At 42.6% G+C, this 72,089-nt stretch overlaps 1 long non-coding RNA gene across 1 annotated transcript; it reads left to right on the forward strand.

Annotated features, from left to right (window-relative positions):
- The first annotated feature begins 2,013 nt into the window (after positions 1-2,013).
- LOC311609372 lies at positions 2,014-32,923 on the forward strand. Its single transcript, XR_014783366.1, has 3 exons — positions 2,014-2,034; positions 8,881-8,985; positions 32,801-32,923. It is a non-coding gene; the product is annotated as an uncharacterized lncRNA (long non-coding RNA).
- The last annotated feature ends 39,166 nt before the right edge of the window (positions 32,924-72,089 follow it).

The following is a 72,089-nucleotide window of genomic DNA, read 5'->3' on the forward strand; positions in this document are numbered from 1 at the left end:
AACCAATCTATTCATCTATCTCTTTCTCCTTTCTGGCAACCATGAAGTAAGCAGCCTCTACCATAAGTGTTTCTCTCAGCCTCACCACAGGAGCAAAGTCACAGGGCCTAATTTTTTAACTAAAATTTTGAAACTGTGGGCCCAAATAAGCCTTTATCCTCTTGAATGTATTTTATAATGGCAACAGTAAGCTGACTAACGTAGAAAAATCAAAGGCTAGAAGCTTGCATTAGAGACATCTCAAAGTGAGAAGGCCCATCACTCATTGCTTTGTTCTGGACTGAAAAATCAATACACCTGAAACATTACAGGAACAAGTGAATGGGGGGGAAAATCCTCATTCTGTAGCTGTGTCCTTTACATAGTGACAAGAAAGATGCTGGGCTTGTGGCTTCTCAGTGGAAGAAGCCTCATATGTATTTGTGACTCCAAGCTCACATGGCTAGGTTGTTAAATAGCCTATTCAATGAATATTTATGACACACTGGAATTTTCATGTCTTCCTCACACCGCTTTATTTTACTCCATTTTATTTTGAGTCCCAGAATAGAGTCACAGAGTGAACTCATGTGGGACCTGTCACAGCTAACCTCTTTATTGCTGAACTACTGAGCAATTGAAAGGCAAATCTGCTAGTCAGCTTCACAAAATTAAAGATGACTCTAAAATCGTCATCATTATTTTGAAGGGTGGAGAAGATTGACGTAGGTGGAAGAGAAGGCAAACTTAAAATAAATTTGACAAGGATCTCTATTTCATTTTTTAAAATTCTGTCTTCATTCATTCATCTGTTAGCATGATTTTTAAAAGCTGACAAAAAGCAAATTAGCAGAGAAAGGGTTTATTTGGCTTAAAATTCTGCATTACATCCATCATGGCAGAAAAGTCACAGTGGAAACACCATGAAGCAGCTGGCCACTGTATATCCACAGTCAGATGACAACAATGAATTCATGCATGCCAGCTTGTGCTCACCCCCTTTCTCCACTCATACAGCTCAGAATCCCACTGTGTATGGGATGGTACCACTCACAGTGGGCAAATCTTCCTACCACAATTACCATAATGACGATAACTCCCCATCATGGTGCTTACCTCATCTAGATACTCCCTCATGGAGATTACCCTCCCAGGTTGGAGGGCAGGAAGCAAGAATGATACATTGATTGGGAAGTAAAACCAAGAATGCCCAAGTCAGCCAGTGACTTTCCCATGGCACACCCCCACCTCATCCCTCAGCCCTCAGTGGCAGGAAGTGCGGTACACATCGTTTCTTCAGTCTTTCATGTTGATATTCACCTCCCATAAGCCACTGTTTGTGGGACTCATGGCCAGAAAGGAAAAATATTTCCAGAGAGAGGATTTTGTGCCTTGAAAGTATTTCCTTCCCCTGGACTCAACAGACAGAGACATGGGTTCAAGGTGCTATTGGGATACTAGCCAATCCAATTCATCGATCTTAAGGATGAAACATGGATTTCCATAGCTACATTGAAGAAGTGCGTGGGATACATGGCAGGGCATGTGACCCTCAACTGCAGGAGCCTAGATGAACAGTTGCTCTCCAAGGAAATGCCTACTTCCTTCAGACCTCTGTGTCACTTTAGGCTCTTGCAAGGACTACCCGTGATCGATCTTTCTGAAAGAACATGGTCATTAGAATGTGCAGGCTGCTATTATAGGGTGGGGCATGTGGGGAAGATGGCCTCATTCATTTTATATAAACCAATCTCCTTCCATTTTCATGTGCATTCCATTCATACATGACCCCAGCTGTCGGATTCTGTCATTCTTACCTCTACCTAACACATACTCATCTTTCATTGGCTTTCTGTAGCCAAAGTGGAACCCTGGTCAGATTCAAGATTGTTTTTCCTGCTGCTCCCTTCCCAGCATGTAGTAGAGGTTCAATAAATAATCTCTGAGTGATCAAATAAACTTTTTGTATCTGTTGAAATATTTTAGTGAGATTCCTGGAGACAGAAATGTATACCCCCATCAACTTCAGAATGGCCTACTCTGTTCACTTCACAGGTAAGCAAATTGAATACCAAAGATGTCACGGCTTAAGCCAAGCCTTGCTGTCCCATAAAAACCTGTTGGGGCTCTCTAGCCTAGCACCCAACCTGTCATTGGCAAGCTTAGACAATTTTGCTAAAAACATCTGAAGTGTGGCAGGCTGAGAGAGATGAAGAAGAGGAAATGCGTCCAGCATTCACAAGACAGGAGCTCAGTACAAAGGGGTTTACAGATCCCAGGGTTAGTAAACAAACAAAGAATACAAGCCACTGTGCCCTTCCAACAGGATGCACACTTAGGAGTGGCAATGTCAGAGAGCAGATGGCCACCATGGAAGGCAGTGTTGCCTGGAAGAGCATAAAATGAGCTCCCTGGTGACCTTGGTTACAGTAAGGAGAGTACCAAAATCCTACGTCAGGGCACTGGGGGGGTGGAGGAAGGGTACAATGTGCTCACAGAATTATTTCCCTCTCTGAAGGGTTGAGTCTGTAAGATGAGTCTTTCCCCTGTCTTATTTAACAACTCCCTGTAGACCACATGGAGAAATGAAGGACTACATTACCAGGCCTCTCCCATAAGATAGGCTTCGTGCCAGAGTGCAGAGGGTGCTTCTGATGCCAACATGAAGCAAAGGGAGGGAAATGGTCCCACTCCCCCACATAATGTGCTTACTGTTGGGAGAGGACTGAACCACTGATGGAAGAAAAGGCTCAGAGGTCAGAAAGGACATCATCAGACAGATGTGTGTACCAGAGAAATGCGAATGAGCCATGAACAGGCATAAGGAACGGAGGGAACAGCACATGCTAAGGCTCAGAAGCAGTGAGAGCTGGGAAGCAGCACCAAGAAGATACCGGTCACTTGGAAGTGGTGCCGCCTTATCTATTTGGAATACCAACTTCAAACCCTAACATGTCCTCCTCTTACTGAGTGTCTTTGAACAAGTTACTCAAATATTCTGATATTTGGCTCTACAAGTCTGTCAGGTAGGGGAGATCCTTCGATCATTTCATTGCTGAGGACTGGGCCCAGGAGCTCTACCACTGAGTTATGCATGCAGTCTTTTCTCACTAAGTTGCCCCTGTGTCAGCTTTCTCATAGCCAGAATTATAGGTGTATACCATCATGCCTGGCTCATTTTAGGTTCTTGCAAGGAGTGCATGAGACTGTGACCTTGGTAGCTTTCTGGGCATGTCCATCCAATCTGTGGCTCAACACAAAAATATAAATTAAAAATAAAATTGTGTGCATATGTGTGTGCAATGATGTACATGTGACTTCAGGTGCCAGAAGGGTCATATCTCCCTGGAGCTGGAGTTACAGGCTTGTGAGCATCCTGGCATAGGTCCTGGAAATCAAACTCAGGTCCCCTGGAAGAGCATGAGAATAGTTAAGATAAATTTAAGCCAGGTGCTGTAATCCCAGCACTCAGGAGGCAGAGGCAGGTGGATCACTGTGATTTCGAGGCCAGCCTGGCCTACAAAGCAAGTCCAGGACAGCCAAGGCTACACAGAGAAACCCTGTCTCAAAAAACCAAAAAAAAAAAAAAAAAAAAAAAGAAAGAAAGAAAAGAGAACTTAGCACTCTGATGAGATCGGGATAAAGAGCTGTAGGATGTCAAAGTGGAGGGCAAAACATCTAGAACCATCTTTCTGTGGGTCACTCTATGAGTAACATGAAGAAAGGGTGGGGACAGATAATGATGGCCCCCCCAGTGAGACCATTCAGTACTCACAGTGATCTGGGCTCTAAAGAAGAAGCAAAGGAGGCAGAGAGGAGAGATTCACACAGGTGCAAGGGGTAGCACCTCACTGCTCGTGGCTCCTGTGGGACACAGAGACCAGAGCAAGCCTGCAGGAGAGATCTTCAGACTGCTTCGAGTTGGCTATTACATAGCATGCGATCCAGACTTCGCCTGTGAAAATCTTTACAGCAGGATGATCTTATTGGATTATTCACAAAAGTATTCATCTACCACGGGCTGCCAATCTTAATTTCAAAACCATCGGTCTAACACAAGATATATCCAGTGAGAATATGTACACTCTAAGTCATATTCCAGAATTCATGCCAATGGTACATTTTAACGTTTTATTTATTTTTAACATTTTATTTAATAAGTTATTTACATCTCAGCATGAAGTCAATATAATATACAAGATATTTTCTATTTTTCTTTTCACAACCCAGTGTATATTTTAGGTTATAGCTAAAGATGGAGTGGCCATGTGTCAGGAACTCAGTAGTTACCTGTGTTGAATTGCTATCATACTGAGTGGCCCAGGCCTAAGTGTTTACCATTTACTGAGTTAGATGATTGGATAGGCGGCTGGTGCTTTAAGGGCCTCAAAGATGAACAGCACATACTCTCCTTCTTCTTACATATTCCAACCCTGGAGAAGAGGAATGAGTAGCCGTGGATAGATTTAGGAAATAGACCAGACACATGCAGCTTCGCACTCTCATATTCTCCTTTAGGTGCCAGCCTGACCAGATAGGCAGGAAGCCATGCTTTTCCCTTCAGAACACCATTCGTGGAGTGACAAGTACCAGGCGACAGCACAGCTCCCTTCAAGAAGACCACATTCCTGATTCCGAGGTTGTGGTGCCAAGCCTTTTAATTAGCCTTATCATTAGTATGGGCATAACTTGGCCTCCACTGTCACTTCAGCCACAGAGGCTGTACCTTGGGTGGCTGTAGTGGAAAGGGTCCCTGCAAAGGCACAGACGTCATAAAGTAAAGTCTTCAAGGTGATGATGGCTGTAGCTTGACTTTGATATGGACAGAGTCATAGGCACACATGTGTGAGCCATACAGGGCTCAGCACATGACCGCACGCCACAGAGTCATTAGCAAACAACTCCAAAGGTGGCAAAGATTTGAATACAACACGAGATGAGCTTTCCTCTTAGAGACTTGTTTTAAACTGCGTGGAGCACACAGGAGTTGCTGTTTGCAACTTTGAAAGAGCTGAGATCTACTGTACCCCCAGAGAACCAGGGAGACTCTGAGATTATATGACAGATTTTACGGTAGCAACAGGAGAGCATCTGCACCCTTGAGAATAATAGAGTGGCTAGTCTTGGTTTTAGGCATTTTTTTTTTTACCCTGAAACTCAAGAATAAATCACTACCAAACAATTTCATGTTGGTTTATGATTTGAGGACAATAAACCCAGTTTCTGAGCCTTGACTCACTCTGGTCTCATTACCATCAGATGACATCACACCAGTTATTTAGAGAATGTGCCTCTTTTGTAATTAAACATATCACATGCTCGACTTGTTCATTTCTGAACTGTCTAAGCATTCTATATTATCTGAGGCTCATTTATCATCACACACACACACACGCGCGCGCGCGCGCACACACACACACACACACACACACACACACACACACACACACGTGCCCTTCAAATCAACATTGTGACATATGATAATGATATTTGGACATCCAACTAATTACTTATAGCTTTATTCCACGTTCTTAATATAAAGTTCTCAGGAAAATACAGTTTTATTTTGGATATACTCTTAAATGCCAAGGAAATGTCAAGGCACTCAGTGAGTAATTGATTAAATTGTCTAAAGACATTAAAACTAATTTGAGTAGAATGAAGTTGGAGAAAAGTAGTCAGCATACGGAGAGATAAAGTGAGAGGACTTCTGCTTTGTAAACTATGCCCCTGAAAGCTTGTAAGAGAAGAGAAAAGGCCAAGACTCAAACTCTAGAATACCAACATTTGGCAAAAGCATGATAAAAAAAGAAAAAATTAATTTCCAGAAGAAGAGAGTGGAGTTGTTCAAATTTTACTTCAGGCAGAAAGGGTTTATTCGACTGTCAGTTTCAGGCTGCAGTCCACCTGGAGGGAAAGTCAAGGCAGGCACTCAAGCAGGAGGGCATATCTCACTGGAGAGCAAAGAAACAAATGCACCCGTGACGCCTGCTTGCTGCTCAGCTAGCTTTCTCTGTCCTTACCTTGTTCAGGAGCCCCTGCCTAGGGAATGGTGTTTCCACAATGGGCCAGGTCAATTAACAATCAAGGCCATCCCCCATTCCAGGTCACAGCAAACTGACATTTAAAACCACCCAGCACAGTAGTATTTTCATGAACATAGCTGGAATATTTTAAGAAAATGAGATGTCAACAATACAAGGACACAGAATTAGTCCTTTAACACATGCATATTGAGAACTTAGTGTGCGAAGAGGCTGTCCAACACTAGGATTTAACAATAAGACAGCATTGTTTCCCTCATGTGGTTTTTGATCCATCGCAAATTTATATAGCCCACACAAAATAAGGGAGGGCAGGAGGCCATTATTCAAACCTGGCCATTTGGTGGCCATTAATGACAGTGAAAATAAATCCAGTGACACAGAGACATGAAAGTAAACAGGAGTGGGTTGGGGAATACACAGTAAGTGCCCTGAGAAGATAAAGCAGGAGCTAGACAGTGTGACAGGCTTGGAGGTGAGGATTACAGAGGGTATTGGGGAGACTGCAGCACAGGAGAACTCAAAGAGACACAACTAATACTCCAAAAAGACAGACACCAGCAGAACAGAGCTGCAAGCACCTCATAGGGGGACTCAGCCTATTGTCAAGCAGTTTCCACTCTGAGATGGTATCAGGATGTTGAATTTGACTAACGTTGCTCAAGCGACTGGGTACAGGTTCAGCATTCTGAAATGTGCAGGGTGCCCCCTGAGACTTTGGCTGTTAAGAACCCACTGGGCAGCATAGTCATTGAGTAAGAATGACTAAGTGACAAGGTCACTAGCTGAGAGATTGTCCTAAGTCTACACAGAGGTCATAACTTTTTAATCACACCACCACACCAAGTCATGCAGGCGAGACAACAGGATCCCTCCCATGACAGTCGAACCATCGTGGGGCAGAAGGTGAAGGGACAAAAGTCGCAAACGATGGGACTACACATCAAAACAAGAAAGTCCGTAAGTCCAAAGGCTGACCTTTTAGCCACAGAGGTCAACTTGCATGCTTTTGCTTGTCCCCATGCTAAATTGGCTGTAAAGTAATGTCTTTTTTGCCAGGAGGTGTCAGCCTCACGTGTAGCCCTAGAGTTCAGATTTTGAGAGGTAAATTTGAAAGAGATGTTGGTAGTAGGGTAGCAACTCAACTGCAGCCCTCAGATCTGGGCCTTTGGTGCATCTGAAAAGTGAGTGTGAAGTGAATATTTGTCTTGGATTTGCAAACTCATGGTCACAAACTAGGGCAAAATGCAGCTTGTCTGACCTGAGAGCCGAGGCCAGTTAATCTCAAATCTATATCTCAAACCAGATTACCATGAAAAGAGCCCCCAGAGGGGACATCACTGCAGTGCTTAATATTGATCTCGAAATACCAAAATGACAGGCCCCTGGGCAGGTCTGTGAAGAACATTCCAGATGATGCTAATTAAAGTGGGAAGACTTCCCCCCACCCCGACGTGGGCCACACCACTCCATGGGCTTGGGTCCTGGGGTGTATAAATAAATAAGAGAAAACAAGCAGAGGCTCAGCATTCATCTCTTTCTGCTTCCTGGCTATAGACGCAAAGGCTACAGCTGCCTCATGCTTCTGCCGCTGTGTTCCCCCACCACGATGATGTGTGGTACCCTCAAACTGTGAGCCAAGATAAATACTTTCTTCCCCAAGTTGCTTTAGTCACAACAATGAGGAAAGTCATAGAATCAGGCTCTCAATGCCTTCAGATCTTGTCAGTGAGTCTCACCCCCAAGTGCGTGGGGCGGAGATGGAGATGCATTGGCAGATCACACGAAATGTGTGGAAATGGGCCATGACTGTCCACTTTCATTGGCAGAGACTTTCTCCAGCACTGAGTATGGAGACTACAAGGTGGTGGCTTAAGGCCCAGTCGTGGTGCTGGGAGATAGTTCACTTAGTAAATTGTTTACCTTGCAAGAATGAGAGACCTGAATTTGATCCCCAGCAATCACATAAAAAAGTTAGGCATAATAGCATGCCCTTGTAATCCCAGCACTGGGAAGGTGGAGACAGACAAGTCCCTGGGGATTTCTAGCCAGCCTGGTAGCCATCTTGACAGGCTTCAGACCAATGAGAGACACTGTCTAAATAATCAGGGTGGACAGGGTATAAGAAACAACAGGCAAGGTTGTTCTCTGCCATCTGCATCTATGAACTCATGTGCATGTGTACCCACATGAACACACACGACCAACTTCTCACACTGGAGGTTGAGCGGAACCCAGCTACTGCTAAGTTTCCCAAGCTCACAAAGCAGCGCTGTCCCCAGGACTTTGACTCAGCAGCTGTTCCTCCCTTAGAACCCAGACTTTGGTTTGGCTTTCAAAGTTTTCACTAAAAAAAAAAGTTGTCATTTAAGATCAATCGTGTTCATTTAGACAGACGGTGAGAACATCACAAAGCTATGCTGTTGCTTTAGAAACTTACAAGCTATAAAGAAAATAGTTTAATAATATAATAACAAGAATCATATTTTAGTTTTTACATTTTTATTAAATAAAATGATAGCTCCTCAGAGCCTATTATTTCCAAAGAAGCCCTTTGTCTTCAACTCCACACATTCAGCAAGCATCACTTGAGTGTGCACATGTACCAGTTGAATTTGGCTCTGCCAGTGGTGGTACCCACAGGCTTGTCCCCTTGGACAAACAGTAAGGGGTGAGTGCCTCAGTAATATTGTCAAGGGAGAATGCAGATGCTTCTGGTGTGAGCAGGCACTATACAGGCTACCTCCTGCCTTCTTGCTCAAGGGCCCTTTAACGTTCCTTTACTCCCCAAAATACAAATTGAGAGGACTTCTCAGCTAAACTTGACTCCCTGTGCTTGTGTTCTTTTTCTTTCCAGAGAAGTAAAAAATAGCATGGCGGAGTGAGGCTCTGGACAACAGCACACAAAGGGGACCGAGCCTACGGGGATGAAGCACGATCCAGGAATTTTGTAAGAATCACAGTAAGATCATCTATGCCACTAAGTAACCTACAATGCATGAAGCAAGTAGGCAAAGAGGGAAGGAATCTGGGCCTAGATGTTTGAATCAACATACGAAGAGAAGACACACGTATTCACATGTAATCACCTACAGTAACGCCTCATACAAAATCTCATCACGTAGCCCACCACATCACACACAGACCTAATATACACAGTAATTTCTCATTGTGTAAGGAACACACCTAGTTACATACACACAGAGGCATGTCACACACAAAGAATACACCTAATTGCACACATTATCTGAGCCAGGCACATTGTTGTATGAAAGCTAGTGGAGGACGACACATGCCAGGAGGTCTCTGACGCTCTGTCATCCTCTAAATACAGGCAAGGGGCAAAGAGCAGTAAGAGTAGGAGCTCTGTACCTGAAGGTAGAGTATAAACCAACTGGGACCAAGATAAACCAAGGATAGTATGCCCCATGTCCTGAGTACTGGACAAGAAGACATGGATGACCATGCCCGGCCCTACACGTGTTTTAGCAGGTGCTTACGAATCCAGTACCTACATGATTGTGTAGTCCTGTGTGCGCCCCTAGACAGTTAAAACACCCGTTGCTTTAGCTGTTCTGTGTAGTGAGAAGTTGATGACAGCGTGTGCTGGCTGCTGGCTTCCTTCCAAAGAGCAGGACGCAGCCTCCCAGGAGCAGTGGCTCTCTATTGCCTCAGATGTGCACACTTTGAGGATGAAGAGAAAAAGAGTAGGAGGCAGATCTGTGATCTAATGGGTTTAAGCTCTTCAGACTTAGGATCAGCTGCCCCAGGCCTTTGCCTTGTCAGCTTCTGATCTTTGCTGCTGGGTCAGGCAGATCCTCCCTCCAAATTGATAGCTGGATGGATTTCACTGTCTGGCAAGTCTACCCTTTCACCTCCCCAGAGGTAGTTGACAGATGCCTCTGTGGTTGTGACTTTCTGTGGGAAAGGTTATCAAAGGAGAAGGATACCTCTGCAATTTCACAGCCTCAGATTATGTTTACAACCATAAAAAAAATAATGTTTGCAATACAAATCATAGTGACTCTTTCCTAAATGCCTTTCTATCCTTTTTCCACATGTCACTGATTTCTAAACATTCTGACTTTATCCTGGGGACCAATGGAAACTGGTCATCAAATACACTCAGGGTGTGTGGTTTCTGTGGCTCTTTTCAATGAGCAGTGGGGATGCTGGAAAGATCACAGCTTTGAGGAAGACAGACCAGACCTGACCAAACTGAGGCTTGATGGGGAAGGCTGGTAATTCCAGATATTTGGGAGTCTAAGAATGTAGGCTTGCAATTTCAAGGTTATCCTAGGCTACAAAGCGAGTTCAAAGCCAGCCTAGGGTCTCCCTAGAGACCCTATCATAAAATAGAAAAGAAATAGAGGGCTGGGGCTGTGACTCAGTGGTAGAGCCCTTGGCTGGTATGTTGTAGGCCCTATGACAGATCCCCAGATGCCAAGCCATAACAAATAAACAAAACCATTAATGTTAACAATTTTCCAAAGCTAGCACCCTGAACAGGCTAGTTAGCTAGCCTTCTCTGAGCCTCATCACCACTCCCTGAGAGGAAAACGATAACTGTTATATTTAATTATGAGGATGTAAGGTATAAGCTGATAAGATATAAGAAGGTAGCGAGCAGCAGATATTATGTTCGAGAGGAGTTTATTAAATGAGCGGGGGAGAGAAGAAGAAGGGGGAGGGGTACCCCAGAGAGAGAGAGAGAGGGAGACAGACAGACAGACAGACAGACAGAGGAAGAATAAGAGAGGAGAGGGGGGGAGACAGAGACAGAGACAGAGACAGACAGAGACAGAGACAGAGACAGACAGACAGACAGACAGACAGACAGAGGAAGAATAAGAGAGGGAAAGAGAGAGAGAGACAGAGACAGACAGACAGACAGACAGACAGACAGACAGACAGACAGAGGAAGAATAAGAGAGGAGAGAGAGAGAGAGGAAGGAAAGGGGAATAGAGGAGTAAGAGAAGGGGAGTAGAGAGGGAGTCACATGGTCAGGTTTGTCCTTTTATATGGCCACGCCCCCATGGCAGGTAAAGCAATGACATCACAGGTGGGCAGACTGAAGCAGAATCCTAACAATAACATCTGCCTAGTCACTTTTTTGAGACATTTAAATAATACTTGTGTTTAAAGCACCTATCATAGTAGCCAGGACATCTAAACCCTTTGTTCTTTTCTTTCCTTTGATTTCCTTTGCCTAATATAGATTCTGGCCCTTTCAAGGCAGAGGGCCACTCACTCACTCATCATTTTTTTTCTGTTCCTGGCACAAGAAAGTCACAGTATATGAACTGAGTGAAGCCAACAGACTTTCATACATGACAGGGTTACCTGGTGTAGAGGCTCAGGGCAGTGATGGAAATGTCTCCAGTACAAGCCAGAATTTGGTGCTTTGGTCAATCTTTCTCCGACTATGTTTAGACCCTTCACAGTCAGCATGAGTCAATTTGACAGCAAAAGGCACACTGGCCAAGTATGGCAGGAATTCCATAGCCTTCCCTCAGAGATGACTTAGGAGTCAGCACGAACTCCCACCATGGCCCATGAGGGTCTGCCGGGCTTCCAATGCTGATGCATTCCCAGCCTTCCTGGTAGCCCAGGGCCCTTCCCAGGGCCAAGCCTACTCTGTCCTGAAAGAGCAGAAAGCAGCTCTGCCTTCCCAGCCCCAGGCACCCAGGCTGCAGGCCTTTCAGCTGGTTTCACATCACACTCTCAGCTGGTTTCATTTTCTTTATAACCAGCACCCCTGGAACCAAGGTATCTCCACGTGCTTCCGTTTTAGGCTTGTACTCCTTCCTCTAAATTTGTGCTATGAATCTCATCCCAGAGGCCAGGCCTTCACACCAAAGAACAGGCTCACACAACACCAGCCCTTTGTCTGCATTGTCACAGGACTCATTGTTAACTCTATACCCTTCTTAGGTCCTTGAACTTCACAGTCCCTGCTGAGAGTAACTAGGGCAGAAATTACTCAAAGAATTAGTTTCTCTCCCAAATCTTCACCTCCATCAGCTCCCAGAAGTATCCTCTAGTCCTATTACACACATACACACACACACTCACACACCATCACACCACACAGTCCGCCCTCAGCACCATGCTGTGAAATTCACACACACAAACACACACACACACAAAACAACAAACAAACAAATCACATATGGTGATTGCTGCTTAGAAGTAAAATTCCTTCAGACATTTCCAGCTACAAAATGCACTTGCCCCTTCCCTTCAGTGTGCTGTGAGAGCACTGCAATTTCTTCAGTGTCTTCTGGTAGAGTTTATTCAAGAAATAAAGACTACATGACAAACTAAAAATGCAGCATTGTAAAGAGTGACAGGAAATGGCCTCCTCTATCTCCATAGATTCCCATATCCTCTTAAAAACAATGAATGCCAAACTGATATAATGGGTAAAACATATGGGGTTTTTAAAACATGGTTTTATTTTAGGTCATCTGTAGTGATATGTGATTATAAGAGAAGGTCCTGTGAAGACCAAAATGAATTTGTTGGATCCCCTGGAGCTGGCATTATAGGCAGTTGTGACCTGTCTCTCCAGTTTCCTCAAAAATATTTTGTACTTTTTCTCCTATGCTTCTGCAGTTGCTGCCATTGGCCATTGCTAGACTGTGTCTACAAATGCATGTCTCATGGACAAAAGCTTAAACTTTCGGTCACAGGCACTAAAAGCCAGAGATAATTTACTCAGAAAAACAAGACTATATTTTACCTCACAGCTTGGAGATTTCAGTCTGTTGCTGGTTGGCCCCATTGCTTTGGATCTAGTGGCAACAGAGAGCATCACATGGGGTACATGGTGGAACAAAACCAACTTAAATCATGAGCCAGGGAAGCAAACGGGGAAAGAAGAGGAGCCAAGGTCCCCACCGATTTTTTTGAGGGCATCCTTCCAAAGACCTAAGTTCCTCCCACCTCTTAACATTTCCACAGCCTTCTACCACCTCCCTTGGGACCACCCTTTACTGTATGGGCCTTTGGGGGAAACAGTCAACATCCAAATAGCAAGAAGACAGTGAAACATACTCCAGCTTCTGATGCCTTTGTCCACTCCTTGGTATTGCTTTGTGTCACTATGTTGGATGAGACATCAAAACCTTCCCTCTTATTTTGGAAGTGACATAGAAGCATCATGCTGGGTGATATGGGGCTCTACAGAGCAGGGCCACACCCTGAGTTAAATACATTTTTAGTATCCGAGAGCACAGGGCCTAAAGCGTGACCTCTCATGGGTGGCTCAGTTCTAAGCAACATTTTTAGTGCCATGCCAATCATGTTGACAAAAATAAGAGTGGTTTAGTTACACAGGCAATAGGGCCTCCCAGCTTTCCAACTGTGGCTCACTAGCTGGGCCTGGCTGAGGTCACTCCCTGAGCTCTTGCCAAGCATCCCAAGCCAAGGGGCCAATAGTCACTGAACAAGTAGTGTGAGGTACCAAAGAGCAAAAGTTTCTGCACTTTGTGTGGGCTGAGGTGATTCTTCAGATTAAATGCATCTCAAGGGCTTCTCTGGCTTCCTGCTCTGCCATCCTGGTGTCAGGACAACAATGTCATTCATCACGGTGTCTCCCATTACTATGTTCAAGTTCCACGCTCCAGGGCCCCATCATGAGCACTTCCCGCAGGATGTGCTGTTTCACTGAGCACTCACAATTATGGTGTGAATTATTATTATTGTACTATTAACCCCATTTCACACATGAGCAAATTCATAAATGAAGAAATGTGTAGAATGAGAAAAGGCTCACTCAGGTCGGGAATATCAAGGCCCTGTGCTTCTATGAAACACATGCTCCAAAAGGAAACATTATCTTCTTAGGTGAAAAATGAAACAGCCAAGGACACGGAATAGTAGGGATGAAGGGCTCAGGGAAGTGTATGAGCAGGGAAGAAGAGAGCCAAAGGCTCAAATATTCAGGAGGTTGTGGGAGAACTAAGTGAAGGTTCTGGGAATCTGTGCGGGAGTATGGAAATCTGGAGGCTTTACCAGGATGATGAGGAACAATTATCTCCAACCCCAAGGGTCCCTTCCCACCCACATCCCTCACCCCATCAGTGAGGAGTTCCAGGAAACACTGATGGGAAGAAATTGAGGAACGACATGGGGGGGGGTAAAATTAGAGATCCACTCCCCAAACCCCAGCTCATTTCAAGCCAATGTGTGATGTGTGATAAGCACTCAGAAAAGGCCTCTCCTTTTTTGAGAACTCAGCAATGTTTCATGGTCACATTTTAGTGATTCTAATTTATGTTTTGTTCTTTTTGTTTGTCTTTGTGCTAGGGACACAACCCAGAGACTTGTACATGCTAAGCAAGGGCTGACAGCATGTCTTGTTAGCATCTTACAGTGATAATGACAGTAGCCCTGAGTACCTTTGTGATGGCAACATCTTTGATGCAATAAAGGTTATTGAAATCTCTACACTGAAAGCCAAGGATTTGGAAGCATTCATGCTCTTCATATCCTTGGAGTAATGGGACCATCTTGAGACATCTGGTATATCAAAACGTGTGTGTGTGTGTGTGTGTGTGTGTGTGTGTGTGTGTGTGTGTGTACAGCAGCAGATTGGAGAATAGCATCCCAGAAAGGGGAGCCATGGAATCCAGCTTGGATAAGTTTGCTCAGCATGGGGCAAGGCATTAATCCATTAGGCGAAACCATATCTGAGTGCCACTTATGATTAGTGTCTTCAATAGGGTCGGACAACAGAATCAAAAATTAAGTAGGAAATGGCACAGAGTGACTCTCTGAAATGAAACTTCATAATAGAACAGAATCAAGGAAAATGAGACTCATTTGCTTTATGTTCTCAACAAAATTGAAGTAATTAAGTACAAAGGTAGCCTGAGAAGAAATTACATCAAAATAAGTAGATACATTTATGGGCTATTATTTCCTTCCTGGAATTATTTCTCATATTCCTAATATACTGAACTTTTTGGCTCCTCAGCCTCTCCCTCCTCCCCAGCCTCTCTCTTCCTCAGCCTCTCCCTCCTCCTCCCTACCTTTCTTCTCTCTCCCACCAAGCCTATCTGCCACACAGCTTTGTTTCTCCCTCTTTCCACAAAGAAGACCTGGCATACTGAAGGACCCCACCTGGCAAGGTCACACTTGGCTCTGCCCTCACACCTATCTGTCATTGGCTCCTGTGGGTCTTGGCCAAGTTAGTTAACCTCTGTGGGCCTCACTTGTCTACTCTTCTGAAATGGGTAAAATAATAGCCATAGTTTTCCAGGGAGTGTAGAGAGATTGCTTCTAAAAATCCCTGCTTCCGTGTGGTCTGTTCCCACAAGGAGAGCCATGGATATCAGTCATCATCCAGGAGCACTGGTTCTCAAAATGGAGGTCGTGACCCCTTGGCAAACCTCTGTCTATAAAACTACTTACATTACAATTCGTAACAGTAGCAAAAGTACAGTTAAGAAGTAGCAAAAAAATTTAATTTTATGGTTGGGGGTCACCACAACATGAGGAGCTGTATCAAAGGGTCGTGGTGTTAGGAAGGTTGAGACCTTGGGCTAAAGCTTCTCTGGCAGCCATTGTTCTACTCCCTGGCTCTGTGAACTTGACTACCCTGTGTGTCTCATATAAGTCAAATCATGCTGCGTTTCTTTTTGTGATTGCCTTGCAACACTTGACATAGCATTCCCAAGGCTCAGACATGTAGTCTGTGCTGTCATTTAATTCTTTTCTCCAAGACTGGAAAATTCACTCCAGCTCCTACATTTTGTCTATCTATTCCGGCCTAATGGGCACTGGCTTGCCCCTACCTCCTGACTGCTATGCACAATACTGCTGCGCACATCAGAACACAAAGAGCTCTTTGAAAACCCCACTTCCACTTCTTAGCATCTACCAAGACATGAAATTGCTGGATCATGTGCAAGCTGATTTTTAATGTTTTAAAATATTCTCGTACTGTTCTCCATAGACATGTTATTGTATACTGTGAACAACACACACATATCTTTCAATACCATCACTAGCATTTTCATTTTTTTTCCAGTTTTTGTTAAACAGTAGCCATTCTAGGGGCCATAATGAAGTTTTCCATTGTTATTTTGACTTGCAATTCCCTAATGATCAGTGATATATCCTGGTTTGTAGCTGTTGATCACTATTACATTTGTGCTTTTATCTTGATTATTCTTTATAGCACCACATCAAAAGAGATGCATTTAAAAACATACCTCCTCCTAATTGCTCAAGCTTCCTCTGTCACTGTTTCTGAGTTTAGCTAGTTCCTTTTCCTTCGTGTGTGGTGGGAGCACCTGTATGAAAGGGTGTCTCCATGTGTGCATGAACATGGAGGAGACAGTGAAGGTGTACTTGTGTGAGTGTGCACATTCAGGCCAGAGGTTGAGATCAGGACTCTTCCCTGATCACTCTCCCGTTTATTCATTGAGGCAAGATCTCTCTCTCTCTCTCTCTGAATTGAGAGCTTGCCTGGAGGCCTAGTTTGTCCAGCTACCTTGCTCTGGGGGGGTCCTCTGGCTCCATCTCCCAAGCACTGGCATTACAGGTGGACCATCATGCCCACCAAGCATTTACATGGACACTGTGGATCTGAACTCCAGTCCTCGTGCTTGTGTGGCAGGCATTTTAACCACTGGCACATCTCCCAGCCCCAGGCAATTCTTCTTTTATACAGACTGAAACCCTTGGCCATCTTTTGGTACCTTGTGTGGCTCAGGGTTTTGTAATGACCCTGACCTTCACATATTTTCTTCGTTTAGGCTATCACCTGCACACAAGACACACTAACTTATTTCTCCTCAATTCCTTTCATCTTGAGCACTGTCACGAAATTAACCCGTGGGTGCCAGCGTAAACAGGAGAGGATATGGCTTCCCTGGAGCTGGAATTTCAGGTAGTTATGAACAGCCCAATGTGAGTGCTGGGAACAGGGCTCCAGTGCTCTCTTCATCCTCATCATTGTGTATTCTTAACGCATGCCCTTTGCCAGATATGCGTAATATGGATGTAGTTATTGATCTAGGGCTTGTCTGTTTATTTTTAAAAGATGAATATTAAGTTTCTTCTTGGCCTTTAGTACTAGGATCAAGTATAAAGATATATTTTGATGAGCAGTGTCAGTCCAAAAGAAACTCCAGTTCTCCAAACTCCGAAAGGTTGTTCGAGTATCCAGAAATGAGCTCAACCTGTACTGTAGGACTCCTGGGGTTGTATAATAGCCAGTGTTCCTCAGAAACTTGTGGCGCTAGTTCCCCTCTATAAAAAGAAGCCATTTGCCTTACCTGTCACAGAAGGGACAAATGGCTACCTGTAGTTGCATATCAAAGTACAGGCAGCCCTCCAGGCTTCCTCACTGTTACAGAGGCCAGTTACTCATTTCAAAGCCCATGTTCCTTTACATCCCAGCCCTTCTCACCTCCTCCTCCACCCTAAACTACCTACAGCTCAGAGGCTTCCCTCCCCTTAGCTACTCATTCTTGCTATTATAATCCTGTTGTTCTCGCCATTCTCTCTCTCTCTCTCTCTCTCTCTCTCTCCCTTCCCTCACATTGACTCTTTCTTACTCTCCTACTCTTCCCCTATCTCTTGTTATTTTCATGTATTCTCTGTACGCCGGGTCTCCTCTATCTCCTGCTATCTCACTATCTCCACTACTCTCTCCTGCTCTCCCACTTCCCCAGCCTGGGCCATATCCAGCTTGCTTCTTTTTCTCTTCACTCCCTCTCTCACATCTGCAATAAAAACCTTCCCCTTCACCATGCCATCGAGCAGTTGTGTCAGCAGTTTCTTTACCACACATGTCCCATACAAGCAGAAAATATTTGGTTTGACAATGTACAGTTCAACATCTTTTTCTGTTGTTGGAAGGGCCTTTGGGTTCCTTCTAAATAACTTTTATCTGTGCTAAATTCATAAATGTATTTCTCTGTTTCTTCTGGGAACAATATGGTCTTAGTTTGAATGTTTGGGGCTAAGATCTATCCATTGGGGTAGCTCAAGTAGATAAATGACATAATTTGGTCTATATTCTCAAAGCATTACTCAATGATTTTATTGTGTTGTGATGTAGTGTAAGGGGCAAGGACAAAATAAAGGAGCCAGTTAGAAGGGTACCACAAAAATGTAATGAGAAGTCTTGGTAGACAATCAAATGAGTGTTAGGAGGAAATATGGTGAGATGTAGTTAGATATAGGAAAGTACTGTGGAGAGTGAATTTCCTGACTGATAGGAAGGGGTGTAGGGAGGCGTTGAGATGAAGATGAGGTTCTGACCTGTAGGTATGACCTAGAAGGTCTGATTACTATTTTGCGATGGTGAGAAAGATTGCAAAGAGGAAGGTTAACCAGGTAAAGACGAATGAGTTATGTGGTTGTAAACATAGTAAGTTAGAGACATTTATTAGAAGTATAGACATTAGTATCTTGAGGTGAGAGTGTCTCAGATACATGTGTTTTTTATTTGTTTGTTTGTTTTTTAGAAAGTTACCTGGCTTATTAATTTGCTTGGTTAAGATAAGAAGTAAGCCTTATACTACTAAAATAATTGTTTACCAAAAATAACAACTGTCATTTAGTCATTTATTGGAGAGAAATATAATATTCAAAAACTCAGAAGATGAATATGTTCTCATGGATGGAGATATGCTTCAGTGGTTAAGAACACTGGCTGCTCTTCCACGGGCCCTGGGGTTGATTCCCAGTGCCATATGGTGGAAGCAACCATCTGTAATTACAGTTTCAGGGATTCTTTACTGTATTATGGCCTTTGTGGTTTTACAGCCCTCACTGGGGAATGAGTAGGCATCACAGAGGGAATCAGTGCCCACCCTGAGCCACAGGATTCACTAATGTTAAGAAATGAGGAAAAGAAAATCTACCAAGAAGATAGAAGGGTTGTAATGATCAATAAAGTAGTAGAAAACTGAGAAAGGGTTGATATCTTAGAGGTGAAATAAACATTTTTTAGATGAAGACAGTGATCAATGGTGACAAGTGTTAGTGGGAAATCACAGCTGAGGACTGGCCATTGGGCTCAGCAGCATGGAGATCATAGCTGACCTCAAAAAGAGCCATTTTGGGCAGACTAATATCTGACGTGAGGAAAACATTAGAAGAGAAGGGAGACCTCGATGTGATCAAAGTTGTGGCAAGCAAGGGACAACAACACTGGCACAGATGAGGAGGAGTTGTGAGAGACTCTAAGCTTTCAGAAACTAAACTCATCAGGAGCATCCACACGGATTCTATTGTCTTTGTAGAGCTGAAGGACCTTAGAGTTGAGGATGCTAGCTAACTGAGAAGCTCAATCCTGGATGAATAAAGCCTGTGGCCATGGATATTCCCAGGATAGTCACGGGTAGAGTATGCACCAAACCTCCAAAAGTAAGACGTGTTCTCAGCGAGGACCGAAGGCTTAGTGAGAAACTCTTTTTGTCTACAAATAGGACAATGACACACTGTTTAACTGCCACCCACAATAATGTCCCATCCCTTTTTTCCTTCCCCATTATCAGGATGGAACATTTAAGGAATAAAACAGCTGTTTAGAATTTTAGGGATTTACCAAAAAGACCAGATGTATCTTGTGGTGTGTCCTGTGTCCTGCCATTCCTCAATGTGCTGAGCTGAATGACTCATGGGTATGAATCACCCATGACAGCTGTCACACTGGGTCTCTAAAGCTGGCATGGATTTGCACTAAGACTGACCTCTCTCTCTCTCTCTCTCTCTCTCTCTCTCTCTCTCTCTCTCTCTCTCTCTGTGTGTGTGTGTGTGTGTGTGTGTGTGTGTGTGTGTGTATGTGTGTGTGTTTAGAGCCTTACAAGTTAAAGAATTTAAACCGTTCTTATCTAAAATGTCAGGGCACAGGCAACAACATGGCAGACAAAGCAGAAAGCTCAGGTTTGCCATTTCCTGTCTTATTAGGCAATGGATACTAATACAGCCTAACACTGAACCATCTCAGGATATTTTCCTGAGGTCTACGGTGATCCTCACTTGACAGAAGTGTCATGGTTTAAAATGAGAATAAAATGAAACACGTTTCCTTTACTTTGCCTTGGGCATAGGTCTTTGCTTTGCAGATCCAGGAATTCACAACCAATAGAACTGTCTGGGTTACCTAGGACCATGAGAGGTCTAACAAAGCCACAAGTGACCAGTGTCAGGTTCCTACATAAAAGACCCCAGAGTGCCTCACTGAGAATCACTGGGGCTATGGAGGGGGATGGATCATGTCTGTAGTGTCAGCCCTGCCACAGCTCTGTCCTAAAAATTTGGGTCCAGGCTGCACTTCTACTGAGATTATCTGTAATTTTTTGGAAGACTAGCACCTCATTCTGTCTAACTTCTGCTGTCACAGTAACACAAGCGTAAATGAATCCTTTGGTCCAGTCCAGTGAATTTGACTGTTTTCCCTTCTTACCCTCCACCTGTCACTAGCAAGAGAAAAGCCCTATTCAACAGTCAGAAGCTGCCACGAGACACCCGAAAGTGCCTTGGGAAATACTGTGAAGATGATAAACTGTGTTCCTGAATGGTCCCAAGTCAAGTCACTGCCATTGTCACTGAGCCCAAGTTTATGGATTGTGTGCTTTGGGGTAATTAATGTAAAAAGTCCTCAGTTTCCTCCTCGGTGATGGCATCATATCCCTGTCTGATGATGACCAATGGAAAGCTCAGTGGAGAGTGCCCAGCTGCTGCAGCCTGTGCCCCAAAGCCTCGGCTGCGAGAACTGCTTTGGACAGGCTTGTTCTTGTCTTAGTTACAGAGTCATAACTTGCCCCCTTCTCATCTGGAAGGTTCTTATATAGTGCTGATATCATGATGACAAGGAATAGATGGGTATGGAGAAGAACACACATGCAAACACAGGGAGAGAGGGGGGCTCAAAAGCCCCTCATAGCTGGGCATCCCCCCCCCAAATTTGGCCCTGGAAGTACCTACTTCCCGAGTCAGCACTATGGAGAGCAGAGGTTCACAGATGGGCAATGCAGCAGCAGCGACTGACAACCAACACAATGCTAGTGCTGCTTAAGAGGAATTGCCGTGCCCTACCTCGCCAGGCTTCTGGTTGGCAGGACTGAGTTGGAGACCAAGAATTTGCTTCTCTACTCAGTTTCTAGGTGACAAAAAGACCACTGCCACAAGGATCAGGCTGTGGTCCAGCTAGTCCAACAATGGTTGTCTCCCAACAGCAGTCTGAGAATCCAGTTAGTTGTTCAGTACATGACACTGAGTGTCTGAGCTGGCCTCCAGAACCCTGAAGATGTGGGCTCTCATGCAGTGAATCAAGAGTAAGGGCAGGCAGGCAAGGAGTAAGGCTTTTCCTTCCTTGTTCTTCATATAAACTGCCACAGGTATAACCCAGACTTAGGGTGGGCCCCCAACCCTAATTATCATTTGAGGAGTCAGACTCTGTGATGACCCCTGGGTTTTTAGTTAATTCCAGATGTAGTCAAATTGACAACCAAGAATAGCTATCACATGTTCTTTCGGCAAATACCTTCTATTTCCCTTCTTCACCCTCCAGTGGGTCCCTGAATGACAGTGGTCTAGGCCTGCTTTGAACCGTGAAATGCTTAAATTAAATCATTAGACGGTTAAGGCCGGGCTGGAGCTCAGTGGTGGAATACATGCTTTGCATGGAAAGGAGCCAGGATTTGGTCCTCAGCACCCAAACCAAACGGCATAAGCCTTCATCCATGTTATTCCAATCTTACTATGTCTAAGTTTGTCCTTATATGAATTATTATAGAGTAGAAGCTGCTTTTTTTTTTACCATTCAAAGGACAGAAATGTTGGGCAGGAAGAGAGTAAGGAATTCCTTTACATTCACAGTGTAGAAAGGGCAATACTCCACCTGGGCTCAGGACACATGTGAATGAATCCCTGTAAGACAGGCCCTTTGCCTGGGCTGTGAGGTGCCCCTCCAGTGGAGAATGCGCAGTTTACAGGTAGGGGGAGCTAAAGAGCACTATCTGTGAGGTCCCATTGTACTAGTGATCAGAATTTCAGGACAGATGCAGTCAGCATCAGATGAGGTAGGAGGTGGGTGACACACAGCCATGTATGCTGTTCCAGGACCTTGTGCTTAACACAGTGAGTGGCCATGAGAACGGGAATAGTTCAATTGGCTCCACACACTAAAGCTGATGCTTTGGCGGCACTGTAAAGGATGGGTTGGCAAAGAGTGGGATTATTATACAGGATTGTTTTAGCTATTCTGGTTTTGTTTTGTTTTGTTTTTCTGTATGAAGTTGAGAATTGAACTTTCAAGGTCTGTAAAGAATTGTCTTAGACTTTGGATGGGAATTGCATTCTTTGACAACAAGACAAGTTAACTCCTGGCAACACCCAACCTGCCTCAAAGAGGATGATGAGCATCAAAGAACCTCCTTATGGAGTTGGCTTCAAATGTGACAAACAAGCCACTGGGCAAAATGTCCTTGTTTCTGCCACAGGAAGAATTCTACCTAAAAATGGGCAAGTTTAGATGCAGGCAGAGTCTATGGCCAAACTCTGCCAAGACAGAGTAAGCATGTCCTCAATAGTTCCTGCCTCACAAATATGTCTGTGAGATATATTGGGCCAGAAGGTTGAAGATGCTGCTCCAATGTTGTAGAGAGTGTTGGGTGACTGTTCAGGCAGTAAACTGTGTCAGTCATTTTTTCATTTTGGAAGTTGCTAACTTGTACCCCAGGTTCACTCAGGTATTTAAGTTGTGTCCCTTCTCAAGTCTCTGATGGGTTTGAAGACCAGATAGTTTAGCCTTTCAATTAAACTTAGTAGGTTAGGGATTGAGATTTCTTTTAGATCAAGATAGATGTTTTAAGCTAATAGAGATGAGATATGATAGATATTAATTTCCATTCAGAAATTTAGACCCAACAAGATAGGAAAGATATTTACTTCAAGTTTGCCAAATCCAAATAGCCAAATCACTTTGAATGCAACATTTATATAATTCCTGATTGTCTTGTGGTTCTTCCTGTTGTATGTAGCTTATTTTACTCATGTGTAATAATATAAATGTTTATGTTAAAAATGAAACATAATAAATAAAAAATATTTTAAAAAGAAACTAGTTTTTCAGAAAACAACAGCAAAAGAGTGGGATTGCACTGATTTACTAATTCCTTTCCAAACACGATGAACAGACATTGGGGAGAGAAGAGAGAGGAAATGGCAGTGTCCTAGAAAAGAGATGAAGGTGCAAGCCATGCTCTTGTCCCCTGTGGCCTCCTGTAGATAAGGCAGATCCAGGAAATCCCATGAAGCAGGTACTTAGAATTCCAGGGGACATCAGGAACTGACTAGTTGTGTCTAAGATACTTGGAGCCACACTATAGATACTAATTTAGGCAATATAAGCCTCTGATTGTTTTCAAATCCTTACAAGGATGTTTTGGAAATCAATCTGGTCATCAAAATGCTCGGCGTCCACTGATGTTTTTTGGGGAAAGACCTATGGAAATTTGATTTAAAGACTTCTAAACCCTCCAAGATAGATATTCTATAAATGGAAGAGAAAGTTCCAACCCAAGCAGGTCTCTAACATTCTGCTACGTGTGCAAGTGCATGCACACATATGTGCATACGGGGCCCTCAAACACCAGCCATGCTTTCCTGAAAGTGAGGTAGTCAAGAGCCAGATACTGTAGACTCTTCAGTCTGATTTGTGATATTCAAGACCATTTCAGCCACAGCAGTCCTCATAGAAGATGTGTCCTCAGTTCAAGAGCCCCTCAGCAGAGTCCCAGGAAACTGAGAAGGATGGCCAGAAGCTAGTGACAGAGAGATGACTTGACCAAAGCCATAGATAAGCATAGTGCCATCATGTAGCCTCAGGGAACGCAAACAGAAGCTGAGAGGATGTGGGAAGGGGAAGGTGGAATGCCTTCTCACTCGCAGCCACGGACTCTAACAGTAAGCAGTAACAGGGAGGACTTTTTTTTCCTCCTGTAAATTAAAAAGAAGTGACTGACGTCATGTCCATCCCCACAAATGAACTCGATTCTTCTCTAGCACTCACCCGATAGCTCCTTTCCCTTCTGTGACTTGGAGTGGCAGCACAGATAATGCGCAGCTTTCTACAAGCTAGAAAAACTAGAAGACTGATGATCAGGCCCCTTCTCCACCCCGAATGAGCTCTCTGAGCCCTCGTTGCTTGCTTCCTTTCTTCATTATGAAGACAAGCTATGAAGTGTTGGTTTTGGAAGCATAGATTTCTCATCGAGATCCCTGCCAGTTCAACAATCTCATGTTTGTGCCCGTCGCCTTGCTCCATTTATTTTACTCCTTTCTCTGTTTTCTCTTGCTCATACAATCTAGCCTGTGTGAGTAATGTTCATATGCTCATGAGTACAGTTGGTTCTTTGTGATCTGCGATAATAAGAGACGGGTCATGTGGATAACCCCAAATTGCAAACACTGCTCCTGTATACAGCTGAGGAACGTTCCTGTCTGACTAGCAATCTAGTATTTGGTTTGGGCTGCACTCACATAGAACCCATCAGTTAGTTGGGAGAATAGTACAGAGGAGTTAACCGCCCTTTCCTGGGAAGTAATAGGCATGGAAATTGAGATTCCCACCTTGGTCGAAAGTCTTCTACCAAGTAATGTTGTGTTTTACAATTAGATCTGGCTGGTTTACATGATTAATGCTTCAATTGGTGAGATGAACACACTCTCAGGGACAGGAAGGAGGTGGAGGTTAGGCAAGATGGCCACTCACGGGGGATTTTACCAACCCAAGAGGCACAGGACCAAGTAGAACCACATATGCTTGTTTCAGAGTAGTTTGGCCAGCAGGCGCTCTTTAGGATCTGATGTCAGTTTGATTGTATCCTGTGGATGTCACTGTACTAAGTAAGCTCCCTTAGACCCTTATGACACGGGATACAACCCTATAGGAAGAAGAGCTCTCATGCACCTGTTTGCTCCTGATTTAGAGGCCCACAGACCTTCAACAATTAAAATGGACAACTCCACAAATCAAATGAAAAAGATATCTTAATCAAAACATAGAGCTGGGCTAGAGAGATGCCTCAGCCATTAAAGGCCAGGCTCGCAACCAAAACATAGAGCTGCCACTTTTCTTTTCCTATTAAAGTCCAAATACCATAAAACATGGCATTCTTTATTGCCAAGAATGTCTTTTCTAAGGTATAAATTATTATAATTTACCTAGAAAACTCATTTTATAATTGATTCAAGAGCTTTAAAAAATCAATTCGCAATATTTGAAAAATAAACAGATCATGTTTAAGACAGTCATCCTAGGATCATACCCTGCTGTGCTATCGAACCCATCTCCAGTGATATCGTTTTTAACAGCCCCCCCCCATGCTTAACTGTAGCATAACAAGCTATGGTAGGAATGGGATGTAGATGTCTTACATGATCTTAAGCATAAATTTTAATGGATTGAAAACACCATAAAAACTTCTTATTTATTAATAAAATACATAAAACTATTACATAAGACTATAAGCTACAAAGCTCTAAATGATGTTTTAGTTTATGATAAACTTTGATTTCTTTTTTGTGATCCAAATTGCATGTTCACTTAACCCTTGGAAAATACAGAAAAGAGACCCAAGATACTGTAAAGCAGCTATAACCTAATACTCAGGGGTATCTACCATCAGGGGTATCTATCTACCATCAGGGTATCTACCATCAGGGGTATCTATCTACCATCAGGGGTATCTATCTACCATCGGGGGTATCTATCTACCATCGGGGTATCTACCATCAGGGGTATCTATCTATCATCAGGGGTATCTATCTACCATCAGGGTATCTATCTACCATCAGGGGTATCTACCATCAGGGGTATCTATCTACCATCGGGGTATCTATCTACCATCAGGGGTATCTACCATCAGGGGTATCTATCTACCATCAGGGGTATCTACCATCGGGGTATCTACCATCAGGGGTATCTATCTACCATCGGGGGTATCTATCTACCATCAGGGGTATCTACCATCGGGGTATCTACCATCAGGGGTATCTATCTACCATCGGGGGTATCTACCATCAGGGGTATCTATCTACCATCAGGGGTATCTACCATCGGGGTATCTACCATCAGGGGTATCTATCTACCATCGGGGGTATCTACCATCAGGGGTATCTACCTACCATCGGGGTATCTACCATCAGGGGTATCTATCTACCATCAGGGGTATCTACCATCAGGGGTATCTATCTACCATCAGGGGTATCTATCTACCATCGGGGGTATCTACCATCAGGGGTATCTATCTACCATCGGGGGTATCCACTAGTGATTTTGTTTGTTTGTTTTGATTCTCTTTTCTAAGTCCCCAGACAGCTTTATTAGACATACATGAGCAACTGTGTCGATGGTGAGAACAGACAGATGAAATGTGACAGATAGGTAGCCTGATGCTAGATTCTAGCTTAGATATCTTTATCTGTTAATATGACACAGCTTAAGCCTCAATTGAGGGGTTGTCTAGATCAGGTCAGCCCATGTCTGAAGGAGACTATCTTGATTGATGGTTGATGTGGAAGAGCGCAGCTCCCTGGGCAGGTGGTCCATCATTGGATAAGAAAGCTAGCTAAGCACGGGCCTGTACATGGAAGCCATCTATCAGCATTTGTTCATGGTTTCTTCCCACTTCCTTGGCTATGAGTGGCTTCCATTTCTAGAAGTAATGCTGTGTTGACCCTTAAGCTGGTCCATCTTCAAGTTCTTGCTTGAGTTTTTGCGCCAACTTCCTACAATGGCAGTCTATAACCTGTAAGCTTAAATAAACCCTTCCCTCTCCTGTATTGCTTTTGGTCAGAGTGTTTTAGTACAGCAACAGACACAAATCTAGAATAGATAGGTGGAGAGGCAGAGAGATAATTGAAAGGCAATTGATAGGTATATAAGTAGTAGAGAATAGATTATTGATAAACATCAATATAATTTGTCTTACATTTTCTTTGTTCATAAGCATTTTCATGTCACTTATTTTCTAATATTTTATGTTTGTTTCCATATTTAATGTCATCCAAATATGATTATTTATTATATATTTTTATATTTTATTACTGAAATAATGTTTTCAGTACTTATTTCACATAATATGGGCATGGTAGTCTTTTATAAAGACATTTAAGGCTAGTGAATAAATGGTCAGGTAGCTTTCCAGATACATGGCCACAATTTATGGCTCCGGTTACAGTCAGAAAACCCTTCTTTGGTATTCAGGAATTTCATGTTTCATGATGTTTGTAACTGTGTGAAGAAAAAGAAAAGTGATATCTCAAGATTTTAATTAATATGTATTTTTATTTAATTTATAGAGTTGAACATTTTTCATATACTTTATTTGTATAAACTATTACAAACTTTATATGAAAAAATATATACATAGACATATATTAATCTTTTCTCCATTTGTTTTTGTCTTTTAATTTTGTGAATGATTTTAATATTCAAGAATTTAAATTTTCCTGTCTTTGCCTCTTTGCTTCTATATAAGCATTGTTTTTAATGCTTTTATTATAACTCAATATCTACTTTAAAAATGGAAAAACATCTAAATTTTCTTGTTTAATATTTAACTTCATAATTCATTTTTTTCCCAACTTGCATATATTACTATTAAGATACTTAGGGGGAGTCTGTTCCCCAGACAACTAGATAGCTACTCCATTTATGTGGAATGCTTTGCCTACTAACTTCTGATACACATAGTCAGTGGCGTGGTGAGTTGTCCAGATTTCTCTTAAAGAATAAAGAATCTGTTCTTCTGCCTTGGAGAAGCTAGCACTAAGTTGATGTTCTTCTCAGAGCAATAAACTCTGCCTTAGGAAAGGCCTATCTCCTCCAGAGGCAGCCTCCTCCAGACACTGGTCAAGCCTCACTCAAACCCTGGTCCATGCGGAGACAGAGAGGGTCGTCTATGGTGGGGCCATATAAGCCCACACTTGTCTCTATGGCCCTTGGTTGGGCCGGAACCAGTTCAATGTTCTTGAACTCACATCTGTCCTCTTTTGTGCTCACTCGCAGAGCAGGTGCTAATGAATGTCTTGCCACCCAATCTCCACCCAGAGCCAGGAACGCAGCCTCTGACCTACATATATGGACAATCTGCAGATCTAAAATTAGTCTCAAATAGTGAACTCTTTTTTTCCACGAGTTGGTGCCAATATTCATTTCAGAGCAAAATATGACCCAGATCAGTAGGAAGCTGCCATGGCTGTTACGTCCTCTGCATTCTGCTGTGTAAATATCAGTAGGTATGATGAGGGGTGCTGGGGGTGGGGAGCAGACCGCCAAGCCCTGGAGTCTGAAACTGTGAGGGTACTTTTTTTAGGATATGATCAAGCTTACTAACAAAAGGTCTAATTTTTGAGGTCTGAAATACATCTAGCCCCTAAATTTTAAGACAAAAGACCAAGAGTGTATATAAAGTATATTTCAAATTCATCTCTACGCATTTACCATTTCAGTATCTCCATTAGACAATTTGAAGTCTCAGAAATTCAGGTCTCCTCCAGAACTGCTTATTTTATTTATTTATTTATTTATTTATTTATTTATTTATTTTTACAAAAAAAAAAACCCCACTGTTTCTTATTTGTATCCATTTATTCTGTGAGATGAGCCTTGGGATCATGTTTCCAAATTATCCCTTACTGAGATTTCCATTGAAATAGTATTTAGCTTAAAATGAATGTGGGAAAAATTAATACCCTAAAGTATTTCACTATCCTCAACTAAGGACATGAAAAGTGTAGTCTCTGGCTTGTGGTTGCTCCAATATTTAACAATTTGAAATTTCTTTTTTTTTTTTTTTTTTTTTTTTTTTTACTGCACATGGGTAGGGATTTTATTTTTTTTTTCCATTTTTTTTTTATTTCTATTTTTTTTTATTAATTTATTCTTGTTACATCTCGATGGTTATCCCTTCCCTTGTATCCTCCCGTTCTTCCCTCCCTCCCATTTTCCCCTTACTCCCCTCCCCTATGACTGTTCCTGAGGGGGATTACCTCCCCCTCTATATGTTCATAGGGTATCAAGTCTCTTCTTGGTAACCTGCTGTCCTTCCTCTGAGTGCCATCAGGTCTCCCCCTCCAGGGGACATGGTCAAAGGTGAGGCACCAGAGTATGTGAGAAAGTAATATCCCACTCTCCACTCTACTGTGGAGAGTGTTCCGTCCATTGGCTAGATCTGGGTAGGGGTTTAAGGTTTACCGCCTGTATTGTCCTTGGCTGGTGCCCTAGTTTGAGCGGGACCCCTGTGCCCAAATCTGCCTATCATAATGTTCTACTTGTAGGCTTCTAGGACCCTCTGGGTCCTTCTACTTTGCCTTTCTCCCATGATTCTCTCATCTAGAATCCCACTAGAATGTCCTCTCCTCTGTCTCAGTTTCCTGGTAAGTGAAGGCTTTCGTGGGACATGCCCCTTGGGCTAATATGCAGATATAAGTGAGTATATACCATTTGAGTCTTTCTGCTTCTGGGTTAACTCACTCATTATGATCATTTCTAGCTCAATCCATTTATCCACAAATTTCGGGAAGTCCTTGTTTTTAATAGCTGAATAGTATTCCATAGTGTATATGTACCACAGTTTCTTTATCCATTCTTCTATTGAGGGACACTTCGGCTGTTTCCATGTTCTGGCTATTATGAATAAGGCTGCTATGAACATGGTTGAGCAAATTTTCTTGTTGTGTGCTGGAGCATCTTCTGGATATATTCCAAGGAGTGGAATAGCTGGGTCTTGAGGAAGCCCTATTCCCATTTTTCTGAGATAGCACCAGATAGATTTCCAAAGTGGTTGTACTAGTTTGCATTCCCACCAGCAATGAAGGAGTGTTCCTCTCTCCCCACATCCTCGCCAGCATGTGGTGTCGCTTGAATTTTTGATCTTAGCCATTCTGATGGGTGTAAGATGGAATCTCAGAGTTGTTTTGATTTGCATTTCCCTGATGACTAAGGAGGTTGAGCATTTCTTTAAGTGTTTCTCAGCCATTTGATATTCCTCTGTTGAGAATTCTCTGTTTAGTTCCATGCCCCATTTCTCGATTGGGTTATTTGGTTTGGTGGTATTTAATTTCTTGAGTTCCTTATATATTTTGGATATTAGACCTTTGTCAGACTTAGGGTTGGTGAAGATCTTTTCCCAGTCTGTAGACTGTCGCTTTGTTCTCTTTACAGTGTCTCCTGCCTTACAGAAGCTTCTCAGCCTCATGAGGTCCCATTTATTAATTGTTGACATTAATGTCTGGGCTGTTGGTGTTCTGTTCAGGAAGTTGTCTCCTGTGCCAATATGTTCCAAGCTCTTTCCCATTTTTTCTTCTAAGTGACTTAGTGTCTCTGGTTTTATGTTGAGGTCTTTAATCCACTTGGATTTGAGTTTTGTACAAGGTGACAAATATGGGTCCAGTTGCATTTTTTTACACATAGACATCCAGTTAGACCAGCACCATTTGTTGAAGATGCTATCCCTTTTCCATCGAATGGATTTAGCTTCTTTGTCAAAAATCAAATGACCATATGTGTGTGGATTCATATCTGGGTCTTCGATTCGATTCCACTGATCAACCAGCCTGTTGCTGTGCCAGTACCATGCTGTTTTAATTACTATTGCTTTATAGTACAGTTTGAGATCAGGTATGGAGACTCCTCCAGAGCACCTTTTATTGTACAAGATTGTTTTAGCTATTCTGGGTTTTTTGTTTTTCCATATGAAGTTCAGAATTGAACTTTCAATGTCTTTAAAAAATTGTGTAGGTATTTTGATAGGGATTGCATTGAATCTGTAGATTGCTTTTGGTAGGATGGCCATTTTTATTATGTTAATTCTCCCTATCCATGAGCAAGGTAGATCCTTCCATCTTCTCATGTCATCTTCAATCTCTTTCTTTAGGGTTTTGAAATTTTTTTCAAACAGGTCCTTCACTTGCTTAGTTAGAGTAACTCCTAAGTACTTTATATTGCTTGTAGCTAATGTGAAGGGTGTAGTTTTCCTAATTTCTTCCTCTGCAAGCTTGTCATTTGTGTATAGGAAGGCTACAGACTTTTTTGAGTTAATTTTGTATCCAGCCAATTTGCTGAAGGTGTTTATCAGCTGTAGGAGTTCTCTGGTGGAATTTTGAGGGTCACTTATGTAGACTATCATATCATCTGCAAATAGGGATAATTTGACTTCTTCCTTTCCCATTTGAATACCCTTGATCTCCTTATGTTGTCTTATTGCTCTGGCTAGAACTTCGAGTACTATATTGAAAAGATATGGAGAGAGTGGGCAGCCTTGGGTCAGGGAAGAAATAAAGAAAGAAATCAAGGAGTTTCTGAAATTCAATGAAAATGAAGGAACAACATACCCCAATTTGTGGGATACATTGAAAGCAGTGCTAAGAGGAAAATTCATAGCACTAAGTGCCTTTAAAAAGAAATTGGAAGCATCACACATAAACACCTTAACGACACAACTGGAAGCCCTAGAAAAAAAAGAAACAGAAACACCCAAAAGGAGTAGACGTCTGGAAATAATCAAACTCAGGGGTGAAATTAACAAAATAGAAACTAAAAAAACAGTCCAAAGAATCAACAAAACCAAGAGCTGGTTCTTTGAGAAAGTCAACAAGATAGACAGACCATTAGCCAAACTAACTAAAAGGCAGAGAGACAGTATTGAAATCAACAAAATCAGGAATGAAAAGGGAGACATAACAACAGACACTGAAGAAATACAAAGAATCATAAGATCCTACTTTGAAGGCATATATGCCACAAAATTTGAAAATCTAAGGGAAATGGACGATTTTCTTGATCAATTTCACTTGCCAAAGTTGAGTGAAGAACAGATAAACAAGCTAAATGGCCCTATTTCCCCTACAGAAATTGAAGTAATCATTGATAGTCTCCCAACCAAAAAAAGCCCAGGGCCAGATGGCTTCAGTGCAGAATTCTACCAGACCTTCAAGGGCGAGCTAATACCGATACTCTTCAAGCTACTCCAAAAGATAGAAAGGGATGGAACATTACCAAACTCATTCTATGAGGCCATAGTCTCATTGATACCTAAACCTCACAAAGACTCAACAAAGAAAGAGAATTTCAGACCAATTTCTCTGATGAACATCGATGCAAAAATTCTAAATAAAATACTTGCGAAACGAATACAAGAGCACATTAAAGATATCATTCATCATGACCAAGTAGGCTTCATGCCGGGCATGCAGGGATGGTTTAATATACGGAAATCCATCAACGTAATCCACCACATAAACAAACTGAAAATAAAAAACCACATGATCATCTCTTTGGATGCAGAAAAAGCATTTGATAAAATCCAACACCCATTCATGTTTAAAGTTTTAGAGAGATCGGGAATACAAGGCACTTTCCTCAACATAATAAAGGCTATATATAGGAAGCCAATAGCCAAAATCAAAGTAAATGGTGAGATACTCAAGGAAATTCCTCTAAAATCTTGAAATTTCTTAAGATCGCCTCCACATATATTTTATTAGCCATGGCAATGACCTTTTGACTTTTATTTTGAAAGAAACCGAAAAGCTCTTTCCCCATAATGCCCCCAATTGACTGCTACTTACAGGAAAAGTAATCCCACGCCTTTTATGTCCCCTGCTTCCCACGAAACTACATCAGTTCTCGTTCCCGCTTCTCAGCTGGGTTTTCCTCTGTATTTAATTATGTCATCTGCAAATAATGATAATTTTGTCCTCTCTTAAAATATTCATACATCCTCTTTCCACTTCTTAGGATATTGTGCTGGACAGAACGTTCACAAGAAAGTGAAGCAATGGTGGCAGCGGCAGGAGTCTTGGTCGAGGCCCCGCTTTTAACTGGGATTGTCTCTGGCGCCCCACCGCTAAGCACTCTGCCAGCTGATCTCTTGTGACACTTCCAATCATCTGCAGAAAGACTCTGTTCCTAATTTCTCCAGGCTTTCTTTCTCATCTGTAAGTAATATGTTGTGTGTGTCCTACTTTTTTTTTTTGACATCTGATGAAATTACCATATGCTCGCCTCTTTTGAAGCATTGCTGTGCTGTAATATATTAATAGGAAGCCATTCTTGAATTTTCAAATAGACTATTTCCTGGCAGCAAGTATCATTGATTCTTCTCTCTCTCTCTCTCTCTCTCTCTCTCTCTCTCTCTCTCTCTCTCTCTCTCTCTATCTATCTATCTCTATGTGTGTGCCTGTGTGTGTCTGTGTGTGTCTGTGTATGTACAGATGTACACATATGTGTATGTTCGTGAGAGTGGAAGCCAGAGGTTGATGCCACACACTGCCTTCTATCCCTCTTCATCTTTCTTTGAGGGACAAGATCTCCCACTGGGCTTGGAGCTGCTGACTGGCGAGGCTAGCTGGGCAACTGGCTCCAGGGACCTTGCTGCCTCCATTCCTCAGGTGCCACCACAGCTGGCCCTGCTAACGTGGGTGATGGGGAGCCTGAACTCACACACTCATGCTTGCATGGCCGGTACCTTACCGCCTCCCTGATTCTCCGTGGAGGTTTGGACTCTTCACACGCAGGCCCATCCCTGAGGTCAAGCTGCACGTGGAACAAGTTTCAAATGGTGCTGACACAGCCAAGAGCCTGTGACAGAGGAAAGAGGAAAAGGAATTTGCTTATCAAGTAATTCTAATTCTTTCAATTTCTTTACAGAAAAAAAAATTTGATTCCATAGTCAAAAGACAAAAAGAAGTATGTTAAAAATAGCTAAGTGATAGCGAGCCAATTCTATATTTTACGAGAGATTTAATCAGTAATGAAAGGATCAATGGCTATAAACAGAAAAAGCAAACAAATGGACAATATAATTTGAAATAATGCCAAACACTTTTGAAAATTAAAGAAATATAATTCAGAACCACAATAAATGTTCTTCTATGCCTCAGAAAACAGCAAAGTCCAAAACATTAGCAAGAGACTTACTTCAGACAAGGAGGCGGGCACATTCCTCTTTGTTTTTAGAGAAAGATTTGATAGAGTCATGAAATAAAAGTCCACATCTATTCAATGCAGAAAATCTTCTGCAATTATCTTATCTTAGAGGATAATTCAAAAAGCAAATGTAGAAAGCAAAAATAAACCAAAAACAACTAACTCCTATGGAAGTTGAATTAACAGAGACATCACCTTGGTTGGGGTGATGCTTCATAATTACAAAGAAGAGACAGGGATCTGTGTGGACTGACATGGAAAATTTCAAATATAAACAAAATACAAAATTATAAAAGTATAAAATGTATGGCATATAATATACTTCTATTTATTATATAAAAATTATAGTGCCCATTTGGTTTTTTCTTCTTTATAGCAATTGATCCTTTCATTATTAAGTACATATCTTTTGTAAAAAAATAAAATAAAATTAGCTCTTTGTCACTTAGATATTTTAAAATATTTCTATTTGTCTATATTTCTCTATAAGAAAAATTTTAAAATTAGAATTACTTGATAAGCAAATTCCTTTTCCTCTTTCCTCTGTCACAGGCTCTTGGCTGTGTCAGCACCATTTGAAACTTGTTCCACGTGCAGCTTGACCTCAGGGATGGGCCTGCGTGTGAAGAGTCCAAACCTCCAGAGAGAATCAGGGAGGCGGTAAGGTACTGGCCATGCAAGCATGAGTGTGTGAGTTCAGGCTCCCTATCACCCACGTTAGCAGGGCCAGCTGTGGTGGCACCTGAGGAATGGAGGCAGCAAGATCCCTGGAGCCAGTTGCCCAGTTAGCCTCACCAGTCAGCAGCTCCAAGCCCAGTGGGAGATCTTGTCCCCCAAAGAAAGATGAAGAGGGATAGAAGGCAGTGTGTGGCATCCACCTCTGGCTTCCACTCTCATGAACATACATATGTGTGCACATGTGCACGCACATGAACATGTATGCACAGACACACACATAAAAGGCATCAATGACACTTTTTGCCAGTAAATAATCATGTATGTGAGTGTGTGTGTGTGTGTGTGTGTGTGTGTGTGTGTGTGTGTTTAACCTCCCTGGGTAGTTTGCTAGGTCAGAATCTTCCATCCTCCCCTTCCCCCACACTGCTAATAACACAAAAGATTTTTGTGATTTTCATATGGGGGGGCACACGCACATGCACATTTATATATGTGAGTGCAGGCGAGAGTTCTGCAGCACACATGTGGAAGGCAGAGGACAGCAGTCTTGGATGCTGACCTTTGCTTTCCACCCTACTGCGGCTTCTCTTGTTCACCACTGCCTGTCCCAGGCTGCTCACAGCCTTCTGGAAATTCTCACGTTCTGCCATGTGAACCCAGATCTTCACTCTTACACTGCTAGTGTTTTGGCCCACTGGTTTATCCTCCTACCCCACATCTGAGGAGAAGTTTGTTTTGGTTTTGGTTTTTTTTTAGTTTGTTTCTTCTATCACCTTAAAAAAATCTTTCTGTCTATTCCAAATTATTGTACTCTAAGAAAGAAGTGTGGAACCTGGAAATCTGCAATTTTAAAAGTATTCCAGAAAATTAGACCTGGATAGCCAAGAAAGCAAGCTGATGTCCTAGTCCCATGCTGTACTGCTCAACTGGACTTCACTTACATGCTAACATTGTGGAGAAAATGGCTAAATAAATCAGCTGCACAGCCATCAGTGTCTTCCTGTGGCCCAGTAAAGGTATATATAAGGTGTCAGAACGTCCAGTGTTCCAGCCTGGGTGTGTTTGCACAAGCCTGCAATCCCAGCAGTCAGGGCTGAAGCAAGGGGACCATAGGAGTCCTGTGCTAACGTGGGCTTCATAGCGAGACTCTGTCTCCAGAACCTTCAGATATCACTGTCTTCACAATATAGAAAAAAAATCCCAAGTCTTTGTAGAAATAATTCTTTGACAACTTACACTTTTTCTTCAAACTCTAAATTTCTATTTAATATTTTTAATCACATTGAATAAATATTCAACCCAAATTACCCAAATTTTCAAACTTTACACCATATCTGAGTACATATACACAAAATGCACACACATACATACACATGCACACACACATACACACACACACTCACACCACACTCTGTAAAACACATGCACACACTCACTCGCACACATTCTCTCACATACACACACACAAACTCATATACTCTCACATATATTCACACTCACACACACGCACACCACTCTCTCACACAGACATGCACACACACTCATATACATGCATACACACTCACACACATGTGCACACACTCCCTCACATACACACTCACACAAGCTTATACACTCTCACACATATTCACACTCTTGTGCACACACTCATACACACTCTTCCCCCCTCCTGCTACCTTCTCTCCCTCTGTCTCTCCTCACTTTGCTGTCTTCCATGTCTGTTCCAGGGCCGCTTTATATTTTTCAGTTCACTTTGGAGCTTCCTATGCTACTTCTTGATCAAGAACCTGTTTTATACATATTTTTGAGGAAGCCTGCCCCTGAGCTTTTTAGTCAGTATTAGCTATTCTGGTTCTATTATCTGACCTTTTATGTCTGCTTTTATCCTCATTATTGCTTTCCTAGTGTTTTGTTTTATTTTGAATTTTTTAAAAAAAATACTGCTTTGCAACTCAAAGAATCACTTTCAGGTTTTTGTTTTCTTCATCAATAAGATCATACAACCTGCTACATTTTTATTATAATTTTACTTCTAGCTTCATATTGTATTTTTAAATAACTTTCTCAGTTCTGGGCCAGCAAGATGGCTCATAGGTGCTTGCTGCCAAGTCTTACAACCTGAGTTCTATCTGCAGGACGCACATGGGAGAAAGACAAAAGGGACAAGGAACCCCAACAAGTTGTCTTCTGACTTCCACCTGCAGGCTGTGGCATTCACATGAAAGCACACACACACACACACACACACACTCTCTCTCTCTCTCTCTCTCTCTCTCTCTCTCTCTCTCTCTCTCTCATAAATAAAGGTAATGCAAATTTTGCTAGTGATAGTTTTATTTTTCCTTTAGCTCAGTAGTTATCTAAGGAATGTTGGGGCTAGTGTGTGGCCCCCTTAATAAACATCTTCTCTAACATGGCCTGACGTGCTGCTGCCTGACGTGGGTGCTGGGAATTGAACTCAGGTCCTCAGCAGGAGCAGTATGCTCTCTTAACCCCTGAGCCACCTTCCCAGACCCTGTCCATTATTCTTACTATATAACCTTTCAAACCACGAGTGAGGCATGGCGAATTCTCCAGAAGCATATTTACACCTACTTATCCCTGTGTCCTTCTTGGGTTTTTAAATTTAGGTATAGCTTTTGTTACTCAACTCAGCTTTTTGTGTTTTTTAATATAAATTTTTTGAGAATTTTGCCCATGAATAGTGCATTTACATCATTTTCATCCATCCTTCTCCACTTTTCAACTCCTCCTATGTCCCCCTTTCACATTCATGACCTCCTGTTATTGCTACAACACACACACAGGTGTACACACACACACATACACACACATGCATGCACACACACACATGCACACACACGTGCACACACATACATGCATGCACAGCCTGATGAGTCCACCTACGAGTTTAGGGCTGACCATTTGGGGTTGGAACTCATCAGAGCCTCAGAGCAAACAGAATGCGCATCCTTCAGCAGCCGTTATCTTTATGTTCAACTCAGGAAGTACATGCTTGGTTCTGTGCTAGCTGCTTTGTTTTTTTTATGAAGTAATTTAGCAGATAAGCTTGTGCTTCGCACTCACTGCAGCAGAAGGAGGAGGCAGCATCGTGTTTGCACTGTGATGTAAACAGTCTGTTGCCTTTGCTTTCCATCCTCTCTTCTGTGTGAATGAGCCAGCTGGGGCTGTGGCAGTTATTGTTAGCATGAGAGAAAAGACCAAGATTTGTAGGTACTGCCCAACAATATTCACTGACTAAAACAAGCACCTACCTCTGGAATACGTGTTGTAGGAGGAAATGACAAGCTGTTGGAACTGCTATGAGTTTGCTGGCTATGGAGTGCTTGCAATGGAATCCACTCCTAATTAGTGTGTGTGTGTGTGTGTGTGTGTGTGTGTGTGTGTGTGTACACGTGTTTTACATGGGTTCTGGAGTTCATGCAAGGCAATCATGTCACTGACTGAGCTCTGCCTCCGGCACTATCTCCTAACTTCTAGGCCATTTTTTTTCCTCCTAAAATATTTGGGGCAATGGTTTATTACAAAAGCCACTGTCCTATAATGATTCTGCACATAGTAAAATGAATAAGAATGTTTCTAATTCTACTTATTTCCTTCCCATTTTCCAACATTTTCAAAATTGTGGAATCAAATTTTATAATTGAATTTTCCCACAAAGCACTGTCTTCATGCTGTATTGATTTTATTCTTAAAATCATAATTCTAACAATTGTTCTGAATTAATGTATTGCATTCAATATTAATGGCCTTATACCAGTGTTCTGTTATGGTTCAATCAATCCTTCCTGCGGTGGGAATTTTTGACTCATCTTTGGGATACTTGTTATGTTTTCCTTTTGAGAGCTATTTTCCTTTTGAACCCTTTTCTAACAAGCATGCTCTTCTTTTGCCTTTGAACATGACCAGCATATTTTCTCTAACTGTAGAACTCTCATGTTAAAATTTTTCCCTGAAAAAAAATCCAGATTTTCAAAACTGCATTATGCACTTTTTAATAAAGCATAGTGAAGAGTAAAGTCTCCTTGTAAAGGCTACATTTTATAAGTCCCTTCTTTGAAAAGAGTTACAAGAATGTGGCAGTCTATCAGGAATTTACCTAAGTCCCCTTGGATCCCAACTCTTCTAGTTGGGATGATTATTGTGGTGGTGATGATGATGATGATGATGATGATGATGATGATGATGATGGTGGTGATGGTGGTGATGATGGTGATGATGGTGATGGTTGTAGGTTTGAATCCAAAATTTTTTCAATGGATCATTCCTTGTTCCTCCTTCTGTTTAAGTTTTTTTTTCCCTTAAGTGTGTACATAAGCCTCTGTCCTCAATTTCAACCTTCTCTTACTTGCTTTTGAATCTATTTTTTTCTTTGGTCTCCACAGAAAGGTAACATTTGTCACGTACATTGCTGAGCTGATTTCTTTTCATGTCGGTCCTGCTGGCTGAGAATGGAACTCAGTGGCATGGGGCTTGCCTGCCATGGGCAGGGATGTCCAGAACTAAAAAAAAAAAAAAAAAAAAAAAAAAGAACAAACGAAGCCCAAAAGAACAAAAGAGCTAACCATTGTACCCATCACCTTCAAGGTAAATTTTCATTCTCCCATTAAACCTTCATGTTTCTTGAATCTTCTTCCTGTCCCTGTCCTATCCTGTTTGCTCCCTGCTAATAGTCCTAAGAGCGGCCTCCATCTTATCTCTCGGTGCTTGTTTTGCAAGTTTCTCATGTTTATTGAGAATACATATAAGATGTGTATCTTGTCTTTTTTTTTTTTTTTGCATGTCTTTTTCTCAACTGTCACCCCTCAGACACTGGCCCTTGAGCTTCCCCCCTTTTTTCCATTGGTGCTACACTGCTGCCTTTGTGTTTGCTCATCCTTGAATAAAAGAAAATAGAGAGGCCGAGCAACCGGATCAGTGGTTACGAGCACTGGACGTTCTCGCAGAAGACCTAGGTTTGGTTACCAGCACCCACATCACAGCTCACACCTGTCTGTAACTCTTCTTCCAAGGGATCTGATTGACGCCTTCTTCCGGCCTCTGCTGGCACAAGGCATGCACGTGGTACACAGACATACATACAGGCTGGCAAAACACTCATACACGTAAGAAATAGCAATTTTTAAAATTGAGACCTTACTTTTCTGCTGAGTATTTCTTAGTAGGTTAGATCTCTACCTCCTTCACCCCAAAAGGATGGACCAGTCCTTGTCACCTGGCATGAGAAGTGTCACAGTTAGGAAAGACCTACCCCAGATTCCCCTTTGTCCTTCACTGGGAGAAAATCCATGTTTCTAGAGGGGCCTGAACTTCAAATACACTTGGCCATGAGCTAATGGGCTTAATGATTGGTACATTTCTGCACAGTAGAAAACGGGGAAGCAATAAGAGGGGAGAGAAGTCCAGCTTGGACTCTAGATGGATTTCTGCCTCTGTGCTCTTTCATGGCGTGATCCCAGAAGACCCACATCTGCTTTTCCATGGAAAAAAAATGACACTGTTAGCATCCACCTCTATAGGTTGTTGTGGAAATTCAAAGTTCCCTATGCGGTATAGTTCCATATTGCTAAAGCATGCTGGCAGCTGTTCATGTAGAAACTCCTTTCAGCAAAAAGTAGCAACAATAAACCTTTCCTTAGTTGAACAATATTTGTGAGAGCTGTTATTTTCTCATTTTAAATAAGCCCTCTGTACTAACTTATTTACTGTACTTACTAATCAAATCCTTGATGAATGCCACGACACTTTAGGAAAAAAATACAGTTTAATGAGCTTTCCTCATAAGATACACATGATTAAGGCAAGCCCAGTGCAAACTGCTGATCAATTAAGTCAAGGTAATCAGAACAGCATTCCCGTTCCAGATCCAGAGAGCGTTCGGGCAGGGCACAGTTCAGTTCTCTCAGTTTTCCTGCCGAGCCTGTTTCAAGAGCTCCATGCTAGCCCTTTCACAGATGAAGAATAAAAACTACTACCTGCGATTTCCTTTGCTCTTCGAATGGGAGAGAAGCCCAGTTTGGAGTGTGAACCACTGGGCTCTTTCATGGTTTGACCTCAGAAGGCTCACATCAGTTTCCTCATGAGTGAAATGGTTCTGTTAACATCTTCCTCAAAGAGTTCTTGAGAAAAACTCAACAAATCTGTGAGCTATAGTTGCAGTATTGCTAACTATGTGCTGCTGAGGCTGGAGAGGTGGCTCCTGCAAAGGACCTGAGTTCAGTTCCCAGGATGCACAGCAAACAGCTCTCAACTGCCTGTAACTCCAGTTCCAGGGGACCCAGGGCCCCCTTCTAGCCTCCACAGTCACCAGCACTCACATGTGTACACACAACATAAACACACACCCATAAAAAATAATAAATATTTTTAAGGAAAGAAAATGCTTCCGTTGACATTTTTGAGGATTTGTATAGACAGAATGCTTTCCAGTCACTTACAAATATTAACAAAGTCTCATGTAGAGAAAGGAAAGTTCCAAACTTGGGGCTCAGGGGCAGCTCAGATAGAGACCCTTCCTCTACCCTGCCACAATACATTACTGACCCAAACTGCAGCCATAGCTTGTATATATTTGTTCATATCGGTGGGTGGGGGAACAGGAATAATCTTAGTAACTCTGCTTTGTAATTGAATGTATTCCTTTCAAACCTTGTAGAAATCTTTTCCCATAGGTGGCTTCTTAGAGCCACTGAGCTCTGAGAAGCTGCCAGAGAGGAGTGGAGGACTGGAGGGATAGGTAAGAAATATGGCTCCTCCCACAGGGCGAGAGTCAGGGAGCCCCTGGAGGTAGCCTGGGGAAACCCTTTCCTCATCCACTGGTGCTATCATGGAAGGAGACAAGCTTCTGAGGCGGGAAACCCAAGTCTCTTCAATTCTGCTCAAGGGAGCCACCTACTGTGTCACTTTTACATCGTCTAGATCCAACCTAGGTAAAAATGGGATTTGTGTGTTTTTGTTTTGCTTTGTGTTAAGGAAAGGGCTACATTTGTAATCATTCAAAATTTTTGTTTGAATGCTTTTATTTAATTCTTTGAATAAAAGTGCCCACTGACAGTCCACACTGTGATGGAGTAAGGGCACCTAACAATCACAGGGTGAAACCCAAGCCTCTGGCCAACACGTATGTATGTGATGACATTTGTGCAGATTTAGGGAAGCAAGAGTGTGTAAAACACAAATACAGAGGTAGCTGTATACCACGTGTAAATAAATTGTTTACTTGTGTGTGTCTCTCTGTGTGTGTGTGTGTGTGTGTGTGTGTGTGTGTATGTGTGTATGTGTGTGTTATTAGCCATCCTCATAGAGGCTTCTTTGTTTTTTGTTTTGTTTTAGGACTTTTATTTTCTTGAATTATATAGTTCTGATTTGAAAGAATGGTGTGTGCACATGATCACAGGTGCCCTCAGAAGCCAGAGGAATACATTAGATTCCCTGGAGCTGGAGATCTAGTAGCTGTGAGTTGCCCAATGTAGGTGCTGGAAACCAAATGTGGGTCCTCTGAGAGTAGAGCAAACTCTTAACTGCTGAGCCATCACTCTAAGCAATGATTAATGCAGGGACTCGGGAAGAATGTGTGGAGAATAAGGGATGGATGGTGGAGTACTCAGCCCTAAACAAGGCATCTACCCCAGCCCCTCCAGAACTCAGAGAACATCACCAAAGATGGGGTGCAAATAATAAGAGTCTGAAGATGAGAAGGTATACCAGGAAAAGACACCCTCTGGTGTCTACCACTAATCCACTGCAGCTGTGTTTACCCACACAAGAGCTGCCCAAGATTGGGCCCATCAATACTGCAACATGGATTGGAAGGCCCTCACGAGGCCCCATCATTCCTGAAGGACTATTAATACTTAATACTAAATGGTTACCAGGGAAGGGAGTACCATTTTCTTCAGTAGTGTAGCCACTGTTCAGTTGCCTATTCAGTGGTAGGTAATGTTCCACCTGTGCTGATGCAAGCAACACCAGTTAAAACCAAGTGGAACAGAGAGAGAGAGAGAGAGAGAGAGAGAGAGAGAGAGAGAGAGAGAGAGAGAGAAGAGGGAGACTTACTGGGAAGCAAATTTTATTGAGAAATGAAAGAGAGATGTGAGGGGTTATGGGTAGGGGTGGAATGCCGAAAATGTATTATATACAAGTATAAAACTCTCAAAAATAAAATAATTAATTAATTAATTAAAATAAATAAAATAAAATAAATAAAGATGGCTCAGTGGGTATAGGTGCTTTTCACAAAACCTTAGTACAATCCTCAGGATCTACACTGTAAAGGAGCATACCAACTCCCACAAGTTGTCCTCTGACCTCCGCATACATCACACACACACACACACACACACACACACACACACACACACACACACAAATAAAATAAATATAATATTTTAAAAAATTTTAAAAGTCTGTGTCATTTTTGCTGGGCATGTTGGGGATAGATGGGAGAGACTGAAACTTAGTATTAGTATAGCAAAACAAAAATTAATCCTTGACAAAAATAAGTAAACAAAAGCCAATGAAGTTGCTTGGCATGAAGGCAAATAATCAACTTGTTTGTATAATTTTCTTTTTCATCTTCCAACTGGTTATTTCCGTATCACACATAAATATAGGAGGAGCTTTTCCTCTTCTAACCCAACCAAAAAAAATTTTTTTGAAAGCTTTTTTGGCAGGGCTGGAAACATTTACACTTATGAAACAAACTATTTTTAAGTTACACTGACAGAAAGCCTTACATACAAACATCTCACACAGTCATTGGCCATTCTTAGCAGGTGGCTGGGTGTGGTTGCTGAAACAAACAAGAAGCAAGTCTCCTTGGCTAGCCTTCTTGTTGCATCGGGCATTTGCTCATTGGTGGAAACCATCCATCTACCCATCTCGACCTGTCTAGAACTATATTTTAGCAGGGATAGGACAGCCTTCCCCCCTTCATCTGACTATTTGGCCCCCATTGAAATGCACACGGTCTATGCCAGTCACTAGTATATATTTTGTTACCTGTAGATTTTCCACCTTCCCTAGGAGTAGAATCCACATCTGTGTGGCGGTAAAGAATTGTCTGGGTAGGAGAGGCTCTTCGCTTAGCACAGATGCTTTTCTCTCATCTCTTTAGCCTTATTCGTCCACGTGTGGCCCCGTGAGCTAGGGGCATAGAGGCAGATGGTAGTCCAACCCATGGGTTCGGGATCCGTGTTTCCTAGTGAGACCTCCAGATGATTCCTACGTCATTTATGTTTGAAAAATACTTTGTACAGAATCTAGTGCCCCTTGGTAGGGGATCTTGCCTACGACTTTGGCAGTAGGTAAAATGTCTACTTTTCCATGATTATCGCTCCCTGTGTGGCAGGAACTTGGAATGTCTATCTAGGGCAGTGGGTTTTTTTGTTTTTCTAATGTAGTGGCCCTTTAATACAGTTCCTCATGTTGTGGTGACCCACATCACCAAACTACTTTTGTTGCTACTTCATACATGTAATTTCGCTACTGTTATTAATTTTAATATAAATATCTATGTTTTACCATAGTCTTAGGTGACCCCTGTGAAAGGGTCATTTGGCCCCAAAAGGGCTATGTCCTACAGGTTGAGAACTACAGGTCTGGATCATCTTGGCCAGTATTTCATCTCAGGACTCACAGATGAAATTATTCGGGTAGACTAATCTTGGAGTAAAAGGTACAAGGCTTAGATACAGGCCAAGATAGGGTACAAAAGACTCAAGTCATATGTGCTTAACTCTGTTAGCATTCCACAGTTTACCCAACTTCCTATCTCACACACACACACACACACACACACACACACACACACACACACCAGAACAAGATGACAGCTTACAAATAAATGCACCAAGGGCCTGTGCTTTGATGTTGAAAAAGAGAACACAGTGATAGTGATGTTCTAAAGGCAAAGGGTTTATTTGGATGTCAGTCACTCCCAAAGTCATATGCTCCCATCTAAAAATAGTGAGTACTCATAACACCATTTGAGCATCTACCGTCATTACCTGTTTACAAGAAAACAATAGTGCACACAGAACATAGCTCTCAGTAGGCACATGGGTTCTTACTTTCTTTTACAATATTCCATGGCTGTTAATATTCCCAGGAGGCTGGAGAGTCTGTGAGTACCATGGATAAGCAAAGAGCTCCTGAACACCTAACATAAGCTTCTCAACATTACACCTACCAAGGAGCTACTGAGGCTCTGTGATGCCAGTATGATGTGTGTATCTACTTTACACTGGCACAGTTATAACGAATTCTCACCTCGCACTTTGAGAGCTTGCTGAAGGCTTATACTAGCTGATCATATGAGTCTAGTTGCTCCTCCCTGAGGTAAAATCACACAGTGATTAGGAAACCATGATCTACACAGCTCCAAACACTGCACAGAAATTACTAGCATTCTTTTTCTTCCTTCATTTCCCTTTTCAGTATAAAAAGAAAACTTAACATCAGCTCTTGATAAATGTTTGAGTGTACGAAATATCATCACTGACAATTGGTATAATGTTATAAACAGATCTCTAGAACTTAATTTGCTTTTCTCAGCTGAAGTTTATGCCCATTGATTTGTAACTCACCATTTCCTGCCCGAGTCTGTCCTTATAAGACATCATCATTATGCATTTGATTCTGTAATTTTGATAGTTAGTCTAATCAAGACTATTAACCTAATCCCTCACAGACATGCCCAGGGGCTTGTCTCCCAGCTGATTCTAGTCCTCATCAGAGTGACAAATTAACCATCACAATTAGTTCATATTTGCATAGGATAATAGGCTTTATTATGAAATTTTCCTACTGTACATTATGTACTTTGCACCCCTCCTGGGATGCAATCTTGCCTGTCAGCTTGCCTCCACATAAAAGGCAAGCTGTGGGGCCACTCCCAGGAGGGATCTTCTTGATCAGAACATTTAAGGTTGAGGAACCACCCTAAATATGGGCAGCAACCCAGACACCAGGAGATGGAAGAAGGAAGCTTTCTTTGCTTTTGCCTGCTTACCTTCACTCTTGATGGCGAGTTCATCAACTCTGCTGCTGCTGTATTCTTTCACTGATGTTAGAACCCAAGCATGAACTGAAAACCAGAAGCTCTCCAGGGACTCATGAGGCCTTCAAGCCCAGATTAGGGCGGACAAGACACCTAGCCTTGTGGACTGCTAGTCTACAAGTTTTCACCACATCATGCAAGCCAAGCTAAGAAGTTCCTTTTTAATATATGCCTTCATTCAATTGGCTCTGTTCTTCCATGGAGCCATAATACATCTCCTTTCCCCCATTTTCTCCCTCTTGTTTCATTTCCTCTTCCCAAACAGTTAGCTCTTCTACTTTTATATCTTTTTAAAAATTTTTTTATTTATGTTCCGTGTATGGATGTTTTGCCTTCGTGTATATCTGTGCAACATATATGTGCCTGTTGCAAAAGGGCAGCATAAGAGGGTGTTGAATCCCCTGGCACTGGAGTTATAGATGGTGGTGAGCTATGATGTGGGTGCAGGCAAACAGGCCTGGGTTTTCAAGAGCAGCGCATACTCTTAGCTGCTGAGCCGTCTCTCCAGCCACAATTTTCCTATCATTTAAAAATGTAGATTCCACACATAAGAAAAATTTACATGTATAAATATGTAAGATTTTCATTTTCCACTAATCTATTGATAGGCACCTCACCTGACTCCATAGCTCAGCTATTCTAAGCAGTTCAGTGTTGAGTATGGGTACATGAGTGTCTATTCCTAGGTTGGCTCAGACTTTGTCTTTCGTGGAGGTACCCAGGAGTGGTATACCTGGATCACACAGTAGTTATATTTTTAGGTTTTGTAGACTCCCTATACTGATTTTTTTTATAGTGGCTGAATTAATATACATTTCTACCTATAGTGTTCCACCACCACCCAGGGCATCCTCACTACCACTGTGTTTGTTTTATGAAGCCATTCTGACCATGATGAGATCAGATCATTTTGATCTACATTTCCCTGAGTTCACACTGCTTTCTATAGTGGCTGCAATGCTTTGCATATTAATGCTCAGTTTCTCCATACTTTTGCCCAAAATATAAAGTCACCATCGTACCAGGTATGGAGTGCTAGTTCACTGTGCACTCTGGTTTGATTTTCCATGATGATTAATAATGTTTGGACATCTTTCCATATGCCTACTCTTAATCTATTTTTAAATTGAGTTATTAGGTTATTTTGTTCTTTTAATCAAGTTGTTCATGGTCCTTTGTATTTTAGAGCTCAGCCCCTGGTCAGAGGCAAGGTTTGTGAACGAGCCCCATCCTTCTCTCTCATCAGCTGTAAACAACAGAGCAGAGATCTTGAGATAGCAGGAATTTAGCCACTGTCTTCCAAAAAAACAGACTGAAGGCCTAAAATTTTGGTTCTCATTCAAACTACAATTGCATACAAACTAAAATCTGCAGAGCTGGGTTTAACTATCTTATTTAGGGATTTTCCTGGTTTGGTTTGGTTTGGTTTGCCTTTGTTGTAAGACTATATACTTCTTATATAGTCTAACCTGGTTCAAACTCAGGACCTTCACACCTGAGCCTTAGATTTCTGGGATTACAAGCAGTTCACCTCCATGCACAACCTAGTGTTGTTTTCATTCAGTGTTGCAAGTACAGCTTGCAGTGTTGTGTGCATCTTCTCACGATCATTGAATAAGATCTCACTCTAGCTAGTTTGCAGAGATGCTCCCCAGGAGAATTTAGTTGTTACAGGAAAAAATTAGGGCTAATGGCATATCTCTCCCAGAGCTGCCTCAAAGCACACCAGCCTAAAGAAATTATTCAAGGCTATGGAAGAAGATCCAATTAATTGAAAATATTGGTAGAGCCCTTGGTGCTTTCAGTATGATGCTAGCTGCTGGGAATGCAAAGCTAGTAAGACTATAAACAAGTCATGGCATCACGTGAGTTGGGTAGTATTGCTAGGTAGCTAGTCAGATACGAGCAGGCCTGGCAGTCACTGGGTATTCATCCCTCATCGTGATCAGCCACTTACAAGCTTCAGTGTTTTGATTTCTGATAAAAGAATGGGGTCTGAATCTCTCTCATCTCTGGCTCGGGGTCAAGACATGGCATTCTAAATGTTTGGAAAGTCATGAGCTAAAGCTCTTTCATAAAGAACATAAAGATCTATCATTGTCCCCTCTCTTAAAGATTATTCAAAATGGCCTGTCAACCACCTGAATAGGAAAACACCCTTCAGGAAAAAGTTTCTGCAACAGGGACTTTGAAAATCATTAATATCTCCCCCCAAAAATGTAGGTTGGCTCAATAGTTTCTTTGGTTGCTGCTCATTCTCACCCTTTGAGAGCATCTCCACTGAACCATGAAACCGACTCCGTCTGTCTTCTACATTGCACTATGCGTGTTTCGTGCAAATTTTTTCAACAGGCTCACAAAGAGAGTTGAGGGGGAAAACAGAGCAAGATCCCACCAGCAGGGCGATAGGAATGCAGCCACAAACAATAAATAGGAATAAGGATGAATAACAGTTACAGCGGGGTGAGGAGCAGATACAAAGACAAGCTAAGCCTTGAGAGGTTAAGACACTCACACCATGCCAGGATGGGGAGAATATTCTATAGACTGTACTATGAATGACAAACATGGACACTGTTGACTCTAGTCCCATTGCTACACTCAGGGCAGTCGTTAAAGGACACAATGCCATTGTCTTTTCAAGTGGGTTATGATCTCAGAATCTTTAGCATCATCACATCTAAAATAATGTGTAAAGGCTTTGCCATCTAATTTCAGTCTAGAAATTGTACATCTAAGTCTAAAGTCTAGTCTCTTCTGCAGGCATACCTGATTTGGGTGTACCAGCTAGTCTCAATCCAGTAATGAATATACTAACACAGCTTAAACAGACAAATCTACGAAATCTACATCTCTTGTGTTTTCATGCAAGCATGTACATGTATAATGTGTGTGTGGGTGTGTGTACAGGTACACATGTACATGGGTGCACATGTGTGCAGAGGTCAGAGGACAACTGTAGTTCTGCCATCTCCCTCTGCCACTGCTGCTGTTGAACGCAACATCAGGAGTACACATCTCTTCCCATTTCTCCAGTAGAAGTCCAAGTGCTGTCAGCTTCCAGGTGGAAAAGGGTTAAAACACGGGATCAAAGTTTCCACATTGTCTGGTCCAAAAAGTGTGGAACAGGGACCCAAGCTCCCATTCAGCCAGAAGTACCGAAAAAAAAAAAAAGATATCTCTGCAATAAGTGCTACTGCTCTTTTAGCTGGGCTGCCAGCACCAGGCCAGGTGCCAGCAGGGATCTCAAGGCTCTGAACCCTAGCCAGGCAGCCATGAGGTCCCAGCCTGACTCAGGTGGGTTAGTGGCTGCTTTGAGAGCAGCCAGGAACAGAGGCTTGAAGTTCTGAAACCAAGAGGCAATGGCAGGAGCCCAGTTTGGTTTGGGCTGACAGAATGGCTGCTTTGAGAAGCGCCCATCAATTGCCTTTGTAAATGAGCCCTGCTGTGGGTGGAGCAGCATGAAAAAGATCATGGCAGTTATTGGTGCTGACATACTATGGAACAGAGGGAGCTCATAGCTTGTGACTCCTTGACTGGAAGTCAAACCCAGCGATGAATTCTTTGGGGAGAAGGGGAGCCCCCTTTTCCCCCAGAATAAATGAAGAGTCTCAGAAGGTCATGGTAGAGGAACGGAGTGTAAGAGAGTTTATTTTATGAATCAGGAACATTATAAATCTTGGGCAGTGCAAGGAGTTTGGGGAACGGATGTGTTTGATTTGTCGGAGCTGGGAGTGCCATGGATACTTCATTTACATGCAGCAACACAGTCCTATCATAAGAAGAGGAACAGAGTTCTTACTTATCCTATGGGCAGCAGGAGTGGAGGGGGGGAGAACTCAAGGTATGGTTAGAGGTATGGGGAAAGGTCATTAGTTGAAAGCTAAGGTACCAAGACATCTCATTAGCATGAAGAGGGTATATCCAGGAATCCCCAGGTGCACACTGCATGGGTTTCTTACCAGAAAATGTTGGGCTACGTGACACTTCTTAGAGGATCTGGGGTTAGGAACCCAGCTGAGGAAGGGAGTCTGTCATTTTAGCACCAAGCTCAGAGGATATCTGGTAATGCCAGACTTTGGCTTTAACAGCAGGATCCAACAGACAACCTTGGGCTATTTTTTGAGACAGGATCTCTTACTAGCCTGGGTTTCACAGAGTAGGCTGGATTGGCTGCCAGTGAAGCCCGGGTATCTGAATGTCTCTGCCTTCCCAGCATGGGGATTATAAGTACATAATCCAGTGCTTATCTTTTCTTGCATCTTTGGGGAGGAGGGGGCTAAACTCATGCCCCTTATGCAAGACAAGCCCTTTGCCTACCTAGCCATCTCCCAAGTGCCCTGCATCTCCTTTTTTAATGTCCACTGTCAGCTGGAAGGAGCTACTCTCAAGTGACATTACCATTCTCTCTGTCATATTATTGATGCTGCCTCAACGAGCAGTCTTCATTATCTAACGGCTAAACTTGAAAGTATAAACTGGACATGCATAGCTCATCCTTCCAGTTTCCTTTTGAGCATCTCACAGCTCTTTTCCTAAACACAGGTCTTTTTTGCAGCCTATAATCTCCAGCTTGAATGCCAATCAAAGGGGCTACTTGACCTTTAAACTATATCCTGCAGGAAAGTGAGACCTATAAATAGTTATATTTTCAAAGGTTATATGAAATGAAGAAATAAAAGGAAGAAATGTCACTGGAGGCTCGAGAAGGCAGGGTTCCTTCCTGCATTCTAATGTCATGCATGTTCTAGCCCCAAAAGCATCATCAAGTTCATTTACTCTTGACAGCTAAGAATGGAGCTAAAGAACTGTGTGCTTTAACAAGAACCAATCATTCAGTGCATTGCTTTGTGCTTTGATAGGGAGAATGGGGGCCATGTGTTTCAAAAGATCAGCTGCTTCTCCAAGTGAAGTCTAACAGTGGTGACGGTGGCTAACACTATCTACTTGTGAGAACTTCACAATGTGTTTACAATACTCTGTCAGCTTCACACTCTAGGGTAGCAGTATGCAGATTGTTGGTTGACTGTGCGGGCGCATATATGTCCTGAGAAGAACAGGACAGAAGGAATGAGAGTTTGAGGCCAGCCTGGGCTACATGAACCCATCAACTTGGGCTACCTAGTGCATATCTTAATCATCTTAATATCTTCTGAGTCCATTGCTCTTTGGTTATGATCTTTCAACTCCTTCCATAGAGAGATGAAGCTGACCATTTTTACCATCCAGATGGGTCCTGGCCTGTGACTTCTTGCTTTGACCAGAAGAATGCTGAAGAAATGATACTGCTTGTTGTTGGAGGAGACCTGTGGGATCTTGGAGCTGCCTCTTTTCAGTGTTTCAGACTTTTCCTCACAATGTAATGAGGCATGTGAGAGACAACTGGATGAGACCAACCGAGTAGGATGACCCACACTGCTAGACAATATCAGGGCCAAACATGAGTGAGGCCATCTTCCACCTTCTCTGCTCCATTAAGCTGCCAGGTGATAGCAGCCCTAAGGATGACCCCAAATAAAACCAACAGAAGAGACATGCTGCTGACTCCAGCAACTCCCAGAGAATCCAGAGAAATAACAAATCCTGCATTAAGGCTATATATTTTGTGAGATTTGTTCCATCATTAAGACTACGTGGCCTAAGAAGTTTCACTTCTATGTACACATAAAGGCTTTCCCCAATGTTGTTGGGGAACCAATGTTCCCCAATGTTGTCCCACCATTGAACGTGAAGTCTTGTGTCTGTTTTCAACCTCTTCAAGAGCCACAGTCTTCCTCCTTTACAGACCAATGGCCTCTCCTTCCAGCACTCACAGTTACTCTTGTGAGACTACTTAATTAAGCAATAAGAATTTTTGAGTAGCTACAGTTGACTAAACTCGTTTCCTTTTATATTTTGTCCTCTCAGCTAAAAGCACATCCTTTCTTGCAAATTCATCTTCTACCACCTAAAATATAGCCTTCTCTTGCTATACTTGCCAAAGTCATTGAACTGCAATGGGAGAGGATGGGTGTCTCTCACTAGAGGGACTGCACTTGCAGATGGGTCTTTATCTAGCCGGTGGCACCCGCCACTCCAGCTGTGCCTAGTTGGGCACAGAGGCTAACTAGCTGCTAATTAGAGATAGGCAAGGCCTCAAAAGGATTTGACTCTGATTCCAATTTGCAAATTGAACTTGCATGTTTGCACGTGGATTTGGATTTAGGTTGGATGTAAACTTCTCTTTGCTTATTAACTTGAAGCTCTTGGTTTTAAGCTCGGCCAGAAGGCTGCAGGCTCTCTGCTATACGGGACCACACAGGCAGGAAAACTGACATGTGCTTTTGGAGCCTACTTAGAGGTTTTGCATTTATATGTCTCAGCTGAAGGGACATAATAGATTCATATTTTGAATTACATCTCCTTCCTATAGCTGCCTTAGCATCAAAACTTTCTCAATGTTTTAGGGTTTGGGGGTGTTGTTGTTAATATTCAGGAGTACACTTCTGTATTTCTTTGGCAGGTAACATTGCATGGAAAGTCAAAGAGATATTCACAACATTTGATTTTCATCTGTGTGATGGCCACCCTTTATAAACATAGTTTCACAGAGTTACTGGATTATTCTGGAAGCCTTATAAACTGGAATCAATATCTTGTGTGTTCTTGATTATATAACCCTTATTATTCACATTTTACAACATGTAAGATGACAGAGCAATTCTATAATTAACCATGTTATGCTGGTGCCCTGTGTTTAGTCTCAGTCCACTAACATGTAATCAGGAATCAAACAAGTAATTTATGAGAATTCTTCTATCACTAATAATTGGATATTGGCTATGTTGTCCTGAAATAAACTGTAAATAATTAGACATGCATTACAGAAATAACCACTGAGACATAAATTCTAGAACATTAGAGTTTCATATCACCTCATGTGATGCCTTTATTTTCTATGTAATGAGATTTAAAACTCAGGAGAAGGGTCACTTGTTTAGGATGGGAGATGTGTGATGGTGAATCTGGCTGAACCAGTTTCAGAGTGTGTGCTATGGGACACAGTGTCTGGCATGGGCTGAGAGTAAGTCATACCTTAGACATGTTACCTTGACTTTGCAGGCGTCCTGACTAATGCACAACAGTAATCTGCCTTTTGAAGACCAAATAAGCATAGATCCAAAAGCTCCTCATCCGACTGGTTAGCCATGGTAGGGACCATGACGCCAAGGACAGCAGAATAGTAGTGCAGAATGCCAACACTGCTAATAACACAAAAACCCTTGTGTAAAGACATGGGAACTGTGGGCCTCTGTGGAGTCTCCTTATCAGTGAAGCAAACCCAAAGAGCTTGCTTTTCCCTTTGATCTGAACATTTTCCTAAATTATTTTATACTCTGCAAGCATGCAAGAGGGTGTTCCTCATGTACTGAGTAGCTGCGGATGGTTTAGATAGACATTAGTAACCTCAGCAGCCCTCATCCCGAGTTCATGACAGCAAAAATGCTGGGAGCATATTTATGCCCTCCCAGCACACAGCGATGAAGATTTCCCATCAGTAGAAATCCCTTCGTCTTTCCCAGTGTGCCACTGTCTACAGTGGAATGACCCCACTTATGGAGTGGGTAGAAGATGAAGGAGAGAAAGGAAGCTTCTTAGGCTTTAAATCCTAAACACTAATGTTCAACCTTCTTCAAAAATATATACATTTCAAAGGGGGTAATGTCTAAAAGTATTCTAGAGCAATTATTTCTTTTATTTTTTATTTTTATTATTTTTCAAGTATAACCTCAACTTTCTAAATGGAAGTCTCTTTTAAAAAGAGGGCAGGTGAGTACAAAGAAAGCTGAGTATGTTAAATTCTTTCAAACCAAGTGCTGGTCTCCAGCCTGCCCTGGGTATGGTCTCATGATCTGAAAACAATACAAGTTGAAGACTCATGCTCAGAAAGGGTTCAAGAAATGACTGGCACTTGCCCATTCGTTATCCATTGTGAAGAATATTCACCAGGCAGATTCTAAAAATAGCAAATGAATATAAACTAAGGCAACATGCTGAAGCCCTGGCTATCTTTCACTCTGGAGGAAGAGTTGTTGTTGTTGTTGTTGTTGTTGTTGTTGTTGTTGTTGTTGTTCTTTGTGGGGAGTCTGCTTTCATTAGAACTAAAATTATCAGTGTTTGGCATCTTAAAGTCTCTTCCATTTACAAGGAACAGCCATAGAGACACTGTCAAGTCATGGGCTTATTTTAGTCTTGTGTTAAGTCAGTCTGGTGATCATGGCCAAATACTTGACAGAAGCAACTTACTTGTGGGAGGAACAATTTATTTTGCTAGTGGTTGGTTTCAGGTTTCAGCCTATCATGGTGGGAAGGGTGTGACAGAGTAGCTCCTGTCATGGTGGACAGGAGGCAGAGTGGTAGAAGAATGTGAAAGAGCCAAGGCAAGATGTAGCCTCCAGTAACTTCGTTCCTCCAGCCAGGCTCCACCTTCCACAGTCTGCCAACTTTCCCAAAGTCAATTCTGATTCTGAACCCATCAAAGGATTAAACCATCCATCAGGGAAGAGCACTCCTCGGCTGGGTACCTCTTGAAGCACCATGATGGGCAACTTCAGTGGGTTGCTTTTCTAATCTCCTAGCCAATTCTGAGTCTAATCCTGCTGGTAACCAAGATGAACCATCATATGTTGGGAGGATAGTGAGGAGGCATGGCATTTTCCTTGCCTCTTTGCCTCTTCTGCTCTCAAATTCATATTTTTTTAATGTATGAATTTGTGTGAAATCCTGTATAGTTAACAAAATGGGGGAGGGGAGGGAGGAAGGCAGAGAGTTTATTGGGAGCAGCAGAGTGCTGGAATAGACATCCACGTGCCTTGATAAGGAGGATGAGACAAAAGGAATTGGAAAAGAGAAATGTGAGGAAGATCACACCAGATAAAAATAGGGAATGGTACCTTCTCTCTACATTATTTCCTTTCACGGAAAGCACTCAGCCTTTAATGACAGTTCTGTAACTACCTCAGTTCATCTCTCCCGCTCATGCTTTTCCTCTGGTACACCATGCATCTTTTCTCTACTTTGACAAATATTTTGAGTGGATGAATAAAGGAATGGATCCTCAAGTTCACAGTTCATCATCCTGATGCCCCATTTATAGGTTTGACTGACAGAATCCATCTAGACCATCCTTCACCATACGTGCATATATGTGTGCATGTACACATGTGCTTGCATGTGTGTATGTGTGTGTATAGTCTTCGTGAATCATATGTATGTCTGACCTTCAAGTCAAATTTCAAAGGCCTGAGAGAAAAAGCCACTGCCTTTGAAAAACACCATTATTGCTGGTTAAGCAAAGTGCACTTCATACCAGGCCACTTTCTGTACCAAGTCATCCTGGATCGGCTCTTTTTGTTGATGTATTTGTTATGGGTTTTTTTTTTTGTTTGTTTTCATTTTTGTTTCATTCCTTGGTTGTAAGGAAAGAAGAAAGACAAATATAGCAAATAAAATGTATGGCATAACATTTGATATGTATTTAAATAAAAATTACTTGTTGAATTAAAACTCCAATTTAATTGGTCATCATACAGTTGGTCTTCAGTCTACTGTTGATTCAAGCAATGACTGATGCGGAGCCACATGGTAGTGACTAACAGTGACAAGGTTGGGGTGCTGGCTTCCAGGCTTTCATGGTAATCTGTGGGAAGCAGTGTATGGCCACTGTCTTACTAGACAGAAGATACGGAAGACAAGTCACCGTTTCTGGATGATGCCGTCATCACCACATGAAGTTTGGTTTCGTGGTGAAGTCTTGCTGTTGCCTTCCGCTCTGAGTACCTAGAATACCCATCCTCCACTGTCTTCTCTAGATTTCGGTTACATTTGTCTCCAATTGCCACTGCACACTTTCCATAGAGTGGTGGTTCTCAATCCTTTGGGGGATAAAATGACCCTTTCACAGGGGTAGTATATCAGATATCTTGCATATAAAATATTTATATTATAATTATAGGAATACCAAAATTATAGCTATGAAATAGCAACAAAAGCAATTTTATGGCTGGGATCACCACAACATGGTGAACTGGATCAAAAGTTCCCAGCCTTAGCAAGGCTGAGAACCACTGCCATAGAGGACTGCTTGACTCTTGTACTTTTGATTTTACAGTTACATTTTACTTTTGACAGTTTTATACAAGCATACAAGTGCTAGGATCATTTTCACTCCCCGTTACCCTTTCTCCTCCCCTCCCACCCGTGCTAACCTCCTTCCTTAGTTTTTCCAACTAGCCCCATCCTACTTCATTCTCACACAGATGTGCGCAGTCATAGCTGCTGTGTGCTCACGAATGGCTGAGTCATATCTAGAAGACTGCGTTCAGAGCATTTCAACCCATTCTCCAGCTCTTACAGTCTTCCCAGCCTTTTGCTGTGATGTTTCCTGAACCTTGGAGGGAATGTTGCAGATGGTCTGTTTAGGAGCATGCAACACTCACTTATTCCCATCACATTGGCAATTTGTGAGTCTTTGCATGAATCATCACTCACTGGAAAACAAACTTATCAAGGCCAAGAGCAGCACTGGTATACACACACGAGTGTGTATACACACATAAGGCAGTTTGACTACATATCTATTAGTAACTCTAGTATATTCCCTGACCCTCCTCAGTCAGTATACTTTGTCCAAAGTTTATATTACTGGACATGCATTTCCCTCCTGGGTGGCAGGAGAGTGGTTGGTTATCCCAAAACAACTGTGCCACTATTTCTCCAGTTAGTCATGTCTTACTGAGCAGATCAGTATTTTCAAGTGCAGTGTCTACAGCTGAGTAAAACCATTGATGACTTTTCTCTCCCAAGTACCTTCCAGCAATATGAGTGTTTGTATTTTTAAGATCTTATAAGCTAGATAAGATTTTATAGAGACTCAGAAAAAGATATTAGGAAATTTTAATGGAACTCTATGTTTTCAGTCCAAACAAAATAACTAGAGACAAAGTAAATACTATTATTAGGAATAACAGAGTGGTAGAATATAAATATTCATATATTTATATGTGCAAAAATTTATAGTTCACAGAGAATGAGATAAGGGGGAGATTCTAAAGATAAAAATATAGTAATATTACATCTGATATTGAAACCATAACCTTGGCAACATTGGCTAATAGCAAAGATGGCACCAGTGTGAGGTTAAGCTGACAGTTGCGTGGCAGATGTCCCTGTAGAGGCGTTATTCACTTGCATCTGTGGTGACATCTGTGCAAGCTTGTAATTATTGCAGACTATTCTATAACAGTAACTGTGTGTATAGTATGAGTGTGTCTGTCAATCAGCCATCACAACTTTTTTCATCTTTCCTCTCCTTTTTAGTTAGGACTGACAATAGCAACTCCATTTTTATTCCAACAACAAATCACACTTCATTCAACAATGATATACCTTTCCACAGGCTCAAAACATGTTATCTTTAATAACTGATTTTTACTGCAATATGTGTTTAAAATATTTCTGTTATATTTAGAAAGGGAAAATGGTGTTTGTTGTCCTTTAATAGTTAAACTTGCCAGACAGAGCAGAACACAGCACAATGTTCATCCCTAACTTTGTGTGTGTGTGTGTGTGTGTGTGTGTGTGTGTGTGTGTGTGTATGTGTGATGAGTATGCACATACAGGTGCATGTGTTCACATATATATGTAGAGGCCAGAGGTTAACATCAAGTATCTTTATTGGTCTCCACCATTGTACAGGGTGGGGGTGGGGGAGGAAAAACAATATCTCTCTGGGAGTCTGCCTGTCTTTCTCCCACCAGTGGGAACTGGAAGTCTGAATTAGGTCTGTATGTACGTACAGTGTGTACTGTACTGGGCCATGTCCTCAGTTCCTAGAGCACTTTCACCCAGGACATTTAGAGATGGCTAGGTTCCTAACAGAGATATCTAGTACTCTGCCTTTCAAAAACATGTTTTGGGCTGGGTCTGTAGCTAAATCACATAGTTCTTGCATGGCATACCCGAAGCCCTAGCCAGAGTCAATCTCCATTACTCTCAGAAAGCTATATAGGTGCAAGTGACCCATGCCTTCCTGGGCCTTTTTCAGGTGGACAGGGTTAAGACAATTTAAATGGAGTTTTTGTTCTGTTTTTGTTTGGTTTGGTTTGGTGTTGTGTGTGTGTGTGTGTGTGTGTGTGTGTGTGTGTGTGTGTGTAATTCCTAAGCTTCCACCAGTTAGCTGTTGCCACCGTACAGCCTCTCCCTCCAAGCTTTTTCTATACCATCTCTTCTTCTGAATTCCCAAGTTCACTCAATGGCCCCACCACTGTTACACAGGTCAGAAACCTGAGCTTCATACATCAGCGTCCCTTCTCCAGTAAAACATGTCTGTCCCGCATCAGGGTGGAACTTCCTTTTCCACTTTCCAACCACATCAATATGTCCTGGTTTAGATCTTGTTCAGTTCGGCAGGAACACTGGAAACAATATCTTGATTTTTGCCTCCATCAGCCTTGCCTCCTCTGAGCCCACACAGCGTTGTGTACATCGTCAAAATGTCCCTTCTAAACTACTGACTGTCCTGTGTCACTGTTCTACCTCCAACCCCTTCGGGCCCTGAGAACCTGACCATCCCAATCCAACCAGCCGCATTGCCTGGCTCTCCTCGAATCACCTTGGACTTTCCAGTCCCTGAGAACCATCTGCGTCTGTCTCCCACACTACACTAGTTCACACCTCTCGGTAGCCTTGCTAATTCTCCGTCCTCTGGCAGCAATGCTCTCAGCCACGCTCTGTAATTCAGCCAGCTCCTAATAATATCCTCCAGAACCCTCCTCAGCCATTCTCCCTTCCATCTCCTCCTGACCCAGACCCCAAAACTGGGATGGACTCTTCTCCTTTATGACTCCCAATTCTGGACTAGCCCTTTCTAACATTTACCTCACAACAACAAAATCATTATGTGATCATTAAACTAGACTCTCAGCTTCTGGAGGGCAAAGGTGCTGCTCATTCCTGGACATATGAAAGAGAGCCAATGGGTGAAGATGGACATCAGCAGAGATAAGCACAGGAAAGGTGTACGAAGCTTGTTCCTGGGTGCATTAGAGCTCCCATTCTCCATCGGCGGAGGCCCCACTTGGTTCTAATGCATGTAAGTGCAAACAAGAGCGGCTCTGACTGTGGCTGGTGCCATAGCTGTGGTTGTGCTCAGATAGGCAAAGGCTCTTGTTCTTCATGGCGTCCTATCTCTCCGAAGGCTCCCTACATGGGTACAGTTTTGATTCTTAGAGCCTCTATTATGTTAAAAAAAATCAATGGTGTACTCCAAGTCTTAGCTCCTGATGCCCCAGAGCTGGGAAAGAGTTTCCTGTAGAAGAACATGAAGGATAACGTATGTGGCACCTTCCATGGCCTGTGGAGATTCCGTCCCATCTTTGGTCTGCTTCTGTCCCTCAGTGAGTCCAGGTGTCAGCTCCCTCCTGGCAGGACCCATCCTGGCCCTCTGAGCAGGAACTGAGAAGGTAGAGCTGCATTCCCATCCTAGTGTAGACTGATGCTCCAGCGCCATGTCTTAACCTCACTTCCTGCCTCCCTCCATACAGGCATCTTAAGATGCCAACTATTGCTGCTCTCAGAGATGCACTATTGTCTGTGCAAACAATAAAGATTCCTGTAAAGCTGGGGATGGTGACAGGTGTGGTGGCGCATGCCTTTAATCCCAGCACTTGGAGAATCAGAGGCAGGGGGATCTCTGTTAGTTTTAGGCCAGCCTGGTCTACAAAGCCAGTCCAGGATAGCTGAGGCTACACAGAGAAACCCTGTCTCCAAAACCCAATAACCCAAGTGGGGGGTTCCTTTAGAACTTTGTCTTGAGTATCACTTTTCTTCTGCACAACTCTTCTTCCCAGGGAATTTCCCCCATACCCCAATATCTCGTGCTTCTTAACACAGCCTTTTCTATTTGAATAAAGTGGCTATCTCCTATGTGCATATATAATGCCTGAAATATAATGCCTAACAATATGCACCCATGCTCTGGTTGGATGACAGCTGACTTTAGATATACAATGGCCTTAGATTTTCTTGTGCAAAAATATAGATTTCCCCTATAGATTTCCCCTTTGTACTCTTGTATCTAGATATGTGCTATTGTTCAAACAATCTCCTGGATGAGTCTATAGAACAGAATTTTAAAATTATCTAAATACCTAATCCCAGATACTCAAATATATCGTTCATCTCAAAAGTTCCACAGGACAAGTCCATATAATGTTTAGACTTTGATTTCCCAACTCATTCTCAGACATCACCCCCTAGAGTGATTACCCCTTTCTCACAGATTTGCTCAGACATTTTTCCCCATAGGAGATAATACATATGGAATTGATAATAAATCATCTGTTTCCATCTTCAAACCAAATCATAATAAATTTCATTAGTGATAGTGATTCATGGTTAGATAAATTAGGAACTAAATGAAAAACTGTAGAGCGTTTAGTTGTCTGCTCATGCATAATGAACTATTCCAGTGCCTCCCTACTTAATACAAACATTTGATCATCTCTCACAATCTTATAAGTCACAAATGTATGCATGGTGCAGCATTCAGGGTGCAGGATCCAGGGTGCAGCCAGGCTCTATCATTCTACGTGGAAAACATGCAGCCAGCCTCGACTACAAAGTGAGTCCAGGACAGTCAAGGCTACACAGAGAGACCCTGTCTCAAAAAAAAAAAAAACCAAGAAAAAAAAAAGAGCTCAAACTCTTTTTGAGGATCAATAGTGGGTCACTTATGAGCCTGGCACCTTGCAGGGCAGCTAACTAACCGAGCAGACAATCAGCATCTACTTATAGTCTTTCCAGAATGTCAGGCTCAGGGAAGTATGCTACTGACAGGATATGGCAGACTTTCTACAAAGCAAGTGGTCGTAAAGACAAACTTCTACTGCTCAAAGCAGCACAGTAGCATTTGCAGTAGTCTACCTTGGTTTACCTGGGACAAGAAAGGATATAAACCTTGTTTCTCAATACAAAGAATCAGAAACCCATGTATTAATGTCTCATCAGATATTACTGGAAAGATAAGGGCATCTTTGTCTCTTCAAAGATTTATCAGATGGTCACTACTGAATGGCAGAGGCCACGCGGAGTCATGCAGCAAGAGTACAAACCAACAGGCTGAAGGCAGCTTGCTGCCATGGGTTGGCCAATCCACAGTGTTTAGTTTAAAATGATTGCCTATATTTAAAAATTGATGTAGATGTTTATATAAAATCAGAGTTGTAAAGTTTTCTGGGGGAAATTAATCTAATAATACTTGGCTTGAGTGGGAGCCACCTGGCTTGAGTGGGAGCCACCTGGCTTGAGTGGTATCAGCCGGCTTAAAATGAGTAGCTGCACCTATTGCAGAGAGAGCATAGGCTAGCTAGATTTTGGACTTTAGGTATCTATCTATATATGTATATATGTGTATTATGTGTATGTATATATATTCACATATGTGTGTGCCAAATCACTCTTGAGGACAGATATGTATATTATACATACATATATACATATATATACATACTCGTAATAAGACTCAGATTATTCCCCTTTAGACATATAAAATCTAGAGCATATACATGAAAGAAGATGTTCAAAATAACATTTTTACTCTATCCAGAAGTACAGAGGTAACCTGTGTCTAACCACAGAAGCTTGTATGGACTGTTATGAAGCCTAACACTGAGCTACTTGAGAATAGGGAAATTGGATAGGTGCTCGTTGTGGGCTTCCTTCAAGATGAACCTTGAACATATAGATGGGAATGAGAAAAGCCATCCAAAGACCTAGGTTGCTGGATTAAAATTCCTGTCCTTGAGTGTCTTCAAACTGTCCAAGTGTTATATGGCAAAACTGCTTTGTAAAAACGCTTAACACCAATCACCAATGAGTGAGGCTCCCGAGTAACGCTACATGCTAGTCAACAACTGGTCTTCATGGTAATTTTACCTGCAGTTGTCTTGGAAAGTAATAAATGATACTCAGTTCTAGCTTTAATTTCTACTTCCCCAATCTCCACTGAGGATGAGTATTTTTTTATAACTGTCCTACATTCATGTCTCCTTAGTAATGCTGACTTTTTCTTCCATGGCTTCTTCTCCTCCTCCTCCCCCTCCTCCTCCTCCTCCTCCCCCTCCTCCCCCTCCTCCTCCCCCCTCCTCCTTGCTGACTTACAGGGGTTTTTTTGTTCTTGATACCAAACCAGTTTTCTGTTACATATGCTACAGTATCATCTCTAATTTGAACATTCAGTTTGGTTTTACCGTATTCATATACTGGAAACCATGCATCTACACACTGTCAGAATTTGACTAGTTTGGCTCTTAAGCCTGAGTCCACAAATATGTCCAACCAACTTCCCCTTGAGTATTTAAGACTTTACATCTTACTAGTAAATAATTGTTTCTCCCGAAACTATTTCTCTTCATAGCCAGGTGTGAGCACCTCTTTGCTGTTAGACACACTCACTTCTCCCAGCCCTGTGTTCTCACTCTTCTCTCAAGATTCCTGTATGCAGGGCATGCTGCTCAGCTCTTCAGCTTACCGGGCCAACTTCTCTCTGCTGTGCTGGTGTGCTATCTTAATCAGCATGGCCTGAAAAATACTACAAGAGAACATACTTTTCCTGCCAGCCCTTCTCAAGAGCAACTGAGTTATTCTTATTTATTTGCTCCCCAAAGGTGAATACATTTTATATTACTATATAAAAATTACTATTGCTGGCATATAGACGCAGGCTACTTTTAAAACGTCAGGCTTAGATTCCAGGAACGTTTCTGAAAATCTTTTATTCTAATCAGTTGTCTTTAAATTGTGTGACTATTCTTTGTAAGATAGAAAATTATTATCATTAACTAATAGCAGTTTTGTTCCACACATATGCTGCTGTGTTTCTTTATTAATTTATATTTTATTTATTATAATTTAGTCACATTACACACTGATTGCTATCCTCTCGCTCTTATTTTCCCATGCCCACCCTCCCTCCTTCTTCTGCCTGTTCCCCTCCCCTAGACCTCTGATGGAGGGCCCTCCCATCCCAACTGTCTGGTGACAACCTATTAAGTCTCATCAGGACAGCCTGCTTCCTCTTCCTCTGTGTGCCCACTAGGCCATCTTGCCAAAGGGCAGTGATCAAATCATGGGCACTAGAATGAATGTCCGAGGTTCAGCCGCAGTGCCCCCCTCCCTCCCATGTGGAGAGTCGGCAGTTCATTGCTTATATCTGAACAGGGCATCTTGGTTCTCTGCATACAGTGTCCTTGGTTGGTGTATCAGTTTGTGCAGCCCCCCTGTGTCCAGATCTGCAGGGCTTGATGGTCTCCCTGTGGGCTACTGCTCCCTCCTGGACCTTCCATGCCCCCACTCTTCCTTAGAACTCTCCGTGCTCCACACAGAGAGTCCAGCTTTGAGTCGCAATATCTGTCCCAATACCCGACTGGGTGGAGTCTCTCAGAAGAGATCTATTTTGGCTAATATCCACTTATAAGTGAGTATACACCATGCATGTCTTTCTGGGCCTGGGTTACCTCACTCAGGATGATCTTTTCTAGTTCCATCCATTTGCCTGCAGATTTCAAATACTATTGTGTTTGCTATTTGAAGGATTCATCAGCTTCCCTGTAAAGTAAGACATCTGCTGAGATTTTCTCAGCCCTGTGGAAATTAAAGGCCATGTTTTCACCAAGCTAGCAGTGTATGGGTGAGCACACTGACCTCTTTGGATTAACTCTTGAACTCTTTATGTTGGGTCTTTGTTCAGTCTCTGAGTCACAGATCTTAGCAATTTAGATAAGTTTATCTGGCCCAAGATTAGACACCCCCCAAAGCATAAAATCTCAGTAGACAAGCTGGATCTGGGCTTGCAGGCAGCCAGGCTGAAAGCAGAGCTAAGACTTGTGTGACAGGTCTAATGTCTCACCCATGAGCTGTCAGGATTTATCTGAGACCACATACTGGCTGTGGAATCTAGGGGGGGTGGTCATTGTAGCACCATTTCAATCAACTGAAACCGAAACATCCTTCACTGTCAGCCTTTGGGTTCTGTTGCTTTTAGAAATAGATTAACTCTTTCAACCCCTCCCTGCTGTCAACCATCCACAAAGAAGGTAGACAGTGTATGTCAGAACCTTGGGGTAGAGGTATTAGACTCTAGAAACTGGATGGCAAGAAATTAAAAATGCGTACTAGAAATACGGCTCAGGGGGGAGGGGTACCTGTTGCCAAACATGATGATCAGAGTTCATACTGTAGAAGGAAGTACAAACTTCCACAGGTTGTCCTCTGAACCCATGCATGGGCCATCACACACACACACACACACACACACACACACACACACACACATACATACACACACACACACAGACACAAACACACACACAGAAATACACACACACACACACATATACACACACACACACACACACACACACACACACACATACACATACACTGGGTAAAAGTAATTTTAAAATTAAAAAACTCAAGCAAGTGATTCAACCGTGGCAGTGGACTAGACAAGTTTTACTCCTTTCTGATGTTTTAGTTAAATCGGCCCGTGCTTGCGGCTCTCAGGACAGTGGTTACTCACAAGGTAGATGGATGCTCACTAAGAATCTCTTAAGCCAGTGGTTATCGACCTGTGGATTGCCACCCCTTGAGGGTCAAATGACCCTTTCCCGGGGTCACATAACACTGTTGGAAAACACAGATATTTACATTGTGATTCATAACAGTTATGAAGTCGCAACAAAAATAATGTTATGGTTGGAGGGATCACCACAACATGAAGAGCTGTATTGAACGCTCACAGCATTAGGAAGGTGTAGGGCTCCTGTCACGGATGGACTTTCTAGCCCAGCTTGCGTTGTGTGTGCTTTGGTATCTGCACCTTTTGGCCTCTTGCTCTCCATCTACTCACTGCCTCTTTGCTGAAGGATTTCTAAGACATCCTTCTGGGACTTAACTCCAGGCCACCCACCAGACAGCCACCTGTGATTGCCCATGTCCTTTATGGTACCCTCCCTACATTTGGTGCCCCTTTGTCCCTCAACATTTAGGTTATAGATGTGTTATGTTGCCTTCTTGACAATATTTGCTCCTGTCTTAATAAACAGTGACACATTTCTGTCACTGAGATAAACAACTAATCATCTGTTCAAGAAATACACCTTAAAATGAGATGAGAAAGGGATATATAACAGAATAATTTTAACTAATGTGGGGAATGGCTATATGGCTGGTAGTTCCAGGGCTACAGACACATCAGATGAAGAAAATTATATCCTTATTCCTTCAATAAGATGCAAAGAGAAATGTAGAGGGGTGTGGAAGCCGTGAGCCATGGAGAGAGATGCAGCCCTTAGGTGGCTGTAAAGACTTCATGACATTAAATGGTGACTGGATCCCACAAGTTGAGATGGCTGAAACTAAGCCCTTCCCTCGCTGCACTGGACTCTACCTGGAGCTGGGCACCCAACAGAAAGGACAGGCTTCCCACTTACTTGTTCTCCTATTTAACAGTTATTTACTGAACACCTACTATATGCTAAGGAGCTCTCAGTGTACTGGACATACACCAATGAACAGATATCACAGACAGGTACAGGGCTTCATATTCTCATGGGGAAAGATGTGCAATAAGGAAGTAAGCAATTGGGCAACAGCATTTTACAAAGTCCATGGAGTGGGTAAGTTATTCACCACCACAGAGATACCTATCCGTGCTGCTTTTGACAATGTCTTCAAATATTTCCTCCAAGTTTACTATCCTCAGGTAGTTAATTTTTCAATGTCAGACTTTAAAAAAATTTTTTTTTATCTCTGCCAGTCTTGTTCTTTCTTTCTTCCTGTGTGTGTGTGTGCTCACACCATCTCACATTTCTTGACACACAAAGATGCAATACTTTACAAAATACCATCTCAATTAAATCCCAACATAACACATGCATGTACTACCATTAGTGTAACTCATTCACACAGAACAGCTGGAGCTGACCGGCAAGACAGGCTACTCTGCAGATGAGGACAATTATTTATGGGCACCAACGTTATATCCTGAAACAGATTGTGTGCCAACTTCTTTGTTTGTTTGGTTTGGTTTGGTTTGGTTTGGTTTTGATACAAGTTCTTTCTATTTAACCCTGACTAGCCTGGAACTTGCTATGTACACTAACCTGGCCTTGAAGGCAGAGAGATCAGCCTGCTTCTGCCTCTCAAGGGCTAGGATTAAAATCCTGAGCTACTATGCCTAGACCCAATAACCACTTCTTGTCTTGTGGACCAGAGATGAGTCAGCGATGTACATGATCACACCTTGACCAGGATTATTAGTGATGCATCCTTCTTGCCTCTTACCCAGAGTATTCACATACTCAAACTTTAATCTGATGTCGGTACCCAGAAGATGGAGCTGGGGCCACTGTAACCTTCCATTTCTCTGCCCAATGTGCATTGATTGAATCCCCTTTCTCTGCTTTTCACAAATAAATAACTGAGCTGATGCTGAATATGGCCTGAGATCATATGGCAAGGTAAGTTTTGAAGGAAGCTATGCAAAGATGTCCTCTGCTTCCACAGCCTCTAAAAACCTGTGTGCAGATCTGCTACCATCCCACCACAGAAAAGTCAATTCTTCCAAAGAATGGATGCCCCACACAGTATCCATCTCCACAGAAGGCAGAAGGTATCAGAAGCCATAGGACATGGCATAAATACAGAGAGACTTAGGGAAACTCCAGGAATTAAGAGATTTATACCATAGGCTATGCAGCCTGGAAACCTATTTCATAAACAAAATCACCCCGTGTAGCAGCTTACATCCCACAATGGCAGAACCAAATAGAGTTGAGACCCTGTGTTCCACAAAGCTTTAAATACTTAGTCTGGTGGTTTACAGGAAATATTTGAGGTATAGTACTTGGGTAAATTTTGCCAGGGTGAGCTCAACTGTCTTTCTCTCTCACATCAAGGAATGATTTAAATGAAGCTTTAATGTCCCTTTTGGTTGGAAGAGCTAAAATGTACACTTCTGCAACGGTCAAAACAGGCCCACCCCCATGGGTGGGCCCCTCCATCCCACACACGTCTTCCAGCTGTCTTCCTGTCCTTATTTGGCTGTCTGTAGGTTGCCTGGATTGTATTTAAAATGTGTCTCGTTGACAGAGGTTTCCCAAATTATACCACAGACTGCCATTAAGCATAGCTTAGGCGGGGCGACTGGGAGGGATAAATTCCACCTGCCGGGGAGGTTAAAGTGGCATTTGAGCTTATATTAACTCAGCTCCAGATGCTATTTGAATTGGGCATGGCAGGATGACCGTGACGATTATTAATGGACTATTATATTTGTAATACTGTGACTCCAGCATTCTTAGTGCATGTGGTTGTTACAACTGAGAATACGTCCCTGTTTTTAAGCCTTACTTTGAGTAAATAGGAACTGTTTGTTTGGAATGTTCACTGATAAAGTATTCTTATTGATTAAAGCAGAGAAGAAGAACTGAGTGGTTTATGACTTGAATTCCTTTGGGAAACTATTCTATACCCTGAAATACTAGCCCCATCCTGCATGCACATGATCTACACACATGCAGCTCACATGCACATGTTCTGGAAGTCTGTTCTAATGTAAGATACTGTCTATCTCTAGGAAGCTCTTCAGTGTCTTCCCAATTTAGCTCAATTAACATGGTGTTCGTTCGTTCTCTTCTGCTCTTGGACACCACCCCTGAGACTCGAACAGGTGTCTTTACTGCTCCAAGTCCTGCTCTCTCTCCTTCCATGCAGCGTAGCTCAGAATGGATGATGCTTTTTTTTTTTTTATAAAGATTTATTTATTATGTATCCAGTGTTGTCTGCTTGTAGGCCAGAAGAGGGCATCAGGTTACATTATATATGGTTGTGACCTACCATGTGGGTTGCTGGGAATTGAACTCAGGACCTTTGGAAGAGCAGGCGGTGCTCTTAACCACTGAGCCATCTCTCCAGCCCCAGATGATGCTCTTTTGGGGAACAAACAGGAGCCAGCTGCCTCAAGGTCCTCCACCCAGCCCAGCTGCCTCCTTCCTCTTAATTTCAGAGCCACTTCTCATGATGCTGTGCTAAAAGACCCAGATCTGGAAGTCAGCCAGACTTGGGATCAACCTGGAAACTAATTTTTTTTTTTTACTTAGCAGTTTCTGACTTGCACTGTTCCCTAGGATGGTAGCCACTCAGACTATGACACAGGCTGCCTTCCCGCTGCCCCCACACCTGTGCCTGTGCCTCCCCCTTGCCTTCTGTGCTTCAGAGCAGGAAAATAAACTTGGAATGAAGAGTCGTGCCTGACTTACCTCTTAGAGCCTCAGCAACAAAACAGCCAGAGGTCCGGTTTTTAAAAAGGACCAGAGGTGGGGGTGAGGTAGGAATCAGTGAGGAAGTCCTTGCTGCCCAAACATGGGGACCTGAGCTCAGCGCCCCAGAGTCCATGTGAAAGCCAGGAACGGAGGCACACACCAACCCCAGCACTGCACGTTTAAGGCAGGCAGGTCCCTGGAGCTTGCTGGACAGGCATTCTAGCTGAAGGTGCAAAAGCCCATGTTCAGCAAGAGACCTTGCCTCAAAAGGTAAAATGAAAAGTGACCAAAGAAAATACCCACAGAGTTGACCTCTGGTCTCCACATGCACAGAACCAGGCGAGCACAACCGCACAGCCATACATACACTAATGTACCACATAAACAAGTAATAATAAAAGTAGTAAGTAAATAAATAACAGGCCAGAAGCCTTAATAGGATATCTGACAAGATGCCCAAGTGAAAAATTAAGGCCAGGAAGAGGAACTCCATATCACATTAGCAGGAAGCTTGGGATAGCGAGGTGGATGGCACACCTATTACCATGGCCGGCATCTGGAACATGGACAAGAGCAGCAAGGGTGCAGACCAGCAGCTGGATGTGCTGCCTCAACAAACAGTGTGTTGGTTCCTTAATCCCACCACAACATACACCCAAAATTCCCGAAGACCTGTGTCCCCCACAGAACCCTGGATACACATAATACTTAGAGAAGTTTGAATAATGCCACGTGTGGTGACATATGCCTGGAATCCCAGAACTCAGGGAGAGGGCAGAAGCAGGAGGATCTCTGTGAGTTCGAGGCCAGCCTGGTCTACAAAATGAGTCCAGGACAGCCAAGGCTACACAGAGAAACCCTGTCTCAAAACACCAAAACAAACCAAAACAAAAATTTGACTGACAGGTGACAAAACAAGAAAGCAATGAGAGTGTCCATCAGCAGGTAAATAAGTAAAGAATAAAGAAACTACATCATTATCCATGCAATGGAATATTATTCAGTACTAAAATGAAGCGCTACAGGCCACAAAAAGAGGTAAAGGATGCTTATGCACATTTTAAGGAAAAGCACCTGAGAAGGCGGCATGATAAACAATATCAACTATATGATGCTGTGGGAAAAGCCAACACAGTGCAGGTAGCAAGATTGTTGATGGCGAGAGGTTAGGGGAAGGGAGAGGCGAACAGGTAGAACACAGAGGATTCCCAGGGCACTGGGACTCTGCATGATGCTGCAGTGGTTGGCCCACATCACCACATACTTATCTAAACTAATCATATTGACAATGCCAAGAGTAAGCGCTATGCGACGATGGTGTGGCTATATATATTCACTGAGTGTAACAAATGTAGCACCCTGATAGATTTTTGGTCATCCATAATTAATGCATGTGGGGCCAGAGAAAAATACGGAAACTCGGTGTTTCTCTCAGTGCCTCTGTGAACATAAGTCGGCCTGCACCACCCCTCGCACTCAGGCTCAAATATAAGTTACATCATGACCTGAAGGTGCTACAGGAGCTGGCCTCCTCAATAGGTACAGACTATGTCCAGAAAGTATTTAGGGAGAGAGGGGTATGATGTGCCATGGGAGGAGTCAGAGGTCTCCTTTGAGAACATAATGGGGAAGCAGAGACCTACAGGGAGAAAGGAAGTGGGCTTGTACAGAAGAGCAGTGAGCAAGAAAGCCCTATGCATGAGGGCAAGAGAAGGAGGGGACAGAGAAAGTCAGGGACACCTGGGACCAGGACAGCAGCTTGCTGGCCATGGGGAGGGATTCAGTTTTATTCCAAGTGAGGTGAATATTTTAAGCAAAGTAGTGCAACCTATATTTGAAAGGGGCCACTAACCTGGTGCATGGAGTTTGGGCCATAGAGGAATAAAGGCAGGCATGGTGGGACTAATTAGAAAGTTTTTAAAAGTCCAGGTAAGAACTGAGACTGCCATCAGAGGGGGAGGGGGAAGATTGTGGTTGACAGGTGGTTTAGGTTCTGGGTATTTTTTGGAAGCAAACTCTATAATACAGATGTATTAAATATGAAGTAACAGAGGAGGAAAGGAATGCAGGATGACTCTATGGTTTTGACTTCAGGTATTTAGTGGGTGGATTTGTGTTTACTAAGTAGAGATGTGGTGGGAAATGAGAGATTTTACTTTAGGCCTCTGTCAAGTTAGAGGAACCTGCTAAGCAGTCGTGTAGAGAGTCAAAGACACCATTTGACAAACAAATACGGAGTTCAGGGGGGAAGTCTCGGCTGGTTCCTGCATGGACATTCCAGTGTTTGGAAGCCAAAATGTGAGAAGGAACCAGCTAAGAAGGAAGAAGATAGGCTTTCTCTGTCAGAGGAAAACACACACACACACACAGAGAGAGAGAGAGAGAGAGAGAGAGAGAGAGAGAGAGAGAGAGAGAGAGAGAGAGAGAGAGAGAGAACCTGTTTAATCAGCCATGGAAAATATCAGTAGTAAGTTGGACAGAGAACTGACCATAGACTCAGGAAAATGGAAGACGTCAGTAACATCACCAAAGTGAGTTCCTCAGCTGGCTAGCCTGAATGAGCTTCGCTACAGGGACCTTATCACAATTTTTCAGTTACATGTTATGGACCTATGTATCTTCTGCTGCGCTCACAATCCACTGAACATGAATTTCAATAGGGCAGGACCAAAGCTCTGTCCACCATTCAGAGCCAAAGGCTGTGGCACCTGAAGTGACACACACACACATACACACACACACACACACACACACACACACCACATGTTACATACACATATATTCAAGACACAAATACACATCACAAATACACAGAAAACACACACAAGCACACACACACACACAAACACCTAAGGTATGTACACAAATATACCGCACAAGCTACACATCTGTACCCACCTCACATACAAATGCACATACACACACCAGACAAACTGTACACGTGTGGTCAGATCTAGTCATGGCCTGCAAGCAGCCTCAGGTCAGCACAGTGTGGGAAGCAATAGTTAAAATGGCCTAAAGCTCGGATCTTAGCAGGGCCAGAGCTATACCTGTTTGTGCAGCAGTGTGAACACATGGGCCTGGTCACTTCTCACTGATGGGTTTTAGGGTAAGACTTGTTGAGGAAGAACAAAATCAGAAGTGCTCTATGCTGACACTGGGCAAAAGGGCACAAAGATGACAACAGTAGAGACAAAGACAGAGCTACCGAAAAGTCTGTCAGGTAGACCTTATTTGACAGAATCGACAGCAAAGCTCCGATGGACTTTGGCCTGAGTCTTAAGTAGCTCCAAATCTATACTGAATGCCAAGTGACAGTGAGAAAGCTGTTTCTCCAGCCTGCAACTTGATATCAGTATAAAAACGATGCAGATGGACTTGACCATTTACAAACACACCACCACCGTTAAAAAAAAAATAAAAAATCAATGTTTCTCTGACAGGAAGCAAAGGGCCAGGGGCCATTCAGACTAGTGTCAGTTGTGCACTTACAATTCTCAGATGGTATCCTCAGCCCCAACAGGCACTAAACATTTGTGTACATAGAATAGTAAGAATTTCTTATGTTGACTCGACCTATCAAAAAAAAATGTAGATGGCTCTTGCCCATCCCTGAGGAAGGCACTTCAAGTATGATCAGATGCCCTGTACATGTCCAAGGTCACAGAGGTCACCACTGGCACTGCTTTGGGATAAGGCTACTTAGAGAATCGGGTGACTTTAGTCTATCAGACGCTGCCCTTCCTCTGACAGCCCTGCCGGCATCAAACAGCAGCACGCTCAGTGTTCTTCGTCCACTTGCGCCCATATGGTAACTAGCTCATCTCAGATATCGTTTGCATCCAAAGCCAGACAGTTGTGGTCTCACGCCACACCCAGATTTGTGGGTGGAGTTTAAACAAACAGGCAAACAAGCAAGTAAAAATATCGCTGGGCACAAAAGAGTAGAGTCCTGAAGATAACCAGCAGAAGCCGG

The sequence above is a fragment of the Acomys minous genome, assembly GCF_964271855.1.
Source record: "Acomys minous genome assembly, chromosome: 1".
In the NCBI taxonomy this organism is placed as follows: Eukaryota; Metazoa; Chordata; class Mammalia; order Rodentia; family Muridae; genus Acomys; species Acomys minous.